This window comes from Vigna radiata, unplaced genomic scaffold, assembly GCF_000741045.1.
Source record: "Vigna radiata var. radiata cultivar VC1973A unplaced genomic scaffold, Vradiata_ver6 scaffold_353, whole genome shotgun sequence".
Taxonomy (NCBI): Eukaryota; Viridiplantae; Streptophyta; class Magnoliopsida; order Fabales; family Fabaceae; genus Vigna; species Vigna radiata.
This window is the reverse complement of record NW_014542184.1, coordinates 181,809-253,897: the sequence shown is the minus strand read 5'-3', so window position 1 is coordinate 253,897 and position 72,089 is coordinate 181,809. Positions and strand designations below refer to the sequence as shown.

Sequence of the window (72,089 nt, the reverse complement as noted above, 5' to 3'; positions counted from 1 at the left end):
CTAGGTGGTATTTCATTAATCAAGGAATTTCTCANNANTTCATGACAGTANTGTACNTTCNCNTATCAATAGAGACAAACAACAGTTATCGAATGAGTTAAACGATAAAAGCTTTAAGCGCAGATGAGAACCCAATAATTGATAATCAAAGCATATGACAATCATATAAATAAACAAGAGTTTCACTAAAAAAGAGTTTCAAAAGATTACATTGTTTCCCCCAACAACAAAAGGGTTTAGTTCACTATTGTCATGGTGAACCTAGATGAAAATAATGGAAGAATGGAAGAGCAAACCCTAGATAGGATGAAAATGAGCCTAAGCATCCAAGAGATCTTCTCCAAGGAGTGAAAATTAGGTCTGGCCGCCCTCTTCTGTAAAAAAAATGAGAATGAAATCGTAACAAGGCTATTTATAGCTGAGGAGCGTCACAGAAAATAGGCCCAAGCCCAGCAGACAACCGCTCCACGTCACACTTATGTCGCCCGGCGGTTTGCCCATAATCACGCCACCGCTTGGTGCCAAGGGTCCACCGCCCGGTGGTTTGCCTCTAATCGCAAATCCGCCCAACGCCCACGCCAGGTGCCTCCTCCTCGCATTGGACCGCCCAGTAGTGAATTTTGCCGCTGGGCGATTCCTAGACTCTTCTTTTCTTCATTTTTCTTCCTCTGTCTTGAGTCTAAGACCTTCATCTTCAATCCCAATCTTCACTTTCATCAAAATCGCTACAAAACAATGCAAAGCAAGCATTATATCGCTAAAAAAAGATTTTGACTCTCAACTGACTCATTTATTGGGTTTTACTTGATTCTAAGCTCATTCTAAGTCTTAAAGGGTGTAATTTGGTCTAAAATGGTATATGAAAATAACTGTTTTTCAACCGTTATCACAGACACGCTTTTGAATTAAATTATTTAGCAAATAATAATAAAATAAATTTAGGATGCCAAAAAGTTTAACGTTATTCCAAATGTTCACGTGATCACCAATCTTTGCATCATTGCACGACACAATCTAGTGGACCTCTGGATCCTATTTCTTTAATAATCTATGGTGTTTTCCAAAGCAATGTAGCTTTTACGACCGTGCTTATTATGTATCCAGTGGTCAGGCCGTGGGAATAGGTGAGACGGATGGCTCTAGAGGGTTGTGCCTTCATCGCCAGGAAAACAGGGTTGGCAGTAGCCGAGGCAGGCTTTGCCGAAGGGTACACCCTATCGGCGGATGAAAATGTCTCTTTATACATCCCACGTTTTCTAGAATAATGTCACTGATCGAAAAAATATGTTAAATTATTCAATAAAGAATAATAAAATTAATTTAAGATGATTATATAACAATAGTTATCAAAACAAGTGTATGTGTTGAATAAAGCCGAATGCACGCAAGCCTCAAAGATGGTTGACGTTAGTGGTGAGACTTTTTACCACCACTGACAAGGGTCAACATGTAAGGGTGTGGCCGAAGTACTGGTGTTGGAACCGAATGTTGGTCTGGTTCCTAACGGCCCTAAGAGTATATCGTTCGGGCCCCACGGTGGGCGCCAAAATGTTTCGGTAGGATTAAGATCCCTAACCCAAAGCATTAAAATTTTTCTATTCCATCTTTGAAGTTGTGTTGTTCTCTCTCTTCTCCTTGTCCTAGCCGCGGGGGAGGGTGCCTACAAAAGACACTCTGACGCTCAAGTCAGTGACTTTGCATAATAATTTGTAATAAAAATTAGTTATCGTAATCCCCTCCTTTTACCTGCCTTTTCTAATAGATTTTATAGGGAGCTTACCGTTAGATTTGACTCATTTACTACCAATAAATGGAATTATTCATATTAATTGTCAAATAATGTCAATAATTTTCGTTAACTGCCCATTAACAACAATTATTGCCTAGATTAATTACCAATTAATGACTGTTCTGGACCGGTAAGTTCCGTGTCGGATGGTCGACCGCTTGGTCCTTGGTTGACCGGGTGGTTGTACTGTACATTAACAATCACAGGAATCAACATACAATGAAAAGTCAACACAAGAATTCATCATACAACAGTTGAAATTTTAGCTTCACTCACCTAACTACACGCAGCACAAGATCAAATCAATGATATGGGGCATCGTTTGACTCATCAACATGCAAGGAGTCAATCCTAGCTTGAAGGAACCACATGCATCTTAGAAAAAGCCTAAAAATGAAAAATATAAATTTAACTCTAGAAAAAGGATAGAAAAGAAACTTCATTTATGTTTTTTATTGGAAAAAGTGGAAGATCTTTTCATGACTGTTTTTGTATATGATTCTTAGTAACTCTTTTTTTTTCATAACTTTTTAAGTAGTAAGAAATCAAGGCATTATATGACTTCATTATGAGGTAACTATAAATTGGAAAAAGGATGAAAAAGACATACTTTCTTCAACTACAAATAGTGATGATTCCAATGGTAAGACCTTAATAATCACATCCACTATTTCAAATAATACAAGGATAATTAATAAGCATTACATCTTCTTTTACTTTATCATTGAAAGGGGCAACAATAGTACTAAAATTTTTAATAAAACGTCTTTAGAAACTAGTTAACCTATGAAAACTTTGTACATCGCCAATATTAACAAGTGTAGGCCACTCCTTAATTGCAGGGATTTTTTCAGAACCCACATAAACTCCTTGAGCACTCACTATAAACCTTAGGAAGGTGAAAAGATTGACAACAAAAATAATTTTTTTATTAGCATGAAGGGAAAACTTATTAAGGGCTTTTAGAATATGCTACTTGCAACTTATGTTCTTCTAGTGAAACACTGTATATAAGGATATCATCAAAGTAAACTACGACAAATTTCCCTATGAAAGCTTAAAACATGATGCATAAGACCATTGAATGTGCTAGGGGCATTGGTTAAGCCAAAGGGCATGACTAACCATTCATATAATCCAAATTTGGTTTCAAAAGTGATCTTTCATTCATCGCCTTGTTTGATGCAAATTTAATTATAATTGCTTTTAAGATCAATTTTGAAAAGTATGTATGACCCATCCAAGAGATCATCGAGTCAAGGGATGGTGTGCCTATATTTGGTGGTGATATTATTGATGGCTCAACAATCATTATACATTCGTCAACTCTCATCCTTTTTGGGGACAAGAATGATTGACATAACATAAGGACCCATATTGTTTTGGATCCAACCTTTTTCATTACAACTCTTAACTTGTTATCCCAAATCATTTTTATGAATTACTAAGTTACACAAGTTATTGTTCGATGAAACGTAATGAAAACATATGGAAAAAATAGTCACAAAGAAACAATTGGTCAAATTGATTGCAACAAAAAACAAATTTAGACTCAACATCAAGAATTAAAGAAACAATAGAGAGGAAAAACTTATCTAGTTGTACCCTTCATGCTTAACCATGAACATGAAGAGAATCCTCCTTGTACTAAGGATTCGAGCATATTTGTTGATCGCACTCCTCACGAGTTAAGTGAACATCACTAAGACATTGGAGACTGAATGAAAGTACATGTCACTCAGTGGACTAAGATAAGTGTAGAACTACTACTTGGCTACAAGCTCAAGTTAAAAATTTTTGCATCACAATAGAGTTTTGTTACTATTATTCTCTAAAGTTGTCATAATATCAACATTGCTATCTATTTATAGAACGAAAGGCTACTTGATGGCATACCCCTAGCTGTGACCTAGCACATTCATGAATAGTTGGAGACATCTATGGAAGATGGGTCTAGACTCTTTCTTTTGGGCCATCTTAAGCCATAATGAAGATTTAGTAGAGTAGGAATAATTTTGGGCCTTGTATTTTGGGTCAAGTAGACTAGACTTTATTTGGGCTTTATATTATGGGATAAGTAGTCTAGATTTTATTTGTGTTTTGTATTATGTGCCTATTAGTGTAGAATTTCAATTGGGCCTTGTATTTTGGGCCAAGTAGAATAGGATTTTGAACAAACAAGTCAACAAAGGGCCAAGGCCCAAAGTTGACTATGCTTGGATGTCCAAAATGGGTGTGTTGACCAAGGGGTCAACATTTTGGCTAAGCTTGAAGAACAAGGGAGAAGAATTTTGTCCTAGACATGTGGAAGCTTCCCATTGGACAATTTTCCTCTTAGTTAGTGGCCATGTGTCACTCTAGGAATGAAGAGTTTTTCCATAGGTAGTGGCCACTTGTCACTCTCTCATTTAAGCGGATTTTTGCCACTTGTCTCCCTCCTATTGGAGAGGATTTCTCCTTGCTCTCCAAGACAACCAAGGTGGCTCTTTTAGGTTAAAGTTTCATCTCATTTTGAGACACCTTAGCCTATAAATAGAGGGATTCTCCATCGTGTAATCACCTTTGATTTAGAGTAAAGTTATGTTGCCTTTTTTGTGCCATACTACTCTTTTAAGGTCACCCTAGGCTAGAGCAACCCAAGTGGCCTCCTCTAGCTACATTCCTTTAGCCACCTTCTTCCAAGAGTTGGCCCAACCTCTCTTAGAGAACCCTTAAACAAATCTTCCCTCACCATACAACTCACCAAAACCATGAGTTATCAACACCTTTCACCACCACCACCTTCCGCAATCTTCATCCATGAACTTATGGCTTGATTTGCTTCTAGATTTGGCTTGTCCTAGCTAGATCATTGCCATCATTTGGTATCAAGAGCCTTAGTTCTTCAAAGAGCTAAGCTTCTTGGTTTTGATCCATTGTTATTTCCTTGTTGTTTAATGCTTTCCTTACTTGTCTTGTGTTTTCTTTTTCCATCCATCTTTTTTTTTTCTAGGAGTAAATTGTGATGATTTTGAAACTTAAACTACATCTAGCCAATTTTTCCAAAAAAATATGTAAAAATACTCAAATGAAAGTCCTTTGAGTCTAGTTTCAAACAAAAAAAAATCATTTCATTTGGACTTCTGCAAAGAAATTTATGAGTACTCAGCAAAGGTCAAAATTGCCAGAATGTTGTCATTAATGTTTTTCAAGTTATGTTTTGTTAGTTTTGGCTATTGTTTTGTGCCTTTTCTTTTTTGAGTCATTACTTATTGTTTTGTTGGGTCTTTTATTGATTTATATTCGATGCATTTCATTGATTGAGTCATTTTAAGTTTTTAATCCATCCATATTTGTCTAGAGTCATGTGTAATTCTTTTCTTGTCAATTTTCTCTAGTAACTTTGAAAAATCATAAAAAAAAATATAACTTAGTTTGCAAAAATGAACCATATACAACCATTTGAGGGTGTTATCTTTGATGTTTTGGATTCATACTTGCGATTAGATCATGGGCAAACTATTAAAAAAAATTTCTGTATTGACGTTTTTAGTTTTCAACTCCATTTTGATTCTGGTAGGGTTCTCTTCTATTTTGTGTTTCTTGTCTTTGTGGTAGAGCCATCAAAATGGGTCACAACCCGCGGGTCAACTCGGCCCGTCACGGGTTCGGGCTGGGTTGGGTTTGAAAAATACAACCCACTTAGATACGGGTCAGATTTCAACCCGGCTCATTTAGACCCGGCTAATGCGGGTTGAACCCATGGTGAGCCGGGTTGGCCCACCAACCCACCTACCTAATTTTATTTTTTTAATTTATTATTTTATTTATGAAACCCTAAAAAATAAAATACTCTCTTCACTCACTGTGTATACCAAAAAAGTAACCTCTGCTCTCACAAATCCCTCTCATGGTACTTGCTCTCATTTGACAGTGCTTTCACCCTCACTTCACTGAAATTCTTCTTCAAGGAGCAGGTAAAACACCCTTCCTTTTTTCTTCTCTTTTCTCCACATTTTGTTTTCTCACTTCTCTTTGTTTTTTTTTGGAAACCCTATAGTGACAAAAATAGGGGTTTGCGAATTTGTTTTTTGTTCTGGGGGATTTGAAGACATGGAATGATTTTTTTTATGTTCTGACATGCATGTATCAGATTTTGTTCATTTTAGTTAAACAATTTCAGTATACATTATTTGAATAAGCTCTTTTTGATATCTTTGAATTTGGAAAGTTATGTTACAGATTAAACTATTAATTTTTTGTTGATGTTATTAAGTACTGGTTCTCTTTTTTTTTACTAATATTTTTTTATTGATTGTCGGAATTGTTCTGATATTAGGAAAATCGTTATTAGTGAATTTGGAGACAACAAGAACAAGGGTCAAGGGTTACAACAATTGATGAAGAAGATGATTCAAGAGAGCAGAATATTGTGGATTTATCTATTCAAGATTCTAATATCGTAAATGGATAAGGAACAAAAAATGATGAATATAAGAAACTTATTTGTATGTTTTTTTTGTTTGTTTTTGGATGACATTTGGATTATATTGTACTTTTTATTATTATTTTGAATTGTCTTTTACATAATCTTTTGGGAGTGAAATTTGTTTAAATTTAAATTATAGAAAGTTTGTATTTTTTTTATTTAAAAAAAATATATAATTAAACGGGCTAGTGAGCCAACCCGTTTACCCACCAACCCGTGGTGGGTCGGGCCGGATTCAAGTTTTTTTGGCTCGCTAATAAATGAGTCGGGTTGGGTTGGCTCACTAAGTGACCAACCCGTGATAGGCCGGGCCGGGTTATCCGTTTTGACAGCTCTACTTTGTGGCTTTTAAAACCCATATGTCGCCTCTGTTCCAAGTGTGTGGTGGTCTTATTTTGCACCATAAAAGAGTGGAAAAAGAAGTGCTAAAAGCTTTTAAGCAAAAGGCTTCAAAGGAGTACCAAAAGAGAGCCTAAAAAGTGCTGAAAAAAATTGTGCTTGGACCACCACCACTGTTTTTGTGCAATCTGTTTGGAATGTTTTGCTCACTGTTTTTGGGATTTTTCTCTTCACTTTCGAGTGGTTAAGAGTCTTGGCTATGATGTTAAAAGAGTGACCTTAATGTCTCATTTGCTCAAAGTTGTCAAAAGACAAGAACTGCCCACATTTTTTGTAGTAATTTTTCTTTTGTGAATATATTCCACAATGAATTATTTATAAATTATAATATAATATCTCCAAATAGTTAAATTTTAAGAATATATTAAAAAGTAAGTGAATATAAATATCAGGCATATATAAATAAAAAGAAATATAAAAGGAGGTTTGTTACGATGGTTGAAGGATAATGTTTTACTTATTGTATTATATGAAGTATATCGATCAGAATTGATTGTCATTTATGGACAATTAAGTTAGTATTAACAGGTCATATTGCCTTACGCTTCTGAAAATATACGGTATTAATGATTAATTATTAGGTTTGATTACCTAAAATATATTCCGTTAATGGTTAATCAATGTGTTTGGCTGTCACAAGCCCTATAAATATACTATCGACGTTCAGGTACAATTATCTTGATCTATCCTAATAAAATATAAACCTCTCTATGAAACATATCTGACTTAAGCGTCGGAGTGTCTTCTGCAGATCAACCACCACTTGGGAAGAATAATTGAAGAATTGAACAATCGGAACATAACAAAAGAGGACGACCGACTCTAGACAAATGTAACCGAAACACTTATAAAAGTAACGAGAAAACAAAATTAGAAATATATACTAAAATGAAAAAGGAAAAGTGAAAGTGTGTCTATTGTAGTATATATAAACATGGGAAGAAAACAGTTATTTTTTTTATTAAAATCTTAGGCAAACAAGTTACTAGTTATGATTAAATTCATCAATATGCAATAAAGAATACATGGTGGAAGAGATTCCACGAGGTATATAAATCTTGAATCTAAATTATTTAATGATGAAACACAGAAAACTCCAAAAGTTTATCCAAAACACTCACTCATGTGTTTGGAAATAGTTTGGAGTATGAACCCAACCAAAGTTCTTGGGTTTGTTTAGAAAGTAGAATGAGGAAGTAGGTTGTGAAGTTTATCACGAAGTTGCCACACTCAATGGCTAATTGTTAATCTTATCTTTATATTTCTGTGTACATAAAATATTTCTCAAACGTCTTTGTTGCCCTAATCATTTGTATGCTTTCCACGTAAGGCTGATTTTTTACTTCTCATATGTGAATAAAGTAAAGCAAGATCAGATGGATCTAGTTGACGTTCAGAACCTTGGCTCCTCCCAAAATATTGAACTTCGTTGCTTCTAAATATTATTTTAGTGGTGTTTAAACAACGACTCTTATGATTTTAGTTTTTTTATACTTTTTATTTTTGAAAGAAAAAATTACACTTTTACTTTTAATTCTTAAATATTATTTAATAATAAAATTAAGTTACATATCTATTTTATCTTATGTAAAACTTTTTACAAAATATAAAAAAGTAGTGCGTATATATATATATATATAAAATTAAAAAATGAATTTTTGAAAATATTTTAAAATAATCCGTAATAATTTATGTGTTTAGCGAAATATAAAATAATCATATTGAACAATATTCACTTGGTCAATAGTAAAATGTCAATCATAATTCTAAAACAATTTATATATTTAAGATAAATTATATCAAAAATTACTTGAAAATTATAGAAAGCAAAACGGATATGAATAGTAAGAGAAAAATCAATTTTAACGATTGTATAATAGAAAGATGATAAGATATAACGAAATAAATAAAGTAGCTTCAATAAATTAAAAAATTACTTATATATTTATAGTTTTAGATAAAAAAAATAGTTATACATAAATATTATTATTCATGATGTGGTATTAACTTAGGGATTTGTTTTATATTAATAAAACTACTTTTGTTTGGTGAGCAATTTTGCAATAATTTATTTGAGTAAAGTTTACATAAAAAAATCGGTGTGTTTTTTTTCTGTCTTCCACGTAACGTAATTGGTCTCTTTTTTACAATTGTGTTTATCTAATTGACAAGAATATACGTGTCAATGATCAATCATCTCCTACAATAATTCTTCTAATTTCATTTCCAGCTGACTTAAAATGAACCTACAAATTAAGTAGGCAAGAGTGTTGTTTTCATTTTTGTAAATGAAAACGGTAAACGCAAATATATATATATATATATATATATATATATATATATATATATATATATATATATATATATATATATATATATTAACGATTAAAATTTTCAATGGCTTCTGTACCACAATGTTGTCGTACACTAAATTTTTGAGAAAGAAAATATTGTTCAACACCTAACAACTTATTTAATTGCACAAAGAGGAAGAACCAAAAAAATATAATTACAATAAGGAATGTAATGTAACAGGAAAATAAATATAAAAGAAATTGGAGGTTTAACTGATGCATATAGAATGTGCATACAAAAAAGGTTGGAATGTCGAAACACCATATTACTTTTTCCAAACCATATGAGAAATGGAAAATTTTAGTTCATAACATAAAGTGACACAAATGTTTTTTTTTGAAAAAAATCTCTTTTAACAACTTTTTTTTGACAATTTTTTGATAACGTATACGTAACAATTTATGATTAATCTGTTTTAAATATTTTTTTAAATATAAATTCAAACAAACCAATAAAATAATGACACATGTCCTGTTATCAAAAAATTATTGAAAAAGAGTTATCAAAATATAATTGTCCATGTTCAAATCATTATTCAACTTCTATAAAAATTGTGATCCACTAAGACCACTAAGTACTGAGAAGTTTGAATAATTTATTTGCAATTGTTTACTCAAATTTTATATCATTGCGTGAAGAGAAAAGTGGATTAGAGAGACAAAGAAGATGAACTAGACGACAAGTTAATGTATTAAGATAAGTGTGGCCTAATTCAATGCTCTGATTGAAATACTTACCCCACTCACCCGAATAACATAAAGATACTGAAGAAAAGGAGAAGTATAAAAGGGGAAAGGCACATTGAGTGTGGTATTAAGAAAACAACACAAGTTATAATCTCTTCCCCGCAACTGTAACATTATTATTCAAGCACACTGCACCATTCCCTCGGGTTCAAGTTTCCTTATCAACATTATTTGAAGACACCCTTTTCCATCTCTCTATACACACACAAAACACCAATTTTGAGATAAGAAGAACATAGAAAGATCTCTTGCTAATCAAATATTACATGCCAATGATGCCATCCAAATTCATCTGTGTCTGATTCATGAGCATGGTCCCTCAGAGAAGTTGAATACCAAGAACAAAAAATTGCTGAAGAAACTCACCCTGTTCACTTAGTCTATTTCTTCTTCTGTCACAACCTTCACCTTTACAACAAAGATAGCTACAAATTTTGTGTATATAATAAATATAACCAAAGCATTTTAGACTCTAACCACCAAAGATTCATTATCCAACTAGAGAAAACTTTTCAACATCAACAACCCTCATGAGGCTTATTGTTTTTTCTCTAACTCTTCTCCTCGTAACAATCGAGAAAGCAGAATCCATAAGCAGAGCAGATTTTCCAAAAGGGTTTATATTTGGAACTGCTTCTTCAGCTCACCAGGTATGCATTTCAGTTTTTCTTCTGTTATTCAACTCATAAAACTCCGACAAAGTTATACAAACCTTTTTCATTTCTAGTTTCATCTGCATAATTCATGTTAGACCTTAATACAAACTCTTACTTCGAATTCTGATTGAAATGACAGTTTAACAGAGAAATTAAACGTTTTCTGTCACAGTTTGAGGGAGCAGCTGATGAAGGAAACAAAGGAGATAGCATATGGGATACTTTCTCAAGGATACCAGGTAGTGATGAAATTTCAAACTGCAGAAAATAAGAACACATCAAAATCAAAATCAATAAAGGTAAGATTTGAATTTGAAGATTCTGATTTTTCTTGTTTTGCATTATGATGATAGGGAGAATTGTGGATTTCAGTAATGCAGACATGGCAGTGGATCAATACCACCGATTTCAGGTGAACTAAGAAGAAACATTTGTTGACTTCAGCTTCACTCTACCCACATTAGTTGCTTCAATTTTTCTTTCTCTACCCCTTTTGGTGCATGTGGTCATTATCCATGTTGAAATGCCTAGGATTAGAATATTGTATAAATGGTAAACAATTCGAACGATCACCGCCATGTTTATGATGATGACAACGTTTCACCAACCTCGCCGAATAGAAAATCAGCGTAAAAGTAACACATGACATAAAGTTCCAAAGCGTGTAAAGTGTTGCAAAAGATCTTTTTACTCTATATTAATACATTTATGAATATAGAACAACATACCACTACACAGTTAATCCACTTATTCTTCTATAAAACTGTTATTCATGTTGATGCGACTTCTCTTTTTATTTGTTTTTCTTTTTATCTGTTACAATGTATGGATAATATAAAAACTATACCCTCATTGATTATATCATGTATATAGTGAAGTTATATACTTTTTTTTGTTTATATTATGCTATCTTTGAAGACTATTCACCACCTCCTTATCCATCATTAATCTTTACAAGAACGTTCTTTCTATTTATAAATTTTAAACTCAAGATTTTACTTCTGAACATTAAGTTTCCTTACATTCATATTAACAATTTTTGACAAATAATAGACCTTTATTGGCTAGTAAATTTTTTATATCAAGACTGTATGAAATAAAATTAAACTGTTCTTTTTTCTTTTGTTTAATAATTTCGAACTCAAAAGTAAAAGAGAAAGAAACTTTCACACTGATTGATGGTTGCACAAATTCCATTTCATACAGAATGATGTAAACCTGATGAAGGATTTGGGAATGGATTCTTACAGATTTTCCATATCATGGACGAGAATTTTCCCAAGTAAGTTTTTTTTTTCAAAACCATTTAGTTTTTGTGTGGTTTGATTCAAAAGCTAACTAAATTTGTGAACAGAAGGAACAGGGGAACCCAATAAAGAGGGAATAAAATATTACAACAGCCTCATTGATGCTTTGCTTGAAAAAGGTTACTCAAGAATTTATTCAGGCATTTGATCTTCAAACATATAAAAGAAAATAGTATTAAAGTTTTAGCTCTTTTTTTCAATCAGGAATTCAGCCTTTTGTTACACTGTATCACTGGGATCTTCCACAAATGCTTGAAGATGAATATGAAGGATGGTTAAGCACACAAATCATGTAAGAAATTAGGTTAATGAAAAAATGTGAATGAACTGCATAAACTAATGTCAGTTGATGAAAAATCTTTGATTCTTTTTTTCTTTTCTCAGAGTGTATATAGAAAAATTTATTCATACCTGTAATTGTTTTGATGTTTTGAAATGTGTGGTTGAATTTCATATTCATTTGTATTTACTTGCAGAAAAGATTTTGAGCATTATGCATATACATGCTTCAAAGCTTTTGGAGACAGAGTTAAGCACTGGATTACCTTCAATGAGCCACATAATTTTGCACTCCATGGTTATGATTTAGGAATTCAAGCACCAGGAAGATGTTCCTTGTTAGGTCGTCTTCTATGCAAGAAGGGAAAATCATCCACTGAGCCATACATTGTTGCTCATAATATTCTCTTATCGCATGCTGCTGCCTACAGAAGCTACCAACTACATTTCAAGGTACCAAACAGACCCTTCTCACACTAGTCATTTAAAAAAAAAACATTTTTTTTTTCAAAAAATAAACTGAAATTATTCTTAGATTCTTGAGATTGTAAGCTAAGGTTAATTTTAGTCCTTAATTTTACACAACTTTCACTTTAATAACTAGTAAATGACACTAACCATGCAAATAAATTATATTTTGGAACATGGCGAAAAATCAAAGATTAAAGGGAAAATTTTGAATTTTAAGGATTTGGGATAGATTCTATTTATATCTCTTAAATAAATGTCATTCATTAACTAGTAAATGTCATTCACTTTTTTTTTCATTTTCTAAATAAACGTCATTCACTTATATTTTTATAAAAAATAATTTTCTTTAAAAGAAACTTACTTTCTATATTTTTATATTTTAACTTTTAATTTTCATAATTTTTTATTTTCTTTAGTTAATATGACGTTTTTAAATAAAATAACAAAAGTGGGTATCTGGTATTAAAACATAAGGACACAAGTGTTTATTTAAAAATTAGAAAAATGTAAATATTATATTATTAAAAATATAATAGATATAAATGTTTTTTTTTTTTAAATTAGAGGATATAAATATCATTAGTGATAAACGCAATCTTTCCTGCCAAGTATGATTGAGATTTACATATCAGAGTGCAGGTTTACTTGATAATACTATCATTAAAAAGTCTACAGAAAAGCTAAAAATATCAATAATATATATTTTCTTTTAATTGGATGGAGCATTCAGGAAGAACAAGGAGGACAAATAGGAATAGCACTAGATGTTATATGGTATGAACCAATAACAGAACTTGATGAAGACAGAGATGCAGCATCAAGAGCTATGGACTTCTCACTTGGATGGTAAACTTTCGTGTTGCACAATGATTTTAAAAAAAAATTTATAGCTCAGAGAAAACAACTAAGAACTCATCTTCCAGAAACACCAATGTGAATCAGGTTCCTTGATCCACTTTTCTTTGGAAAATACCCTCTCTGGATGAAGAAACTTGTAGGTGAGAGATTACCAGAGATTTCTTCTGCAACCTCAAAGTTTCTTGTGGGATCTTTGGATTTTATTGGCATAAACCATTACACCTCATTATATACTCGTAACGATAGGACTAGAATTCATAAACTGGTTATGCAAGATGCTCTTTCTGATGCTGCAGTTATTACAACAGGTAAGCTATTAATGCTAATTCTGACCCCATTTTTTAACTTGCCTTTCTTTTATCTTCTTTGCCTAAAACAAGCATTACTACTGAAGTTCATTGGAAGTTTCTGATATTTTCTCTTGTTCTTCATCCTAGCATACCGAAGAGGAGCTGCAATTGGAGAAAAGGTATGCTCGGACTGTAGTGTTTTGTAATTGGAAGAAGATAAAATGGACTAAAATATAGTGCAATGACACCACTGGAAGTCTATTCTATTTTACTTTACTCGATTTCATTCTATTCCTTGCTATGAATCCAAATACAGACTAAGAGCACAATGCACATTTACTCAGTACACTTCATGCCAAATCAAAAAGTCTTCTTTTTTTCAGGCAGCTTCAAGTTGGTTGCACATTGTCCCATGGGGCATCAGAAAGTTGGTAAAGCATGTGAAAGACAAATATGGGGACACACCAGTAATTATAACAGAGAATGGTGAGTAAACCATATTTATTTAAATTAAATATTTTAATTTAATATGGTGAGTAAACCATATTTACACTTTGGATCATATTTTTCAAATTGTAGGTATTTTAAACCATATTTATTTTAAGTAGTCTTAATATGTTTTGTTCATTGATAAAGAGAAAACACGAAATAATATTATAGAGAACAATAACAAGATATTCCAAAATATGACAAGACATTTTTATGAAATGTAACTAATCTAATCTCAATTCTCAATAATCATGACATTTTTAATATCTATAAGTTTGTGATGGCAGGAATGGATGACCCAAGCAAACCCTTTATGACCTTACAAAAGGCCTTAAAAGATGAGAAGAGGATAAGATACCATAGAGACTATCTTTCAAACTTATCTGCTGCTATATGGTACATTATTGGAAGCTTTTGAATTCGTCCTCAAGGGTTTATAACACGATTTTGTTAGCCATCTTAATTCTGACATAATATGAATTCAATACAGGAAAGATGATTGCAATGTACGAGGTTACTTTGTATGGTCATTGCTTGACAATTGGGAGTGGAACATGGGATACACTGTACGGTTTGGACTTTACTATGTAGATTTCAAGAACAATCTTACTAGGATACCAAAAGATTCTGTGCAATGGTTCAAAAACATGCTCAGAATAGATACAGAAAGGGGTAGTGATATTTGAATTGTCGTCATTATACATGAGAAAGCATTTAGTAGTTGAAAAATTCATCGGAAATTAATGAATGAAAATGAATACGCAAAAAAGAGTAAAAAAATGCTAATGCGGCAAGCAACTAGGTGTTTGACTCCTACTTTTAAGATTCAAGTATAAGTAAAACTTTCAATTTGATTCATAGTCTATATTAAAATTTAATCTACTCCTAAATAAGTTTTCTTGTTTCTATTTTGTTTTTCTACTAAATGAGGGATGGGAAAAGTTTTGCTCTCCAAAGTCTTCATTTAAAGTCATTTTAGGTCTTTAACTCTACTCCAATACTTTAATTAAATTGTAAATATTTTAAATTGTAAATTAATGAGCAAATATGTTATATTTTTATAAATTAGTTTTTACTTAATATTTATTATTATTTGTAACTTAAGGTCCAATCCAACTTGTTTGACTAAGACAACTCAATTCAACATGGGGTTCAACACAACTCGATATTATCTAACATGAGTGATGAGGGCATATTTATGTTTTCATTTTAATTTTAATTAAATTTGTGTGTTTTAAATATTAATTTAAATAAGATTTGTGATAATTAAAGTTATTGAGTTTGGAAAATAAAAATGTCTTATTTTTAGTTGCATAACTTAGTTTTTGGATATTTTAATGTTTGTTGATGCAACTGAACTTAAATTTGGTTGATTAAAAATATGAAAATAATTGTTTCAAGCTAGAAAATAAGACAATGCAAATTATGGAAAAAATTGTTCTATAACCCCTAATTTACTTATACACTTTCCTTTTTCAAATGAGTCACACAAAATCTATTCCTGCACCTCCTAATGTCTAATTGTCCTCCACCACAACCCTCACCCTTTTTTTCCACCTCACCAAAACATTCATTATGTTTTCTACCTCATCCATGGAGAGCCATGCTTGGTTTCATTGTGATTTTATTATGGATTCTAGTTTTGGATTAAAATAACGTCTTTGTTTTTTTTTATTATTGTTTTAGTTTTCATTTATCTATGTCATTTATCTCTAAATCATGTAAAAATCATAGATAATTAGCAATGTGTTTTAATCTATATGCATATTGATCATATAAGTCTAATGGGTTTTAATTTTGATTGATAATATACTTTGATTAAAGCTAAGAATTTTCACATGATTGAATGAATTTTTGCTACTAATTGAGAACGTATTATTAGTTTTAGAAACTTTAACAAAAATATTTTTCTTTAAGAAATATTTTCTTGCATCCTGAGTGGTTGCCATTCATAAAAAGATTCTTGGAATTAAGTAATGAGATATAGAAAACTTTAGTGAATATTGGGAGAGATTCAATAAACTGTGTGCATCTTGTCCTCAACATTAAATACAAGAACATTCCCTCATTCAATACTTTTAAGAAGGCTTGAAATTGTTAGACAAGTAATGGGCAGATGCTGCAAGCTGAGGATCTTTCCTAAAAAAATTTCCACAAGATGTTAGAAAACTGATAGAATGAAATGCATAAGATATAGAGGAAGATAGTTGATCTTATAAACTTGTTCAAAACTTCAACTACATGAGTTGCAAGAGTGTGTGGAATTTGTACATCAACAAACCATTATATTGATGCATGATTAAGCTTAGTAGAAACTAATGTGGAGAAACCATTTCAAGCGTTTGCTGCTAACATGTTTAGAGGAAATAAAACATCTTAGAATAATTCCAATAGGTATGATTCAAGTTTAAGAAATCATCAAATTCTAATATGGGCTAATCAATAGTCACAAAAAAAAAAAATCAACAACACAAATAACCTTATGTTCCACCCTAAATAAGAGAACAACCTCAACCAAATGTTATAGATGATGATTTAACGATAGAAAAATTTATGAAGATGATGGTTTAACAAAATGCTAAAATGAAGAAAATGATAGAGGGCATGAATCAGAGGATGAAGCAAATAAAAGCCAATGTAAATCAACTTAAAGCTTACATTAGGGCATAAATATGTACTCATCAGTAAGTTTAAACTTGTTTGACTTTTCTTAGCCTAAATTAGCATGACATGATCTAAACTTGGCTTAACATCAACTTGACATTGGTTCAACTCCACTTTGTCCAATATCAATTTACTTAGCTCAGCTCAATGTGGGTCCAACTTGACTCAACCAAAGTTTTGAGTCTAACTCAACTCAGCCCATGGTGAGTCGAATCAATTCGATCTAATGTAGGTCCAACTAGACTAGACTTAGCTTGATTTGACTTGACCCAACTTTACTCGACATACCATGGATCTACTTAATCTGACGTAGAGTTGACTGAACTAGGCTTAAGATGGACTCGTCGAGGCCTGATTTGGACTCAACTTGACTCAGCTCAAGGTTGACCCAACTTAACTTGGCCAAAGCTGAGCACGACTTGACTTGATCAAAGGTGGAACCAACTTGACTCGGTTACAGGTGGGCATGACATGACTTGGTAAAGGTGGGCCCAACTCAACTTTGTATGAAGTGGACTTGAATCGCCTCAATCTAAGGTAGACTCAACTTGATTCGACCTAAGGTGGGCCTAACTCAACTTTACTCGAGGTGGACCTAGTATGTCATTATTCGAGGTAGGCCTAGCTCCACTTGGCCTAATATGGCCTAAGCTAACTTGGTGTGAGGTGTTTTAACCTGATTAGGCATGACATTGATCCAACTTGACTTAAGTTGATTTGATTGGACTTGAGTGGACCTTAATTGGTATGAGGTGCATCCAGCTCGAGGTGCATCCAGCTCGAGGTGTAATCCAAAACAATAACCACCAAAGAGGCTTGAGTTGTAAAGAAACTCACCTAGGATGAGATTTTGGGAATTCTAAGAGTGCATGAAGTGTGCCTACAAGATCAAAGTCAAAAGGAAGCATCAACTTCATCCAACATCTAAAGTTGAGTCTAAAAACTCAACCAATGAGGAAATATCACTCATTTCTTAAAAGTTTGAGCAAATGCTTAAGTAAAAAGGGAAGTAAACAAAAGGTTTTTTCACAAGATAAATGAAGGCTTCATTTGACAAAGAAAAGATGAATATTTGCAAAATATCATCTACTATGAATGTGTAAAACCTAAGTACAAGTGAATTGAATGTCCTAAGCTATAGAGAAAGTCCAAGTTTAGAAAGAAGAGTTTAATAGTCACTTGGAAAGACTTAGACTTAGAGATCAGACTCAATGTCATATGAATATGTCATCCTAGGTGTGATAGGATAGAAGGAAAGATTCAATTCTATCTCTCTTATGACTATCTTTTCCATAGTTACAACTTTATCTTTGAACAATACTTAAAACTCAAGAAAAGATTTAAAAAATGAAAAGATTAAGAAAGATAAACTTGAAATTGATGAAAATTCATTAGTATAGAAAGGGCTTTAGACGTCCGTTATTTTAGGCTTTTAACGTCTTCTAAACAACCGACGTCATTACCGGTGACGTCAATGGGACGTCAGACATCCATATAACAGACGTCCAGACATTAGTTAGTGTCATGTCCGATGTCACTAAACGTCGGTGTATGCCTAACTCGACGTCTAAGGGCAATATAGACGTTGGACTAAGCATTAACCGACGTCTAAGAGCACATAAAGACTTCGAACATGTCACTAACCGCCGTCTAATGTCACTATAGATGTCGGTGTATGCACTAACCGACGTCTAACATAGTCGTTGTGTTTTAGTGCAGTTTTGTTCCTGTCTTTGGATAGCCTAGTAGCACACTCTGTCTTCGCTAGTTTCCCCCGAAAAAAAGCTTTCGTCTTTTGAATTTCTCATGACATTTCAACTCAAAACCGAACCTGGGTTCTTGCTTAGTTCCATTTTCAACCGCAAGACGGAAAAATTACGGCAAAACGCCACAAGAAATCCAAAAGACGCCGCTTTTTCTGGGAGGTAGCTAGCAAAGGCAGAATGTGGTACTATGTTACCCCAAGAGAGGAACAAAATTGCACTAAAACACAACACAAGGAAAGCCAGGCCCGAAGTCCCTTGCTCCAAATAAGAAATTTTAGGGGTCTCTTCATTTCTCCATTTCACCCAATGCCAAAGACCTTGGTCTCTCTTCCTCTGATCAGAAGAATCCAGAGACACCCATCCCTGCTGCTCACGGCCATGACTCAGCTGCCACCCAACCGGCCACCGCAGTCCACCGTTCACGGCGTCGCCGGTGACAACACGCTGCCAGCCACAACACCAAACCTTCCTTCCTTCCCTCTTCTTCGCGCACGAGAGAAGTATTCTCGCTTCTCCCCGTCGCGCCGTCGTCTGCTCCTATCCAGGCTCGTCATTGTCGATCTTACTGGCTGGCCAATCGTCACCGCGAATCAAACCTCTGCCGCTGCAGAAGCTCGTCGCCGCAACGATCTAGACCGACAACGTCGCCGGTGAGGTCAACGCCACTCTCTTCTTGAGTTGGGTTTCCTCCTTCTTCTTCCACCTTGCGACACTCATCAAGGGCGATAGAGACGCCGCTGCCGCTGCCGCTGTCCGCTCCTGTCGGGTTCACCGCCGGTGGAGGCTGGAACCGTCGGGGATGTCACCAACGTCAACACAACGTTTTCTTCTTTGATCCAAATTGACCACCACAACCCCACCGGACCTGCCAATTGAGAAACTAATTGTCTTATTTTTTCTTCCCGTGTCTGTGGCTTTGTGTTGCTTCTATTGTAGGTGAAAGAATGACAGGGGGCAGTGATGGTTGACACAAGGGTGAAGGAAATCAAAGACTAGTTGAGCGTATTGTTGTTAGATTGGTGTGATGGTGATGAGAAACGTGTTGGAGGTTATGAAGTTAAGTTGATCTTTTTTGTTCTGGTTTGAATGCAGGGAATTGAGAAGTATGATGGGAACGAAGATTTATTGACGATGAAGATGGCAGAATGGTGATGAGGTTTGGGAATGGAGATTTTAATGGAGATGGAAATGGTGGAATCTGGTATTGGTAGCAACTGTGTGTCTCCTAAGCCAAAAAGGGTGGAGGTTAGTGATTGGGTGATGGAGGAGGTCGTGAGTCAATGTATGGGTGATGAGATTTGAAAGGAATCCAGGTGGTTGAGGTGGTTAGGATGGGTGATCAAAGTATCTCCCAGTCGAGACCGTGGTTAGGATGGGGTAATGAGGTAATGGTGAGTTCTAGGGGAATTGTCTGTAGTGTGTGATGAATTATGAAAGGTTATCATGAAGACGAAAGGAAGTGCTACCTAAAGGTTACGGAGGCCTCAGATGAAGATGATGGGTGTTGGAGGCCATCGCCATTCCTTAGTGGTAAACTGGGAGAGGTTTTTTTTGGAAGATGTCAATGAGTAAGGGAAGTGGTTAGGATAGGGTAATCAGGTAATGGTCAACCTCTGGAGATTCTCCTCTCTTTTACGCACATAATGATGGAAAAATTAGAAGAAGGTGGGAGCCCCGGATTGGAGTGTCTGCTAAAACCGTTTTTTTTTTCTCCCCAACCAGCACGTACCTTTGTCAGTCTTGCAACCTCTCTGCCACCCCAAAAACCGCCTCTGCTGGCCAAAAAAATTTCTCTTTTTACTTCTTTTTTTCTTTTCACAAAACGACAAAACTAGCATTCCAAACTATTTTCATTTTTTCTTTCTCTTTTTATTTTGGTTTTTTTTTGTTTCCTTTCTTTTTTCTTTCTTTTTTCATTTCTTTTCTTATTTTTATTTTATATATATATAAATTTTTTTTCAAATAGAAAATAAAATAAAATCTAATAATAATAAGATAGCTAAATCAAATACCAAAAAAAAACTAAAAAATAAAATAAAAATAAAATAAAATAAGACAAAAACAAACACTAAGTCCTATTATTCAGTCACCCGGACGAAATTGGGTGTTGACACAACCTATAGCCTTTTTGTTGGAAGGGAGAGTGGTGATTGTCCATGTATTGTTGTGTTCTAGAGCCATTATTTCTTCTTTCATAGCCTGCCGCCAGTGATCATGTTGTATGGCCTCTTTGTAATCCTGTGGGTCAGTAACACTGTCTAAAGAGAAAATGAAAGCTTTATATGCAGTTGATAATTTGGCAAAAGATAGGACATTACTGATTGGGTATTTTGTTTTAGTTGTACTATAAGAAGAGATTTGAAAATCTTTTAGATAGGCTGGTGGTTTTCTAACTCTATTAGATTGTCTAGGAGAGTCATTGTCATGATTTTCATTTTCTGCAGGGTCTTGAGTATGATCATCATTTATAGTGACATTGTCAATGGGAACAGCAGTGTTATTGTGATCATTATACAAAAAGGGATTAACAGATAAAGGTATTGAAACACACTGATCTTGTATAGAGGGGGAATTAATGGCAGAAAATTCAGTTTCAAGAAAAATAACATTTCTAGAAACTTTAATATCATGGTTGTCAAGGTCATATGTAATGTAACCTTTAGTTGTAGGATGTAATCCAAGGAAGAGGCTGGGCTTGGCACGGGGATCAAGCTTTTTTCTATTGGAAAGAAGAGTGCTAACATAACAAAGGCAGCCAAAAACTCTTAACCTGGAAATGTCAAAATCATGCTGATATAATCTATCATATGGTGAACTATTATTGAGAAAAGGAGTAGGCATTATGTTAATTAAAAGAGTAGCACAGTTGAGGGCATATGTCCAAAATTGAGTAGAGATTTTAGAATTAAAAAGCAAAGCTCTAGTTACATTGAGAAGATGTTGGTGTTTCCTCTCAACTATACCATTCTGTTAAGGGGTTTCAATACAAGAAGTTTGATGAATTATTCCTACAGTATTAAAATAATCAGTCATATCAAATTCTTTGCCGTTATCAGAACGAATGATCTTTATACTAGTTTTAAATTGATTTTTAACATATGCAATAAAATGGATAATGTGTTGATGAGTTTCAGATTTATGTTTCATCAAATGTATCCAAGTATATCTAGTATAATCGTCAACAATGGTTAAAAAATATCTGTGAGAATGCAAGGAGGGATTAGAGCATGGTCCCCAAATATCGACATGTACAAGATCAAAAGCATGAGAGGTATGAGTAATACTATGAGAAAAAGGAAGACGTCTTTGTTTANCANTATGNCAAGCATTGCANTTTTCAGTTCTAAATTCAATGTAACTATACTTTTGTCTCAAAATTTCTAGTCTTTGATCAGACAAATGACCTAACCGATTGTGCCAAATGTTTTTACAATCAGATTTAGCAGGAGTGTGCTTATCTACAGAGTGAGTGAAACGTTGGGTAATGTTGGTGGATCCGCGAAAGATGTACAACCCTCCATTGATCTCAACTGAACCAATCTTGTTGTTTGTTGTCAAATCCTGAATAAAACATGTTCCATTAGTGAAACTGATACATATATTATTATGTGCAACCAATTTAGAGACAAAGATGAGGTTATAACAAAAATATGGAATAAACAAAACATCTTTGAGAATAATATGTTCACTGATTTTAACAATGCCTTTATGTGTAATTTTTTCATAAGAGCTTAAGTGAGTGAGAGAAGAGGAAACATGATCTGTTGCGCCAGAGTCTAGTATCCAAGATATAATACCTTTGCCTTTATGAGAAGTAAGGGTAAAAACGGATTTACCTGTATCAATTGAATAAGATATTACAGAACTGATCTGATTGGTTGGTGAGGCTCCTGTGTCGGTAGAGGGCTTGATAAGGGCCATGAGAGCTTGATACTGCTGTTGTGTTAAGCGGACCTCTCTATCGTTGGCATCTATAGGACCATCATTCTTGGTATCTTGATTTGCAGTCATGAAACTTTTTCCATTGTGGAGTTTATGACCCGAAGGAAACCCATGTTTCCTGTAGCAGACTTCAATGGTATGTCCAGTTTTGCCACAATGGGAACAAATCTTCTTACCAGTAGTATTTTTGTTAGCAGGAAATCCATGTTTCTTGAAGCAAACCGTTTCATTATGACCATTCTTTCCACAATAGGAACAAGTGACAATACCCACAGCAGCAACATGTCTAATTTCTAGCCCATTAAGAAAATTATTGCTCATAACCTATCTTTCTTGCTGTACAACATAGGAAAAGATTTTCGAGATGGGAGGCATATAATCCATTAATAAAACGTGAGACTGAATGTTACCGTATTGTTCATTCAGTCCGCGAAGAAATTGTAGAATCTGATCCTCTTGCTTTCTTTGAGCAATTTTTGAAGTGACTTTGCAAGATCACTTGATTTCACAGGAGCAGGTTGGCTCAGGACGAAAATTGTCGAGCTCATCCCATACTATGCACAACTTGGTAAAATACTCTGTCACAGTTCTTTCCCCTTGTTTTAGAGCGGCGACTTCATTTTGCAACTCAGAAATGCGTAGAAGATCTCCTTGGAAGAATCTTGATTTTAAGTCATCCCATATGTTGTCCATCCAAAGGATGCTGCGGCGTATGTCCGGAGATACAGAGTGTACGAGCCAGGAAACCACCATGTTGTTGCATCTTGTCCATGCGTGATAAGAATCGGCTTCCTTTTGCGGTGGAGTAGTGGTACCATCAATAAACTGAACCTTATTCTTGGCACTCAAGGTTGTGTACATTGATTTGCTCCAAGCATGATAATTGTTGGATTCTAGAAGAGGGGAAACAAGAGAAATTGCGGGGCTTTCGCTTGGATGGAGATACAAGAGATCGGAAGATTGAGTGTGTTCTTCCGTCATCGTGGAATATCCTGTAAAAGAATAGGCAAAAAAGAAGAAAAGAGAAACAAAGAAGAGAAAGAAGAGAGAAAGAAAGAAAAACGAAAAAGGGAAAAAGAAAAATTAGGGTTAGAGGCGCAACAGAGTTCTTCAAAAGAAGAGCTCTGATACCATCATGGAAGAGCTGTGAAGGATGCACCGGTGTGTGAGATTGTGTGTGCCATGATGAACAACCAAGAAGAAGAAAGAAGACTCACAGTGTGCAGAGTCGGCAAGCGGCAAGCGACAAAAGTGCAAAAGTGGAACCTGGAAGAAAGAGATAAGCACGACAAAGAGAAAGATTTTTACAACTCAATTGTATTACGAATGTAAAATCTGTATACATTGTCTTGAAAGTAAAAGGGTACAATACCCTATATATAGGGTGATAGAGGAGTAAGCAAAAAACAATAAAAAAATAATATACAGAGGATTCTAACATATATGTTAATTTTAAATTTAATATATCCATTTATGTAATATATGTTTTTTTTCGTTGTTTTATTTAAGTTTAAGATATTATCTAAGAAATTTAAATTTAAAACTAGAAAAATTTGAAACCATCAAAGAAAATAATTTGAACGTGAGAAAATAGAAACCTTCGAAAGTGATGAAATCAAATGAAATGGTCAATAGAAAGAATAATTTTTAAATCATTTCATAGAGAATAAGAAAAAATAAATAATGTAATTTTCTGTATATTAGAAAGTAAAATCTAAAAAGAACATCTATATATAGCTATACGTAATAAAACATTTTATAATAATTAGATTATTATGAATATTATTACTAATTATCAGTAATATTTATTATTATTTTTATTATAATTAATAATATTATTATAATTAGTAATAATATTTATTATTATAACAAAAATGTCACATTTCTTTAAATTCAAATAGTTTTTCTTCGTAGTATTTTAATTTATTGCAATAGTAAAATTAAAGTAGTGTGTCCGTAACAACTTCACTTTAGTTTTTTCAAATATGGTTTTTTGTTTAATTTTACATCATAAGATGAAAATAGAGCCCACAAAGACAATTTAATTTCCAAACATAGTATACCAATTCTAATATTCTTTTAAATTTTACTTATTTTAATAATTTCAATAAAATTACACTATTTTAGTATAAAAATTAGGATAATGATATTTAGACAACATTTTTTTGACAACATTCTACAATAATATTTATGATTATTATTATTGATTGTGGAGTAATTTTTGACCAATCAACACCTAATCAATGTTCAAATGTTGTAAAAAAGAATATTGTCTAAATACCATTATCCTAAAAATTATAGATAAATTGGAAAATAAGAAAATTAATAAATTCGTTTTTTCTTCACTAATAATTTTTATTTAATTGGCTTATTTATTTGAGGGTTTGGTTCTAATTAATTTATTCACAAATTGAATATCTTTTGGGAAGGAAAGGACCCAGCCTCCTTCAGCACCACCATTAACATACCGCTATATATCCTTCCACAGACCAGAAATTTTGTTGCTTTTTGCGTATCTTTCACTTTTACTCCCACTTTTCTCTCTTCAAATCGAACATAAACCATAGGAACGCAACCCTACGCAAAAGCCACACCCAATTCTCTCTTAGTTTTTGGCAAAAAAGAAGAAGAAGCACTTGGGAACAGTTTCGGTTGTTGTTCTGATATCCTTCAACGATTATTGCAGCATCTTCCGGCACGCAGAGTGAGTGAGTGTCATTATTCTTCAATTTATTGCTCCCAATGAAACGTGGGTACCCGGAATCTCCTTCGACCTCGGTAGGTCCACCTCAATCCAAAGCTAGGCATGATCCTCAAGGTAAATATTTTAATGTTTTGGCACTAGCCCATTCGTTCTTTCATCTTTATTTCACCGTTTTGAAAGGTTTGTGGATCTGGGGTTGATTGGGTTTGAGACTGTAGGTTGGTTGAATTTCCAAGTGGAGAATGGGGTTAAAGGAAAATTTTGTGGCTTTTGTATTGGGTTTGGTCTGAAATACGGAGTTAACAATTGACAATTGAACGAAGTTAAAGGTGGACCCTAGTTTTGAAATATTAGGTTGCAGTTTGGGAATTGTGGTTAAAAGTAGAGTTTTTTCTGGTTGTTAACTGCATATTGCTCAAACAAAGTTGCTTGCATGTTTGATAGAAGCAATATTGCAATGGACTTGCTCAATTAAATACAAATGAACTTCTCAGTAATTTGTGGTGCGAAGTTTCATTGTAAGAAGAGTTTGTATGATTCAATCATGGCCGTTAGAGGATTTGTTTCCACTTTTTGGAAGGTTCTGGAACTTAGTTCACAACTACAATCGCGGCCGCATTAGCTGCTAACAATTTTCTATAATATCAAGAATCACGATGAATATGCAAACGTGATTGCAGATGCTTTTATTTTAACAGGTTTATATGGGGTTGTGGTTCTAGTGTTAATTATCATTTAATGCGTTGTGTTTAGGTGGTGCAAATTTTCTTGAGGATGAAAGCACGAAGATTTTTGCTCGGAAAGTAGCTGATCATTACAGTGCAAGGTCCAACCAGACTTTGGAAGAACGGGAGGCCAGTCCAATAATTCATTTGAAGAAACTCAATAACTGGGTATGTTTTGTGTTCTGTAATATATCATGTGTTACCCACAGATTACTACATGATTGCAGATTAATTTCTGTCATTTAACAGATTAAGAGCGTTTTAATTCAGCTTTATGCTCGTCGAGGAGATGCAGTACTTGATCTAGCCTGTGGCAAGGTGTTAATGGGTTTTCAGTTGTTGTTTAAATGCCACTAGTCATTCCCAGTTTCTTAGCCACGCATTCTTTTTTGTTTCATGAATGTTTATCAGGGTGGTGATCTTATCAAATGGGACAAGGCCAAAGTTGGATATTATGTTGGTATTGACATTGCCGAAGGTTCGGTGAGTATTATCCTGCACTGGTTTTCTGATCATGCTTCCATATTGAATTCCACCAAATCTTATCATTTATAGGGATGAATTAGGGGTACACTCTTGCAAATTAAACACCAATATTTTCATTTTCGTAGTGTATCCAATACCAATACTGTCTAACATGGTTGTCAATAGTGTGGTATATTGGAGCTGTAGTGGATTGGATTGGTGGCTCTTTCTCTTGCTATAGTGGCGCTGCCATGATATAGGCATCAAAAACCCATTTTTTTAATGTATTCCGTTACATTTTTTCTTCTTCCTTTAGATTTCCCAATTCACATTCTACTAGTTTTATCTCTTTATTATGTTCTTTTAATTTTAATTTCACCTCCATCTTTCATTTCTTTTAATCTCATCACCATTTTCTTTTATTGCTCAAAGATTGGTGGTAATTGTGTATTAAACTTGTCACGTATTATTTATCATGAATTTCTTTAATTTTGGTTTTCTTTTTTCTAGTGTTGTCATGTGTAGTATAAATTTTGAAGTTTGTGTTATACTATTTAAAATAAAGTCATCCTGCCCCTTGACATAACACTTTCAGAGTTTACCACTGCCATCTGAGATTTATAACTACGCTCTCAAATACTATATTAGTATGTATCTACGATGTATCCAAAGAAATAAAGTTATGAAAAACTGTAGCCAAATATGAGATATAGAAGCTTGAATAAGAAACGGAGAAGTATTGTCTTTTGATGAACCAAAAATGGAAGCTGTGCTCTTTATGGATGATGCTCAAGAAGGTGGTGTGAGATTGATATTATTCCCATTTCTTTCATTCATAGACAAAAGCTATTCATTGTAGTTTGGAGATCAAGAGCTCATAAGCCACACATCAAAACTTCCTAATGTAGTCCACTAGTTGGGCCTTGCATTTAGATCCTAAGGTCATCCCTTTGCTAGTGGTAGTAAATTTGTCGTTTTGGTTATGTATTTCCCCAACTTTAGTTGATCACTTATTATTATATTTTATTGTTCAAATCCATGCCCATTACGTGGTGAAACACTGTGTATACCTTAGCTTGTCAAACTATTTGTTATTATGATTTATGTGTCCTCACTATTTTCTCATTGAATTCAACAATATTTCCAGATCAAAGACTGTCGAACACGATACAATGGTGATGCTGACCATCATCAGCGACGTAAAAAGTTTACATTTCCAGCTCGCCTTATATGTGGAGATTGTTATGAGGTGATTATCATTTCTATGCTTTTAAAATAAATTCTATGATTTTTTATTGGTAACTTCATTAGATCCCCAAAGTAAGATTTAACTTACTAAAGTTTTGATTTGTACTCCACATTTCATGTCTTTTTATTTGTGTTAAAAATGGTGACAAAACCAAAAGGAAGTGTGAACAACCTTGGCAGGTCTATTATAGATGAAGAAAAACTTAAAAGGGGGATTGTAATTAGTTGTAACTGGGTAGTTATTATGCGGTTTGCTGCTGTTTTCTAAGGAGAGTATCTCTTTTGGGGTAATTTTGTTTACCCGGTGTGTGTTTTGTGAATACAAACTCTTTCTATTACTTTGTTTTTGTAGCAGAGTTGGTGTTGTGTTAGGATTTTGGTTTCTTGGTTCCTAACAATTGATCTGACCTGCTGGATTTGATCATGATGGAGAATTGAGTGGGAACTTTAGAGAGATTAGTTAGTGAGCAAGAACTGACATCGGCAGAACTAAAGGCAAATCTTGAATATATCAAGAAGTTACTCTTGAGACAGTAATCAGAAAAATCATGTGGAAGAGGATAATTTAGTGAATCTGATTGATCAATCCTCTGAAGAAGAAAAGGTTAGTGAGTCAAAGTAGTAAATACCAAGCATCTTCTCCCATGGGTTTGCTGCAGCCTTTGCCCATTCCAAATTCAAGCTAAGTTAGAATGGATTTCATTATAGGACTCCCAAAATTAAAAGGATTTGATGTGGTTCTAGTGGTGGTGGACAAATTAAGAATATATGGACTTTTTATTATAATCAAACAAGCATATTTTGAAGAAATGATTAGTGAGGATTTTGTTAAGGAGATCATACATTTATGAGGTACTTTTGGAAAGGATTACTTAGGTTACAAAGTACAACTTTAAACACAACTATAATAAATAGAGATGACAACATGGTAGGTGCAGGTTTCACTATCCTCATCCATCTCTATCTGTAAAGAAAAAATCTATCTCCTTCTCCTTCCCAGTCGGGTAATTAGTATACCTGCTGGACTTGTGTTTGTTCTCGACCCCTTATTGTTCCAAATATTAATTCAATATTTTTTTACAAAAAATTTAAAAATCACAGCAAACTAAATATGATATTATTGAGGATTCATTTTCAGTGTCAAATATCAAAAAAAGAAATTATAATTGTGTAAATATCAAATCAAAGTACCTTATAATAATTGGATAAAGGTTAAATAATTTTAGAAAAGAGAGAAAATGATAAAATGTGTCGATTTGATGAAATTAAGGATTGCAGTTTTTCAAATGCAATACATAATTTGAATGAAATCAGACCCAGAAAAAAATGTGTAATCAAGGTTGTGATGAGGGGTAAAATACTTAGGAGATTTAAATAAACTTGGTGGATAACAAACATGTTGAACAATCGAGAGAATGATTTGTTTAGTGAAACAAAGGTTCTTCAAATAAAACAAAACTAGGGTCGAAAGAAATAAGAGAATATAAATTTTTTAATGTTACTCATAAAATAAGGGTTTATGCAATTGAACATTTGAATTTGAGAGTCAAACATTCTCATGTGAAAAAAATAAACAATAAATGAAAATATTAAAAAGGAGTAGTAATCAAATGTGTCCTAGAAACTATTTTATTCAACGAAACTGAGGTTTGTGTTTTTGAAATACAATACACCTCTTGGATGAAACTACACACAAAGGGAAAAATATGTAATCAATAAGAGGAAAAATTCCTTGGGGATCTAAATGAACTTTGTGAATTTTGAACAGATTGAATAGTCGAAAGAGAATAGTGAATATAAGTTTTTTTAGGTTAAATAATAAACTAGGGTGTTTTAGGAATGAGGACGGGGACAGGGCAGCTATGTAAATGGCCATTTCCGTCCCTAAATCCAATTTAAAAAATTCAGTATTACTGATATTCATACTTGTGTCCAGACAATGCAGAGATTCCTTATCAAAATTGGGACGAGTTTGGAAAGTACCTGTGTGGATAGGTTTATTTGCTTTCTCTAATTGCAAATCAAATGGAATTCAATGGTCAATTCAAATAGAATAGTGGAAACCTATTTGAGTTTTTTTTGTTCATAACAGCGTAGAGGTTGGGTAGAATTCATTGCATGGGCTGAGTATTGGTATAATAATACTTAACAAGGTGCTGCAAACACTGCACTCCATAGAGGTAGTTTTTGAAAGACCTTAGACTAGTAGTTAGATATTATGAACCTTATTTTGTTCTTCAGCACATTGGAGCAGTCACCTTGAATTTGCAACTACCTGAGCAGGCTCAGATTCACCTTGTGTTCCATGTTTCTGAACTTAATAAAGTTGCTGGGAACCATCTAGTGGAATCAGAACTGCCAGCAGAGTTACAGGGGTAGTTCAACAATTTTCAGCCTATTCAAACATTGGATAATTGAACAATGAATGAGAATGAGAGGAAGGGTGTATTTAGTTTCACTATTTCAGCCTTGAGGACAATATTGATTCAAAGGAAGGGTGTAGTATTAGAAATGGAGACAGGACCAGAATGAAGAGGAACAACTTTTACCGATCTATTAATGAAGAGGAAAAAGTAAAAGGGGCTAAATTGTAATGTGCTGTATCTGGGTAGTTTGTCTGCGGTTTGACCTAATAAATAGGCTGTCTGTTGTAGTGGAGTTTTTTCAGCTTATCTTTTAGGTTGATGTACAGAGATTTTCGAGAATGAAAAGAAGAGTTCACTTTTTGGGTGTAATTTTGTTAACCCTAGTGTCATTTGTGAAGGAATCCAAACTCTCTGTTACTTTGTTTTGATAGCAGCGTAGGTGGTGTTAGGATTTGTAGGTTCCTAACAATTCTTAATGGTTTTAGGAACAAATTAAAGAGGGAATGAAAGGAGGGGGGAGAAATTTGTAAATAGACGGATATTCACAAGGTTTTGATAAATGATCTACTTCTACGATTGCCACAATCATATTTCATCACAGTTATCTTCGCATCAACTTCATTTGTCCACTGTTTTTTGCAATATCAAGGATTATGACCAAACGACAATAGCAACCACAATTTAAAATCAGATTCCTTCCCTCAAAGTCAAACTAAACAAAGTTTAAGCAGAATATTTTGATCTGTTAATTATGTCTTGTCAGTAGCCTTTTTTTTTTTTTCTTATCTTATTTTGTTTTGTTTTTGTTCTATCTGCAAAAGTATTCAGCAGCATACTATAATTCAAATTCAATGGGTTCAGAACCCAGTTATATTTTGTCTGATTTTTAGATTGTAAAGTACCATGTCTTCCGCATTAGTTGATTAGTTGTTTACTGAATTGCCTAGGTACATAGGAATCTGATAGAATAGTTATTAATCAAGTAGATTAAATTTTTAGAGTTGAAAGTTTTTTTATTTTTCTTTTCTTTTTTTTTTTAATGAAACGAAAAAGCAAACAACTTCATATGTCTGTTATAAAAAAATAATACCTTTGTTTCAGTTTTATAAATAAAAGACTTGATAACATCTGTAAGTTGTTTTGATTTTATGTTTTCAGTTTTCTATTGCTTGTGTTCTTTCTTATATCATTTCGTCTTCTTTTCCCACTTCTATTTTTTTAAAGATTATCTTTTGAAAATTCTTATACATCATAAAAGAGTTTTCAAAAACTAAAAGACAAAACACAATTAAACACACTAAATTTTCCTCAGAGAAAGTGATATTGTGATCTTCAACTTCAATACCAAGTTCTGAATCTTGTTTAGATGTTGAAAGAAGGTCTCGTTTTTCATATCATTTCCAATTGCAGGTTCGCTTGGACAAAGTTCTTGCGGATGATGCTCCTTTTGATATTTGTAGTTGCCAGGTAAATGATACTCTTAAAACACAACTATATACTCTTATGATTTCTTTTATTGCATTTAAAAATATTTATTTGGAATCTAATTTTGTTCTTGCAATGCCCTTGTTTTACTGCAGTTTCTCTGATACAAAAATAAAAATGTAATTAAGTTATGCATCAACCGTTGTTTATATTCTTGATTACTGCTCCCTTTTTCTTTTAATAAGCAAAACCACCATACTGTTTTGTCAGTAGAAGCGACATCACCATACCATTTATTACTACATTGTCTCAATAAATTATGAACTTCTTTACATCTTGAGAGTGAATGCTGGATTTAGTCTCATAAACATTTTAAATATGCAGTTTGCATTGCATTACTCATGGTCTACAGAAGCTCGTGCCCGGCAAGCATTAGCTAATGTGTCAGCTTTACTTCGCCCAGGAGGCATTTTCATTGGAACTATGCCTGATGCCAATGTGATTGTCAAGAAGCTTAGAGAAGGTTTTTCTTGCATGTTCAATTATTATTATTCTTTTAAAATAAATTTAGTAGTTAATGAAGTCCTTTGACATGCTTTGTCTCGTGACTGACCTCATGCGAAATAAGAAATCATAACTGTTATTTTAAAAAAGTTGATAGAAATTAATAACATTTTATTAAAACAGTTCACGTTGACTTGTTGGTATTTTAATGTTTGTGTTAATAGTTTTAATTAAAACAATAGTATGTGTAGGAATTTGGTCCTTTGTCATTTAAAATGTCTCAATGCATATAGAAATCTTCATCCTTTGACATGTTTATGTTATTAACAAGGCAGAAACGATCATTTCACCAGTAGAGTTTTGCACTTCTGGGGTTTCTTCTCTGCTTGCGAAATTTCCTATTTGGAATTGAAGTACTAAATTATTTTGAGTGACATGTGCTTCACCAATAACACGCTTTGATCCTTTGCTGCATATAAGTGGGGGATTTTGTTGGGTATGGCAGATCTATTTCCTCATTCCTGATTGAAGATGCTATTTTCACTGTGATTTGCAGCTGAAGGATTAACTTTCGGTAACAGTGTCTATTGGGTGCGTTTTGATGAAGAATTTTCTGATAAGGTAAGTTTGTCCTCCTGATCTTTGCGCCATCTTTCATTTTTTAAGGCCAGAAACCTCTATAATTATGGAAATGATTTTGTGAATTCTACTTACTTGAAATTCTCCTCCTTATGTGATTCAGAAATTTAAATCTTCCAGCCCCTTTGGAATAAAGTATACATTCCATTTGGAGGTATAATTTCTTTCTAATCTTCCTTTTCTGAATATCAAATAGCTGTTTTCTCATCACACAATTTGGTTTGCAGTTTCCTTGTCAAATTACAATGCGATATATGACTTTGTGCATGCATAAATGGAGAACCTTTGTGTAACAACTATTATGATTTTATCATTCAAAGACCATGTCTCTTATTTAGTTCACTTGAAAATTTCCATAGTTTTAATTTCTATCCGGCCATTTAAGACATAATGTCTTGTTTCAGGATGCTGTTGATTGTCCTGAATGGATTGTTCCCTTCCACATATTCAAGTCGTTAGCTGAAGAGGTATGTAGCACACTGTCTGTGATACTCTGCCAAAGAACACTGTCTGACTTGTTTACGTAGGCTACTTATTTAAACTTAACATTTACAGTATGACTTTGAGCTTGTTTTCGCAAAGAACTCGCACGAATTTGTGCATGAGTATATGAAAAAACCGGAATTTGTGGAGCTCATGCGAAGACTAGGTGCATTGGGAGATGGAAACCAAGATAATAGTAAGCCTTTGTGCCTACTGTTTTCCATTTCAATTTCCATTTAACTTCATGGAACAGTGCGTTTCCCAGTCTCTTTTGTGTGAAATCGTATTTTTAGGTGTTGTGGTTCGTGGGAATCCTAGTAATCTAGTACTTGTGCATACTTCTATATCAGGTACACTCTCAGCTGATGAATGGGAGGCAGCATATTTATACATGTCATTTGTATTGAGAAAGGTAAGTAACAAGCACTTCAGTTGGCTCTTAAAAAGAAAAACTTCAATCCTTCTTTATCTTCGAGAAAGGAAGTGTGATAAATAAGATAGGATAGAAATACCAAATTTTCATACTCTGTTTAAGATTAGAAATAAGAAGTAAGAAGAAAAAAGTTATAGTAAAAAGAATATTTTTTGTTAAATTTATTTAGTTTTAATTAGTATAAGAGTTTTTATATAATTTATTTATATATTTATTTTCACTCTCTTCTATTCATCCAAAGAAATGGTAAAAAAATTTCTTATTTCTTTATTTTTATCCGCTTAAATAATACATCCTCTCCACATTACTTCTGGTATCCTTTTTATTGTTTTCTTATGGAAGCCAAGTATTAAAATGTACTCCTAAGAATGCAAATTATGTCAAAGGCTCGAAATTAATTTATCTATAGCGTTCTTGTTTGGTTTGAACAAAATTGCCTTAAGTGAAAGATCAGATATTTGTGGTTTATACGTAAAAAAACGATAAACTACAAGTAGGTGATCTGGGAGTTCTAAAAATTTGCATGTTGATAATATTTGGCTTTTTGATTCCTAAATTTTTGTTGACTCTTAGCCCTTGTAAAATTCTTGATTTACGTTTTGGTCCCTTTTTTCTTGCAGGCTTTTTAGGAAATGTTAAAGATGTTTTTCATCTTCAAACTATTTTTAAAAATTGTTCCTTATATAAACTAAATCAAACTATATATTTATTTTGTTCTTGCATTTTATGAAAATAATGAAAAACATTGTCTCCATCAAACGGCATGGAGGTTATATTATATTGTGAAGAATTTTGTCTATCACATGAAAACATTCCATGTGGAGTTTGCTAAGAGAATGTTTTACATTCTTTAATAAAGTGTAAAGATGAAATAGGTATATAATATATTTTAGGGACGAAATGCAATTTTTTAAATAGTTTATGAAGGATAAAGATATTTAACCCTTTTATTAGTATATATGTTGTTTTTGTTTCTTTAGTATTATTGTAATATTGTTCAAAGGGACTAATTCAAAAGGAAAAACAAATTATAAGGAGTAAAATTAAAAAATATAGATATAATAGGACTAAAAGAAAATAAGATTATATTTTAGGATAAAAACATTTAAAGGAAAACTGGTATTAGAGAGAAAGCTGAAATGGTGGTTATTGATGTAATGACACAGCGAGGTCAACCTGACAAAAGCCAACAGGGTAGCAGAAGGGATCGTGGGTCCATGCACATTGCAGAGGAAGACATCATGTACATTACTGATAACTGAACAAACTACAACCTGTTTCTCAAATTTCTAGCATGGAATGGATTAGGGCATGAAGATGCCATTACTTTTGATCTCACAATCTTGACCTCTAGCAACCTTTTTGCTGCTTGAATTTTTGTAGGGTGCACTAAAATTTGTACCTCCAAATATGTATTAGCTTCTGGTTCTGGATTAGACATGTGGCAGTTTATTTTAGCAAACTCCCTCACTAATATATTCTTCCCTGTTACAGCAGATGAGACTATCAGTCAATATGAAAAACGATCCATATTTAGAATTTCAAATTTTCAAGAAATTTATAATGTATAGAAATTGGTTTTTCTTCATTTTCTAGGGAAGATTATGTTAAATATAAAACTTGTTTTGAGTCATCTCAGTTTGATGCTGAATTTTGTCTAATCTTTTCTTGTCTTAAATTGTTAGTGTTTTTTTTTTTCATCAGCATTGTTATACTTAATTACGACAGAGTTGTGAGAAACCTATGAGAATATGAAAGGACCATGGTAGTCTGGTCTGTGGATCTACAGAATTATATCAGCTTACTTAATCAGTCTTTTGAAATTCAAGTTTTAAAATTTTGTTTGATTCTACTCTATTTTCTAGTCTTAACATTTAAGATATTCTAAACAGATCTATTTATAATATATAAATTTTAAGCTACAAAATTATAGTGTCAGGTCAATATATTATTTGTGACATTTTTACTAACAGATCAATGTCTCAATAATTATAACTTTTTGACAAAAATAAAATTATGGTTTATAATATATTGCACTTCTACCAAAATAATTTTCTCATAGTTATACCCAGATTAACCCAGAACTCTGGTTTTGTTTCTGTACTTCTGTTTGTTTGCATGGTGATATAGGAATTTAATAAAAAGACACGTGGTCAACGTGGCAATTAATACTTTAATTACATTCTGTTCTATGTTAGAAGGTAGTAGAATTTGTTATGTTTTTTAGGATTTTCAAATAAATAATCTTTTAAGATGAAGAGGAGAGGAGGGACACGATTCTTATCACAGCAAAATAACTTTTTTCTTCTCAAATTTTTCTTGTTTGGATTTAGGTTTGAATTCCTAATATTTTCTATTCTTAGACTTCCTTTATCACATGGTATTCCTATTCTCTTCTCTACCTGTTTCTTTTTTAGTCCTTGATATATTTTAGAGCATTTTTCAATCAAGTATTAAGGCTTGAATAAATTTTTAGTTATTTTGGTTAAAAAAAAAATCGAAAACAATAGTATACTCTCTCCAAGTACATTAGTATTATTACTTTCGTGAGAACTACATGAATTACTGGTTGTTATATATGATTACATTCTAAAATAACATATGTATCCTTTACTATGCCAATTCTTATTCATTTTTTTTTTTCATTTTATAAGTTCGTACTATAAGGTCAACTAGAAAAGCATAACATTTTTGTTTTCTTTTAAGAGATGAAATTTTGTTTGGTGATCGAAAGAGTATGAAAATAATTTTTTGACGTACTTTGTGCTTAATTTGTTAATAAACAATATTTACTTATTTTATCTTCTTTAAGTATTTTTTAACAATTTCTTTATTTAGTTTTTATAAATATAAGAAAAAGAAATGATTTATATTTTTTATTTTTTTATTGGTATACTAACATTTTAAAACCCTTGATTGGAAAGATAAGAAGAAAGTTAAAACATGAAATACAAAAATTGTAAGACTCCTACTTTAAAGTTACATTACCATTTATCGCTTTACTAAATACCTTGCATCTTTGTAAAGTTATATTCATATTCATATTACCATCCATAACTGGGTCAAACACTTTGACAACCGACCACAACTTGGCCAACCCAAAAAATCGCTCTAACTTCACCCAGAATAACCCAACAATGTATAGAAGCATGGTAGCAACCAATTACTGATCAATACCAAAATAAAACATCATGATAACAATATATGAAGCATGAAAATCAACTATAGACACACATGCACCTCACACATACATACTGAGACAACTCGACATTGTCTTTAATCATATAATAGTTTTCATAAAAAAAACATGGACCAAACATTTATCAACATTGTATTACACATGCATAACCTAACAACCCTATAGCACAAGTTATACTAACCCCATAACATCCTAACATAACCCAATACCACCTTTACACAACTTGGTGGAAAATAATAATCGAATAAAATCATATAATACATAAAATCATGTCTTATGTTCATGCAACACGTAAAAACCTAAATCCCTAGAAATCATTCGTAATAAATTACTCATTCAAGAATGAATATAAATCAACAAAACACATCCAACACAATGTCATTTCGGATGAAACAAGCACAACAACTGTAAGTAGATTTTGTAAGAAAAGAAAGGCCTTATATCTCAAGCCAAAGGGCGGGGGGTGAATTGGATTAGCCCTTTTTTCAAATTTTTATGAGTTATTGGCTTCTTGAAATCAATAAACAAAGAATAATGAATCAATAGGTAGAGAAAAAGTAGAGAAAGATTAACAAACAAACAATTTATACTAGTTCGGCTATCACAAGCCTACATCTAATCCTCCTTCAACAACTTTAGTTGATCCACTATAATTATTGAGTATACAAGAATACAATGACAACCCTCAATTGCACTCTTTTCACCACTCAAAATAAAAATAGCAATACAAGAGATGAATACACTCAATCTCGTACAAACACAAGAGCAATCCCAACTCCCAAACCTAGTTATCCTCGGACAAGTATTCAATGTCACAAATGGATGAAGAACCTAATCAAAGTAAACTCCCAAAGTGCTAATTTATCAAAAATTATGAAGTCCAAAGTTGTCTCGAATGAGATCTTGATGTGTAATCACCAAATGAAGCTTAGACTCTCCAAAAACGATTCTTGAGATCACCTGTAATCAAAGCTCAACAAAACTATTAGATTTGAAAATTAAAAAGTTATTGAAACAAGTTTCAAGTCACATATATATAGGATTTTCAAATCCTATAGTAGAATAATCGATTACGTTAATTGCATAATCTATTAAGCTTTTGCCTCTGATTTAACAAATTACCCTAAGTGTGTAATCGATTATTTCATGACTTATGCCTATGACTTCTTTTTTTCATAGTCTTAACAGATTAGGATAAGTGTGTAATGAATTACACTTATGCTCTCTGTTTTAATCGATTATCAAACTTGTGTAATCGATTATATTAACACTTAACCATATTAACCATCCATTTGCCATCCTTAACAGATTATCTCACTTATATAATAGATTATGACTTGGTCTTTGTTTTAACAGATTATGTACTTTGTATAACAAATTATAACAGAATGATTAGCATTTATTTAGTTTTCTAAGTGTTCCGGTTAAATTTAATAAATTATACAACTAATTTAATAGATGTTGAGATTGTTGACAACACAATATTTATATCACTCTGATTTTTTATGATGACAACACATTGCTTAATAACACACATATGTTGTTGTTGTGTTACATGTTCTTATGCTAAATGTTTGATATATTTGTTGAACATGTTTATGTGCTGTATTGCTATGTTAATGCATACATATTGAGCTTGTAATTGTTACACCATTTCTGGATGCATTGCACATGTTTTAATGCACGAAAACCACAAGCACTTCTATGAACTTATAACTATGTGACAAAGCTGCAGTTATGTCGACTCCATCATTAATTGATTTGACTATGCTAAAGCCTTTGTACAGATGTTGAGAATCAATGCTTTGTGAGGTTTTGAGAAGAAAAGAATTTCAAAATGATCTTACTTGTCGAAGTTGACTATGTGCGCTACATATTTGACTGCATTAGTTCTTTGATTTGAAATTTTGTAATGCTCTTGTACTCTAACGGCTATATTTTCAAAAGTTAGTTGGGCATTGAATAGTAAGTCAACTGTATTAAATGAGATTTTATTTATTTTGAATGAATGCTACTAGTTTTCCTGAATTGTTATAACTGTCATAACTCAGTCGACTGTATTAGTAGCTTATTCGACTCAGAGAATGTCTGTTAAAACAGAAATCTATAAATTGGCTGAACACGAAGATGTTCAGGGACTTTTGATGATCTAAGAATTTCATTTCTGTTTCAGATTGATATCTCTGATTTTATAGCTCCAAGAATTCTCCAAGAAGACAGTGGTGATCTTTCTTGAAAGAGATTCAAAGGGAGACTGACTGCACACACATTGCTTGATCACATTCTGCACAGTAAAGGTATTTCTGGTTGATCAAGATTTTGGCTTGACATCCTTTAAGATTGTTGCATTGGACCTGTTGTGATTACAGGGGATAGACTCGTGAAGTCTTGTTCACTATGAGGATTGTTCAAAGTGGTGTTTGGCAGATTGCAGGAGAGGGGACATCTTGCTGCAAGTATTGTTGTGTTTGCTTCCTATAGTTTGGTTAAGGGTTAGAGAGGAGATTTATATTTTTGACGTGGAAGTCTTCTATAAATTCCTTGTTGTAAAAACCGCAACCATTATAGTGCATTTGCTTCCTGAGTTGGAAGGACACTGGATGTAGAAATTGTTGGTCGAACCATTATAAAAACCAATGTTTGATTTTCTCTATCCTTGCACTTTTACTTACATACGACTTTAGTATTTGCACCGTCAACTACATTTTTCCGATGCACACGAATTTTCATTACTTGCATTTCAAGAAAGTTTGAAAAGTTTTATACTTTGATTTCAACATTGCAAAAAGATTTTGATTTTGATAAACCATCAACTCACCCCCCCCCCCTCTTGGTGTAAAAAGAAGCCTACCTATTTTCCAACAATAGATTCATACAACCTCACGACACCCACAAGCTAACATGAAGGTTAAGGACCTATGCCACTCAATGAACACATGCAACATAACATTATTGGGCTTGATAAAACTTCTTGGCAATCATGATTATCATATCCCATCTTCATGGTATACACACAAAAGAGGTTGAACATGTACTCACACACAATTATTCAATCATAAACATTGAAGGCTAGCTCTCCTTAACTCTACTCAAACCAAAACCTTTATCCGTACTCAACCTTCAACCCTTTCAACTTCTAGACCTTAGCTTGACAAACCTGAAATCCCTCTTTTTTTGTCTGAAAATTCCCTTAAGGTGGCTAGGTTTTAATTATGAGACTTACCCTCATTAATTTAGTATTTATACACATACCTAAATTTGTCATCCTCTGACGCATGAGAATAAAATACACGTACTTAATGGTGCTTACTATTTTGTACCTTTCAAAAATTAAAAAAAAAAAAAAACTTAAAACAAAAAGCAAAAGATTTAAAAGAAAAACGTCATTTATGGTTTTGGGTCACTACCACTTGAGTATTAATCAAATCGGGTCGAACCTAGCAAGTTTCAAAACAGCCAAGGCCTAACAGTGTGAAATGGGAAATTAATTCTCCAAGTGTCACTATCAGGATTCAAAGGGATGGTTTACACGCATTCACATGTAAGACCAACGCCTCCACTACTAGGCTAGCGTGCCCTAAACTAATATATAGCATAAAAATAGTTAGATAAACCTTATTCAAACCTTTTTTTTATCTCCTTTGGTAGCTCTTCAACATCACAAAAAAATTAATATTCACTTATACCATATTACATGCATTCACCCATCACATTTAAATTATGATAAATTCATACAATTATTATTTCTAAATATTCCTAAATTTCCTGGGTCTTATAGATGGTTGGTGTACCAAACCAAAGTTGTTAATGTCCCTATGTTTTCCTTATGTCTCTTTAATATAACTAGATTGGGCTCGGTATACAATCCACAGATTTATGATGAACCTAATCTTCAAAACACTCTCCAAAGTGTAGATTGAATTAGAACCAATGAAGTCCAATATCTTGAAGTAAATCTTGATGTGTAATCACCAGATGAAGATTAAATTCTCCAAGAATGTTGCTTGAGATCACCTGTAATCAAAACTCAACAAATCTGTTATTATTTGAAAATTAGTGTTGCAACCGGAATTGTTACGGGGAACTGGTGAAACATTTAAAAAGAATATGAAACTTTGAAAATTAGAGTTTGAAATCACCACCATAGTTTATTTTGGAAAAGTACGAAAAAACCATAAAATAAGAGTTGGTGTACAAAATCATAGTTTGAGTTTGGGAGTCGGTTACGGGTAGGGAAGGTATTAGCACCCTACAACGTTTGCCCTAAAGCAATACCTTTAATCAAATGTGCAAAGATGGTGTGGTTTTCAAAATGGTTATTTTTCCCAAAAATAACAATACAAAGCAACACAAAGGAAACAAAAATATTCTTTATTTTGGGAAGCCCGACAAGGATTAACCTCACTCTTATGTATTCTCATTCATCATGAGAAATCAGGGAGTACGTAGTTCTTTGGAAACTCTTCATTAAAAGTCTTCATTGGAAATCTTCATTGAAGTGATTTTTATGATAATGTTGTTCAAGTCCATCTTAGCGTAGATAGATTCAATCGTCTCCTTGCTTTCCAATATTTCTTAAGGAATCCACAACTCCAAACCAGGTGTAAACAACTTCGAGTAGGTGGATTCAAAATTGAAGAATGTTTGATTCATTATTTGATTGTTTGGGTCCTATGCCCCCACACCATCAATCATGCCCAATGCTCTGAAAATGATCTTTTTATTATATATAGGCTTCTCAATCATATTCATATTGATTGGCCCTCTCTTATTGTGGACACTATGATGAAGGCACAAAGATATCCTATCTATCATCTGCCTTATGCCCTTCTTATATCTAAAATTCTTGAATACAAAAGTGTAAATGTAGTTGGAGAAAACACAGTGTTCATCCAAGGTATGGGTTCTGAAATAGGTGAAATCACTCTGCGCTAAATGAGATTTGTTGGTCGTGGTAACATCTTTGTCCATAAAGATGAAGCTGACAATGACGATGAAGATGCTCACATGGCTAAACTTGTTAATGTAGTTGACCCTTCTACAACTAGTCCTTCTCACATTCCTTCATCCTCTTCCTTCTCCATTGAGGAACATCTTGCAAATCTAACCCGTCAAATAGAGGAGATGAGCATTCTACACCAGTCCAGACATGAAAAACTCATGGAGTTGCATTAATCTCACCATAGTTATATGTGCGAGCGCTTAGTGAATTTTGATAATATGCTTGGAAATATTGAAAATCACCTTAACCTTCAACCTCTTGATTATCCTTCTAGTCCTCCTTTTTAAGTAAATTTGTAATTCTTTTCAGCCTTGCATCTATGTTTCCTTGTATTTTTAAATTATGATGTACTGATCTTTCATGACAAATCCAAATTACATTGTCTTTGATTGAAAAAAAAATTTGTTGAGGGGAGCCTATATTTAGAGGGAGTCTCTCCTTTTTATGAACCTTTTTGTTTATGATAAAAAAAGGAGGAGAAATAACATAATGTGTTTTCATTATTTAAAACTATTAACCTTTGTGCTTTTGTTTAAATATAAAACAATGCAAATAACCAGATTTTCTTTTAAGAAAGAGGATTTTTTATCATCACCAAAAAGGGGGAGATTGTTACCAATGAGAAGCATTGATGCTTTGAAGATATTTTGATGGTGATGCACTTGAAGACTTAAAGAAACAAATGCATTACTTGTTAAAAGCATTCTTTATAGAAATCATTTATATTAGAGTTATCTTTTAGTTGTAAGCAATTAGAATTCTTATAACTTACTCTTTATGATTGATTTCTTGCAGAAATAATCGATTATCATAAGGGATAATCGATTATCACAAGCAAAAGTAGAAAAGGCTTAGTCTCGACAATAATCGATTATCACTAAGGATAATCGATTATCTCTGCAAAGTTAAAATTGTCTAAGGCTCAACAATAATCGATTATCACTAAGGATAATCGATTATCACATTTTCCAAAACACATAACACCTAAAATAATTTATTATCACTTATGGTAATCGATTATCTCTGACAGTTGGGAGTTGTCTTTTCATTTTTTGACACCTGACCTATGAATAGAAGCGTCCTAAGCCTTTTACAAGTGACCTAAACTCTTGAGAGCAAAAAATTAGTTCTTAAGTTTAATTCTAAGCTTGATCAAGTCTTGAGAAAGGAAAAACTTGTTTTTAGTTTGTCTAAAGGTGCAAACGGTTCTCTATAAGTTGATTAAGTTGGTGTTCATTCCCTCGTGTGTCAAAGGAAGGTGTTTTTTGTTCTTGTTATTTCATTGTTCATATTGTAATCTCAAAGCAATTTTTAGTGAAAAGTTAATCACTCTTTTATAGTGATTAACAATTGGACGTAGAATCTTTTTATTCGAACCAGTATAAAAAAATTTTGTGTACTGTTTTTTATCTCTATATCTCTTAACTTATAAAATGTTCGACAAAAGTCTTAAAAGAAAGCTAAATTTTTTAAAAGAACCAATTCACCCCTCCCCTCTTGGTTTTGTGTTTGTTTTCATGCTCTTTAAACGTTTTGTTGCACGATACCAATTCCTTCAGATTTAGTTTGTTCATGTGATGAGTATTTTTCTGTCAAAGTAGTAATGTTAAATGAACATTTTTGTGATGTGATAAATGTTAGATCGTTATTGCTTTATCCATGAATTGAAGAATGTAAGTGAGATACTACCTCTCCTTGTTGGTATGTTATTTATTAAATCTTAATTTTAAAATAAGAAGTTATTCATTTTTTTAGTAAGTGATGTATCTATTATGATGTTGGAAAAGATGCCAACCTTAAGTGTCTTTTGTTGAATGTTTGGCATAACCGATGTTAATAATCTTTGGTAAGATGGATATTTTAATAAAAATGGTCTCTTTGAGAATACTTGTGTGTTATTTGGATGGTTATCTTGGATTAACATGAAAATGGCTATAGATGAGATATGTATGTTTGAAACTATGTGCATGGATGTTGTTGTGATTAACAACAGGATAATGGGAGTGATATGTCTTTTTAGTTGTTATTGAGGAATAATTCTATATGATGAGTTATCATGTTGATTGTTAGAAATCATGGTTGGGTATGATGTGAATGTGATGAATATATCTATATAACTAGTATATGTATTGACCAAGTTGTGAAGTTGGATGATCTAGGTTAATGCTAGATTTTAAATCAAGAATGAGCATGATTGAGTTATGATCTATTGAGGTAAATATTTTTGTGTGTTATGGCTATATTGTTGTAATTGTAACTGAGATTGTTTATGGGTTTCCCTAGTAAGGCTTTGGGATTAAGCAGAGTGACCCAAGAGACTTATGGAAAAGCGATATGACTATTAGGCTTTGACATAAGCAGAGTACTCGTAAGTCTTATGTAAGTAAGGGGAAACAGATCGTGTCGATAAGGATTTGGGCTTAAACATGGTATACCTGTAAGGTATATGGAAGCAGGCAGAGAGCAGTCTATCAGTAAAGCTTTAGGCTTAAGCATAGTATATCGGAGATGCTTATGAAAGTAGTCGGGATAACTTTGGAAGCGACCAAGGTGACTCTAAGAGTGACCAAAGTGATAGTATAATATAAGGACATGAAAGACATAACAACGAAATTAAATTGATGGTATTAGAATAATTGTGTTCGTGAATTTCAATGATGTATGTTTGAATTGTATGTGGTAAGTGTGTTTAATGACGATTAATTATGCTATATTCTGAGTAACTCACCTTTATTTATTTCTACATATCATTACGATAATGGTATAATTCATAACGTTATAAAAAAAAAACAAATGATTTTACAAATGAAGCTAATAATGAGAGACTTGCTAAAAAAATCAAAATTGAGATTTTATAGAAGTTATTATTTGAATAATTTAAAAACATATTAATAAATTATCTCTCAGAACTTAAAAGCTAGTTTGAATTCCATAATCAACAAAATATTTTTATAAATATTATTTTAATCATAATTTAACTTATTTTTTTTTTAAATATTTCTATAAATATTATTTTAATCATCATTCGAATTATTTTTTTTTTATTATTCTTTGGCCGAAATGCGTAACTTTAGTGTTAAATAATCTCCTACATGTACTCTATCACCCACTAAAGAATAAAAGGAACTTGAAAAATGAGTATCAAATAATCAGAGTTAGAAAAGTGGAGGAAAATTTTTTACAAGGTAAGCTTGATTCCGATAAAACAAATTTTATAAATTTTAATACAATATTTTTAAAATATCACACAATATTATTCAATGTAAATAAATTTAACATAAAATTATAATTTACGAATTAAATTGATAAAAGTAATTTCACATTTATAATATTTAATAGAGTATTTATTTCTCATAACTTTCAAACTAATTATTTAGTTCCATATGGACTGAATTTATTTATTAAAAATAAATAAACATATATTTCAAAATAAATAAATTAGACAAATACATAAAAAATTAAAACCTATCATTTTATCAAAAAATATCTTTTACAAATAAACACAAACAAACTGTCTAAAATGTTAAAAGATTATAGTAACAAAATGAAATTTTTTTTAAAACTTTATAATAGAATGTCATAAAAAAATTAGAAAGCAATAATTATAAAATAATGATAATTAAAAATACATATATATAGACAAGTTTCTTCTTCCACAGTATTCACTCTAAAGATAAGCAACCGTCGGGGAAAAGAGAATGTCATATTCGAGTTTTAATTCATGTTTGAACAAATATAGATAACCTCAGGGTTCTCAAAACTAAATTGGATTGACAAATTCAACCGATAAGTAATCCTCCAATTCAATTAAAGAGTCCTCCAACTATTTCTATTATGATACAAAATTAGTAATGTAAATAGATATCAAACAAGTTAATTGTAAAATAAAAAAAACCAGTTCAATAGAAACAAAAAATTATTCACAATTCTAACTTTCTAAAAATATAGATAAACAAACTAAAAATATCAGTCATTTTATTTTATCTGAACAAAAATCACCATATTATACATTTAATATAAATTATATATTTTTAACTATCAAAATAATTTTGTTAATACCAATTCCAACTTAACTAAATTCGGTTTTGAAAATAACAGAGAAAGTCAGAAAAACTAAAAACCAGGTAGGCTTCCAAATGTAGAGAGAAATAAATTACCTGAGGACCACACTGTTGTTTTAAAAGCAGTTCATATGTGCTAATTACAGGGTTCCAAAACGATTAGAAAAGTCGACAAATTAAAGTTCTGCTTCCGAGAGACTAGGCTCTCTTTGTAATTATCAGCATTAGCTTCCAAGAGACTAAACTCTCTTTGTCACTATCACCATTATCACCAACACTGCCAAACCTATGAAGGTTCCTCCCAAGAAACTTGATTTGATGTTCCCATCAGCATCAGCAGCCATTTTCTGAGTATCAGGTGACGGGAATATGTTCTGAAGGAAACTGGACACACTACTTACCAATTCAGTAACAGTAAGCTTTAAGTTCTCCAGAAAACCCATGAAATCCGAAAACATGCTTCCCGAGTCAGACTCGGCCGTGGCTTCCATCTTTTCAACTGTTTCATCTCCTTCAGAAGAAAATGTTGATAACTTTTCCACTTTCTCAGTAGTTTCCACTGCCCCAGAATCAGAAACTGCAACAAAGTTTTCATTAACATCCAGCTCATAAGAATAGATCCTACCACTTTCAGTATTCACATGATCATATAAATTTAAACTTGTCTATTGTTTCACTTCTTAATCCCGTGTATAGTTAAATTTTAAATTGAAATATGGCTTCAGTTATTAAACTTGAAAGAGAGATATAGACACAATTTTCACATTATATGGTGATGTAAAAATTAAAAATGATAGGATTCATTCCCAAAAGTTCTGATTTTATTAGAAAAAAATTCAGTTTCAAGTTTTACTTGGTTTATTACGTTTTATCCTGCAAAATAAATATATCAAATTGGAATTAGGATTACCTGTCTGCTGTGATTGGAAGAACCTGTAGACAGCAGGATTTTCCATGACTGCATTCCATACATTTGGATCAGAAGCAAGTGAAGCCACAACAGCCTGGTTGAAACCAAAGTCAGTGAATTCTATGTATTAATTCAATAAATGAGCCTATGCATTCATTAAATAAGCAATTGTTGATATTGTTCACAAAACGAGATTGTTCAAGAGACTGTAAATTTGACATAAAACAACATCAGATCACCTGCGCTTCATGACTTGTGCTAAGCAAATTAAAAGCCTGAATAGCATGCTTTGGAACTGAAGGATTTGAGATAGCATCAATGACACAAGATCTGTTTACTGGCTCATAAAGAGTAGGAGACAGAGTAGAGACTTCATCGCCAGGAGATGAAAATTTCGAAGAATCGGGAGAAAGATATATTCTGAAAAGAAATAAACATGATGAGAGACATGCACAAGAACATGATTGGATGACTATTGCACTCATTCCAAAAAATAGATACTAGAGGCATTTTTCTTCAAAAGTGTGTTCAACGTCCAAACATGCACCAAGTCCAACACTTCCAAAAGCCAATAGCTTTAATATTACCCAAATTTACTGAGAAATAACCACATTTAGAATAAGGATAAAATAAGTTGAAAGAAGGAATTATAACAAGAAGGAACTTCAACCTTTAGTCACTATACTAAAAAAATTATCCTTTTAATCCTTGTACATAATATTTTCGTCTCTTGAGTCCGAATAACTTTAGATTATGGATAAATGAAATTAAAAATGATTCAGTTTTATGTAAAGGGGCAAAACGTAAAGTTTTAAAAACAAAGAAATACTGAATGAGTAATTTAACCTAAAAAACCATAGGAATAATAGGCAAATATAACAAAGCCAATAGTGTAACCCTAACCAAGAAAATCAGCGAGATAAGATGCTTGCATTTCCTTAGATTTATGCTATCATCATGCTCAAACGTACGTTACAAAGGTGACACAGAGCAACACAGATATCATTTTCATCAAGATGATGTAAGTTTCTGTATTAAAAAAAGAAAAAACAGAGATCTTCATACAGAATTTAATTTCAATCCTCTTACAGTGCCGTTTACACTATCAACATGAAGTAGATTAAAGAATCCACATTCCCTCAGAGTTTGGCACTAAACATTGACGAAATTCAGTTTAAAACTCTTAATTTATTACCAACAAAAATGTAAAACTCACACTAAAAGCATAAAAAAAACCCGGTACAACAAAACCAAAACACCACAAAATCAAGAAAATAAAATAAATTTCAAGCATAACTATCGTCAACAATTAAAGAGAAAATCAATATACTGATCAATAGCGTCCTTCAATTCTGTGGTGGCTTCCTTAGCTTCCTCGAAAGTGGGAGCAGAACCGAACACCATCCTCGGCGTAACGAAATCGCTATCGTCGGCGAAGTCCCAGTCATCCCAAGGCGACGCTGCATGCAGCGGCGCAACCTCGGCAGTCTTCGCGCCCTGTGCAGACACTCCAGCGACCGACGAGGATCGCGACGCGCTGCGGACCGATTGCTCTGTCGGGAGCGCTGCCGTCGAGCCCCGGAGACTCGACTTTGAGACGCCGATGCCGGCGATCTTCGCCGCCGTTCTCATAGCTCCTCCGCCGCCCATTTGTTCGATGAGAAAACTCCTTCACACGCGAAGGGGAAAAGAAACCACTATAAGTGAAATGGCTTCCTTAGTTCAGAAGTTTAAGCCGTGCTGTGGATAAGAATGGATGACACGTGACGTTACCAAAAAATCACATAGGGTTTTGTGCCAAAGCGTTAATGAATTCTATAATTAATATATATATATATATATATATGAATTTACTAATTCACTTAGGAAAGATTTTTTTAGTTGTTATTAACATAATATATTAAAATTTAAGTTATAAAAAAATTTCTGTTAGAAAAAACCTCAAGCTATTTAATAATTTTAAAATTTAATTTAAAATAAAAATAAAAATTATTTATTTATTATTTGATTGATCCATGTGTATGGATAGTTGTTACGTTTTATTTTATTTTTTATTTTAAAAATAACTATTTTTATTTTATTTTTTATATTAAAAAATAATTCCTTTTTAAAAAGTATATAATAAAAAATAATAACTATCCATGTACGTGTAAACCATTCATGACAAATAAATATTTTTTATTTTTTATTTTAAATTAAATTTAAAAATTATTAAAATATCTTAATTTTTTTAACAGAGACTATATATATATATATATATATATATGATAATGTTAGTTTATTTCATTAAATTGAAATATTTAATTTGAATTGTATAATTATAATATTTAATTAATTTATTTTAATGTTGTTTTATTTAAATTTGATATATTATTTAAAAAGTTTAGATTTTAAAAATTACAAAATTATTAATTAGAGAGTATAATATGTAAGAAAATAAATATTGTAACGGTTATATTTCAAGAAGGTAAAAAAAATAAATATAGTGATTTATAAATATTCCAAAGAGTATATTGAAAAAGTAAAATATGAAAAAAAAATACTCTTATATTTAGAATAAAACAAAAATCATATATATTTTTTGTTCTTAGTTTTTTACCATTATTTTCATATTTTATAATTTTATTTAAAATATTAAGTAATAAAAAATTGTGAAAATTTTTATAATGTATTATTATATTATATATTTTTTTTTTCAATGGAAGTAAATTTTAGCACAAATTTTCAGAAGCAAAAGATCATAAATTATTTGTATGTTATAAGAGTTCCTTGGGAAACGATATTCGGACTGACTGTCTATTATTACTTCGTACATTTGTCAGGGTCTTAACAATATCCTACCTCACCCTCTTGTAGTCACTCCTATAGACCAATCTGTAGCCTCCCTTACAGATATGCTCGAGTAGTCCCACAATCTAGCTAAGGAACATGTAACTCTGCCACATAAGGACAAGGAAACCACCATCACCCCCACACAAGGAAGCTCAATACCTGAACAACTCTTCTCATGCATAAAAGGCAAAAGGAAACACTTATCCACAGATAAAACCAGGATTTACTAGGTATAACAAGTAGACTTATCCTCTACTCTCATGCTCATCAACCACATACTCAAGTACAATCCAATATTCACTCATTCTCCAACCACAACCACACGTCAACCTGACCTTAAACATAACAATTAATCTCATTCTCTGATTATCATCATGTTCTACAGTGCCTCAAGCTTGCTCCACATCCAATCTTCATCAAAACGCACTTTTTCGACAAAAATACACTGGATAATCGATTATCGTAAGCGAGAGTCGATTATTCCTGAAATGTTCACATTTACACAAAATATGCTGTGAAGTGGTTCTACACAACCAATTACCAGAATTCGTCACTTATGAAAGGATAATCGATTATTATCCCAAATAATCAATTATTTCAGAAAACATACTTAAAAAGAATGCACAAATGATCCATTAATTATGACTAATGATAATTAATTATTGTCAAATCGAAACACATCCTGAACAAAACTCAAGTGTTCAAAACACATACGACATATCTAGATCACGAGAAAAAATACCCAAAACATCATGCATGCATTCAAGTCTCACATACCCTTATGAACAAACCTTAATACATACATTACATCACTTGAATCACCTAACTTCCATCATTATGTAGATTATAACCCAACCAAACTCAATATTCTACATATGATTATCATACCATCTTTATAACAGTATTTGCATGGTAAAATCCCCAACCATGATAACGTTGTTCCCCCTTAGCATCAATACATATTAATATGGGAAAACCCAACACAAACATCATATGACCTTATCACTATGCAAAATATATTCTCATACATACACATGCATCAAAACAACATTACCTTTCAAGATAATCAAGAGCAAACCCTATTCATCATACAAACAAACAAAAAACAAAACAAAGGTAAGTTTTCCCACACCTTGGCCAATACTAGGGCTTTATCTATATTCGAAAAAGAACATCAATATTCCCTTGCACTAAGGTTCTCTACAGCTCCCCTCTTCTATCCTAGAAATGCCTATATCTTTCTCCCTATCTTTGTCTTTTTTGTTTTTGGAATTAGGGTACCAATGTGCAGACCCTTTTTACTCTTCTCCTCCTTATCTTTTTTCCCTCTATCACTTTGTTTTAATTAAATATCTCACTTAATCTATAAAACCACAAAGATATCCTCTCTTATTTTCTCTCAACCACTTTTTAAAATATCAATAACTATTAAATCTTGTAAAATCCACGTAAGCTTATATTATTTTCAGATTTTATTTTTCATTCTTTTACTTTCTACATTCCCTAACTTAATTTTTGCGCCATTTAATGAAGGTAAAAAGACTATTTTGCCCCTAGGCCAAAATTTCACTCAAAATATAAGTGTCTCCTAAACTTTTTTCCTAAGGAATTGAACCCACATTAATTACCTCCTAAACAACATTCCTACCAATAGACCTTTTGGAAAAAAGGTAGGTTTCGTTTTTACACCAAGACGGGGGGGTGAATTGGTGATGTTTCAAAAACAAAATATTTTTGCAATCTTTTATCAAAAGTACAAAGCTTTTTAAACTTTCTTGAAATGCAAGTAATGATAATTTATATACAGCGGAAAAACGTAGTTGACTACGAGAAAAGTAAAGTCGACTGGAATTAAAGGGTGCAGTGATAGAGAAAATCAAACACTAATTTTTTTATTGGTTCGGCCAACAATGCCTACATCCAATGTCCTTCCAACATAGGAACCAAATGCACTATAATGGTTGCGGTTTTTACAACAAGGAATTTATAGAAGACCTCCACGTCAAAAATATAAATCTCCTCTCTAACCCAAAACCAAAATATAGTTGCAATAACAAAAACCAGACTTGCAGCAAGAATCCCCTCTTCTGCAATCTGAACACCACGTCAAACAATCCTCAACGTGAAACCCCTGTATCACAACCTTCTTTGTGCAGTATTTGATCAGACAATGAGTGCGCAAGCTATCTCCCTTTGAATCTCCCTCAAGAAAGATCACCACTGCCTTCTTGGAGAATTATTGGAGTTGTTATCACAGAGAATTCAATCTAAAACAATAATGAAAATGTTAGTTCCTCAAAAGTATCTAAACAATTCGCGTTCAGCCAATTTATAGTTTTCTGTCTATCAGATTGTTTCTTAGTCGAATAGGTTACTAATTCAGTCGACTGTATTATTACAGTTATAACAAACAGTCAACACAGTAGCCTAAGGTCAACAAATCACAGAACTCATTTAATACAGTTGACCAGGTCATTAATGCTCAACTAACTTTTAAAAATATAGTCGTTGGAGCGCAAGAGCATAACAGAATTCCAAAACAAACAACAGATACAGTCGAATATGTAAAATCCAATGTCGATTGACACATGAGAAAACACTTTGAAATTCTTTTCAACTCAAAACATCACAGAGCATTGATTCTCAAAATCTATACAAAGATTTTAACACAGTCGAATCCATTAGTAATGTAGTCGACTGTACTATAACTTTGTCACACAGTTATAAGTTCACGAAAGTGCTTGTGGTTTTTCACTTTAAAAAGTAAAACATATGTAATAAAATATTTCACATTGCACATAAGCATGTCAACATGTTCCACAAATATATCAAACAATCAATCATAGAACATACAACACAATACATCAAACATGTTCAACATATATAACAACCAATTCAGCATAAGAACATGTAATGCAACAACATGTGTATTGTTATTAAGCAATGTGTTGTCATCATCAAAAAATAGAGTGATATAGAGTTTGTGTTGTCAACAATCTCAACAAGACCAACACATCACATTGGTAATATCATACACACACAAATCACTAATTTAATAACATATCAATCATGTGTGTTGCATTTTATCAATAATAACATTAAATAATTAATATAACAATTAAAATTCTAAGAAAGATCTAAACATTTAACACCAATTACCAAACAATAATACTCAAGTCTCAAAACCACTATATTCCCTAATTGGTGCATTTTTCCCGAGTCTTACAATGGATATGCTATGTAAGACTCGAGAAAATTAGGAATGATTATAAATAATATTTGTATGAATTTATCGTATTTCAAAGTGTTAGGTGACTGTATGTAAATCTGTATAAGTGAGTGTTATTTTTTATGATGCGGGTGAGCTACCAAAAGAATTAAAAAGGCGTTATATATTAGTTTTTGCGCTACATATTAGTTGGGGAGCGTTGGGCTAGTGGTGGAGGCGTTGGTCCAAAACTTGTTGGGTTCAACCCAGCTTGGTTAATACTTATGTGCCAGTGGTCCAAAACCATAAATCACATTTTTTTAATCTCCTTTAATTTTGTTTTAAGTTTTTTTAACTTTTAAATGGTCCAAAACGATGAGCACCATTAAGTACGTGTATTTTTAGGCTCATGGGCCAAGGGTGACAACTTTAGGTCTAATTTAGGTGTATCAATATTAAATTAATGAGGGTTAGTCTCATTATTAATTTCTAGCTACCTTAAGGTAATTTTTAGAGAAAAAGAGGGAGCTTTTGAGTTTGCCATGCCAAGGTCTATGATGAGTTGATATTTTATTGATTTCACTTAGTTTATTGTGCTAGAATTAATTAGGAAATTGTGCTTAATTGTCCGGTATTTTCCCGTTTTTCTTAATTGTGCTTAATTTGACTGGAAATTCTAATTTTAATTAATTTGAATTTTCTGAGCTAATTATTTGCATTATTATTTTTAGGGAAAATTTTGGAGATATAATTTGGAGCATTGGGAAGGAGACAAAATAAATTTCAAGACTCTTCAATTAGACATTTTAAATTTTATTGTATTGTAATTTTAATTGTTTAAACTTTTTAGACAAACTTTTGCACATTGGGCCATTGTTAAAAATTATGAGGGGCTCAAAATTATTATACACTTGGCCTAGGGTTTCCTTTTATTTTTAGGATGAACCCCACCCCAATTTTAGGACACATGGCCTCTTAGAAATTGTGACCAGCCATCACACTTGGAGTCACCCCCCACTCTCTCTCGGCAATTTTTTAGAGGCCAGCTGCAGGAAGGTTTTCTTCTCTGGAAGCATGGTTTTAATTGATGATTTTGTTTGATTACAATTGAGCCAGCAGTCAATTTTTATTCAAAGTAAACTTCTACATTTTCATTTGGTGCAAAAGGCTGGAACACTCATTCTCGGATATTTCATTTTGTAATGCTGTCATGGGTTTCCAAGTTTTAATTCTTTACTTTATTTGCTTTTACTTTGAATGATGGGATTTGGTGCAGACTTTGGTTCATTCAGTTCTTGGAGAATGGAGCTGCCACACTTCATTTAGGAAATTTATTCCCTTTTAACGTTGAAAGCTTTGAAGGGTGTTAACGTTTATTTTCTCATTGCTGAAGGAAAATGGTGGGTCCAGTTATTGAATGCTTTGTGGTTTCATTTCATTTTATAGAATAAAAAGTGGATTAGGTGGAACGCTAGATGATGGGACGTGTTGGTAGCTAATTAGTTGATTGGTTCTTTGTTTTTATTTCCATTCAGAATGAAGAAATTGATTAGATTGGTGCAGAGGTGTTACCGGTGATTAGAGAAAAATAACTAGGCTTTTGTTTTTTTTTTTTAAGAATGATGAGGAGATTAGATGGGTTAGGTATGTTTGTACGGTGGTGGTGTTGAAAAAAAAAAGAATTTTCATTTATTGCTTGGAGAAAGTGGTTTACGGCTGAAAGAAATTGAAAGCATATTTTTTTTTAGAAATTGAATTTATGATTAGGTGCAGAATTGTCCTCGGCAAAGGGAGGGGCATTTAGAATCAAATGTTTAGTTTCATTATCTTTGGGAAGTCACGGCCAAGAGACCCATTTTTCTTTTAAGTCATTTGCAATTTTAAATTGTTTGGTAGATTGTGCATGAGTCACGTGAAATGCTATGAGGAAACCATGTTTTCTTATTTCTTTTGTTTTTAATTAGTTTAATTAGTAGGTTGAGTTGTTTTTCATCCACTTAATTTAGTGTTGCATTTTAATAATTTTAACTGTGCTTAGATATTTGTTTACTCTACTATTGGGTTTAACATTTTCACTCTCTTTAATGCTTTCTATGATGTTCGAATGTGTTTAATTTTTATTTTTAATTTCGTCAGTTGCATTCACAAACAAAACCTTTCAAATCCCCCCACCTTGTGTTTGACCTAATTTCTGAACCATAGTTGGTCCTTGAGAGACGACCTAGGAGTCACTTCCTAGTCTATATTGCATTCTTTTATGCTCATTAAATTTTGCATGGGGTGCGACCTCCATCAAAATTTTGGCGTTGTTGCCGGGGACCAACGGTTCGATTTTAGGTCTTTGTTGTGTTAGTGTGTGTTGTATTTTTGTCTTTGTTGTGAGTGTGATGTTCCGTTTTGTGTGTTCGTCATTGTGTGTTGCATTTAGGTAGCTTTAGTTGCATATTTTCATTGCATTCTTCTTTTCCCCCTTCTTTCCCATGTCTACCTATTTTGATTTTGTGAATACTGCTTCTTCTACCTGTGTCTATGATTATGATTCTCCTTCCGGATCTAACTCTGATATTGCTTCTCATGCATATTCTGCTGACTTTTATGTTGAGAACAATATGACTCATCCTCCCATTCTTGAGAGTGCTCCTAGGGAGCCAGCTTCACTTAATGAGGATGATGTTCATTGCGTCCTCACCTCTGGACTGATACATTTGCTGCCTAAGTTTCATGGTTTTGCAGGTGAATGCCCTCATAGACATTTGAAGGAGTTCTACACCATTTGCTCGTCAAAGAAACCTCCTCATGTCCCTGATGATCACATGTTTTTAAGGGCATTTATGCATTCATTACAAGGACCAGCAAGGGATTGGCTTTATGGTCTTCCTCCAGGATCCATCACTTCTTGGGAAGATCTTGAGCATATGTTCTTGGATGAATTCTTCCCTGCACAGTATGGTTACAACAACGATCCTGGATGGAATGACCCTAACTTGTGATGGTTTGGTACCACACAACAACCCCAATATCAAGAACCACCATTCCATAGTACTTGTATGCCTCCACCTGTTCAGGAGCCACAACAGCTGTAGTCTCATGAGCCTGTCCAAGCAACTCCTCATCCTCACACTACTTCTGAGCCTACATTGAAGGAGTTGTTGAGACAGATGACTGCTCAGAATATGCAATATCAGGAGTTTCAACAGGAATTTATAGCTTCCTTTCAGAGCTTGAGCAATCAGGTGGGGCAGATGATCACTCAGCTCATTGAGGAACAGTCTCAAGTTTCAGAGGAATCACCATTTCAGGCTGTTCAGCTTCTAGATGATGTTGATGTCATCCACATAGGAGATGGGGAGCAAAGTCATGAGTCTGCTATTGCGCCATCTACTTTCCCACCCTCCTATGTCCCCACTCTTGCACCTAAGGGGACTGATGAAGAATTGGAGGAACAGGCAGATATGAGCAACACCTTTGAGATAGGTAGACCATTGTCATCTTCCACCACTTTAACCACATCCAGCGAAGTGGAGGTAAACACACCTATGGTCGATTCTGATGTTGATGATTATGCCGATGATAGGTATGTTGATGTTGATGATGTTGATGAGCATGTTTTTGATTTCCACTATTTGCATGATAAGAAACAACTTTTGCCATATTGTCTGAATGTTTATTCTCCATGCACGGAACATGAATCTGAGACTGTTGTTGATATTGTTTCTACATTTGAAATTGATTCATGTTCTGAGAGTTTATCTGATGTTCAGCATGTTACATTGGGATTGGGTGTTATACCCCTGCTTGTCATTTCTTTGGAACCACATTGCATTAACCATGTTGTAGGAAGTACATATGAATTTGACCAACACACACCCATGGTGGAAGACAAAGGTGCCGATAGTTTGAAGATTAATAGGCACCAGTTGAACCTGCTCATCAACAATCATTTCTTCTTAGATCCAGTTGTGGAGGATATCTCCCTGCTCGATCAAATTTGGAGGATGAAGCAGTTCTTCCTCAACACCTCCTTGCGGAATCCGATGGTGAAAGATGTCTCCTTGAAAGTCCAAAATTGGCAACTGCCACCATGACCAGGGGAGTTTTCTTCGTTCCCTTCTCCCCCTTTTCCCACTTGAATTGCACTTGTCCTTGATCTGTTGACTATTATAATTGCTGATCTTATGCTTGTGAGACATTGAGGACACTGTGTAGTTTAAGTGTGGTCTATTGGGGGAGATTCTAATTTTTCGTTGTTAGTTTATGTTTTCTGCGTTAAATTTTTTGTTTTCTAGGTAGTTTTTGTTTTGTCTTGTGTGCAAATTTGCATATTTCTCTTGATTTCTGGACTTTGTTTAGGTTATAGATGTATCTTTCCACTTCATTGATACTCTGATTGGCTTGAAATCCTTGCTTTTCTTTGCTTGGGAAGATGATTATGGTGTTTGAGAAGGTGATTGATTGTGACAAAAATGCCCTGTGTGAGATTTGAGCCACTTGTTGTTCTTTCTGGTATGATATATCTCTTTATTGCTTGCGCATATGCCTTGGCTTGACTCTGTTGATAATTCTTGATTGATATGCATGTTTGGAAGTGATATAGGCAGTTTTGTTCTTGAGCCTCTTTAGCCAGATGAGCCTACCCTGTCTTGATCCCTTGATAACCCCTTTGAGCCTACGCTTTCCCCCTTTCTTTGTTTTGAATCTCATACACTAGCCCTAAGTGAAAAACCATTATTACCTTAACCTTAGGGAATTTTGGAGTTTTAGAATTGTTTTGGGAACAAGTGTGCTCTCCTAAGGGATTCTGATGAATTGGCTAGTTGGTTCCTCTTCTTGTTTTGTTTTGTATATATGTGTGCATCTTGCCTCATACAGTTGTGTTATGAAAAGAGAAAAAAAAAGAGACAAGATGAGAAAAACGAAAAAAAATACAGAAAAATGAGAAAAAAAAATTTGTGAATAATGGAGTCAAGAAGAGGATTGAATTAGAGGGTTTTGTAATCTAAGAAAGACGAAATGTAATCACATGTTTCTGAGTTGTTGATTAAAAGGAAATCATTTTATCCCTATTTTGTATATATTTCAGGTAAATTAAGAGAGAAGAGTAAATCATGCAACATTTCGCTTAGCTTAAGCGAGAATTCGGGCAATATTTATACTCACGAGGCAGAAAGAAACGACGACGGAGAGCGCGGAGAATAGAATACCCAGAGCTACCCAGAGAGTTTTTCTTCCACTTTACTTGTAGGATCTTCTTCTTCATCTCTTAGAATGCTAATGGCCACCATGAGTGGCTGATCTCTTCTCTTGGGATTGAATGTAATCGATTCGAACTCGGATGTAATCTGGTGATATTTATATATAACATTTTTGTTTTTATTCAATATTGGTATCTTTGTTCTGCTCTTAGTGCTTGATTCTATCTGATCAATAGTTTCATGAATGTGGGTTTTAGATTTGACTGGAAAGTATCTGTAAAATTTGATCTGAACAAGAATACTTGATATCTTGTGATGCTAGGAATAGATTTCAGTTTATCAATTGCTTTTAACACTTGAACATAATGTTGGACAATTTGTTGGATATGTGAGGAATCAATATTCAAGGAACTGATCTTATGAATTTTATATGCGAAGAATCGATATAAATGACTTTTGTGTGTTGCATCAATATTGGTAATTTCAGTTGTTATATGTTTATATTCATCCAGATTGCAGACGAGTAAGATAGATGAATTCAATCCTAACTTCTCGTATTAAATTTTCCTTAACTTCTTTGTTGTTACTATTTTACTTTTAAGCAACTTAGTATAAATTACAAAAATCCATTATGAATCAAACCGAATACCTTTGTACATATGCTGGTTGAGATAAACTTCTCTATTTAATTGAAATTGTTCCTCGTGGGATCGACACTCTTACTTAAAAATCATTATATTATAGTTGACTATTGGTACGCTTGCCAAAAAAGTTCAACACTAATCACAAGGGCAGTTTGCTCTTTCCAAATGTTGTACCCCATCTTTTGAATACTCTTGACACATAACTTACATGGATCACTAAAGACTTTCATGGGTTTGTAATGTGGTGGTGCAATAAATTGTTCCTTCAAAGGCTTAAAATGTAAGAAACGAACGACCAAACAATGGCGAGCTCAAATGTGGGTAGTGCGACGATGAACGATGACGAGGGACGTCCCAAAAACAACTCTGAAATGTGGTAGTAGCACTATGTCAACAACGAGAATTGAAAACGAAGAAATTTTTCATGTAAAGGGAAGTGAAAAGTGAAAACTATTTAACCATGCTTTTTAACAACAAATTTTTCACTAAATCAATCTTATATAGCTGTTAAAAACTTTATAACGACGATTTAATCACCAACCGTCGTTGTTTTGTCATTTATAACAAAAGTGTTATATTAACTATCATTGTTTTTCCATTTATAACAATGGTGTTATACTAACTGTGGTCGTTTTTTAATTTTTGACATAAAACGATAATTATTCATCAAATCCTTGTTAAAATGTTTTGCTTACTTTTAAGATATTGTCATTGTTTTGTTTATTATTATACCAATAACAAAAAATGGTTATTCAACATTGTTGTTATTAATTTTTGCAATATTTTCAGTATAGAATTGGTGTCGATTTATATATCATCAAGTTTTTAAAATTGTAATAACAATATAAAATGAAAAGATGAGATAGGAAGAAAAAAAATAGGTGTATTACTCTTATTCACAAATCACACATGATTTCCACAAGATAAAAAGAGGTATACATAAGGGGTCGAGAGAATTAGGTAGAGTCCGAACTAAAACATGTCTAGAAAGTTTAATTTTATTTGCATCTACTTTTTATCTACGTGGACTCATAACTCTTATTACTCATTTTATAGATATAATAATACAATATTCACTAGTAAATTTACTATATAGATTTAGTCAATATTTAGTAAAGTAATTCATTTAACAAAATTAAGAAATATAATTTTGACTAACAATTCATTATAAAAGAGAAAAAAGTATTTTTAAAATGTTTTAAGTGGAATTCAAAAATTGATTTCAAATAATTATTAAAATTTGGTAATACACACTCGTGATAAACTAATTTAGTTGACATTTTTACTCACATAAATTTCTAAGGCTAGTGAGAATCTGATAGAAACTTTTTAAGCTGGTAACAACATTCTCCACTCATGCTTATTTTATAATACGAAATGTTCAAAGCCACCCATTTTTTTATCCTTTTATTTTTCATTCTTTCACAAATTCAAATCCAAAGTCAGAAAGACAAATTCTTTACTTGAGTTTTGAAATGACCAAAAAGGAATCCGACTTAGTATATATGTCATGACTTAAAACTCAGTTTAGAATTCGAAATCTATAACAAAACTTTCTCTTTTTCCATATTTTATTTTCTTTAATAAATGTATTTTCAGCTAGATTTCTTCATAAATACTTTTTGAATTAAAAGTTAACACAAACATTTTTTATAAAAAAAAGTAATATTTATATATAAGTTAAAAATAAAAATTTATAAAATTATTAATACTACATATTCTTATATTTTATAAATTCTTATGCATATTTTGATAAAATTTTATATAAAAAAATTTGAAAAAAATTGAACTTTTACAAATTTTATAAGAGGATTCACACACAAAAAAAACACTAAATATGAAACATTCTCTGAACATTTTAAGCCCCTCCAAACTAAAATAATATCTAAGAATAAAAAGCTAATTAATTAATTTTAGTTTTAAATGATAGTTAATTATTCTAGAAGATTGAGCGTACCTCCAAACCAATGCATTCTTATATTGAGAAAACATAACACAAAAAGACATCATATACGACATAATAGGAGCGGCTTGCAGAAATCCAATTACTCAAATCAATTATATATTCACACTATATATTCATTGTCTTTCTCTATTGAATATTTTACTATGATAGTAACTTGGTGTTTTAGGAACTTTCGTTTACCTCAATTATTGGAAAAATACATTGGAATAACACTTTTCGAAAAGAAACAAATAATAATGATAGGAAAAATCTACATCACAAACTTCCTTGTTAGTTAGAAGAAAAAAAAATAAGAGTAACCTTGAATTCAATCTCAGTATTCCACTCAGAGATAAGAGAGAAAAAAAAATAAAAATTCTAAAAATACAATTACTAATAAGAAATCAAATTAATTGTCAGAAAAATTTTAAGTTTTAATATTTTAATTTTAAGTTATAATTTGATTTGAGAATAAGATGGAAAACGTTATATCAAATTTTATACACTAGTACAAAAATCATATTTTATGACGTACAAAAACAAGTTATAACGTACATAGTTTTGTAGGTTACAATAGAAATATGTTTTGAAAGTTTAAAGGCGTAGGTCTTGTGCTAAAAACCTTTCTCTTTTTTTATATAAAAAATATCAAAAATATGATTTTTGATAATACTTTTTAATAAAATTATTTTATAACAAAATAACAATTTATATATTTATAAGTTAAATGTAACAATGAGTAAGAGATAACCATTAGTACAAACATCATAGTTTTGTACGTCATAGTTTGTTTTTGTACGTCATAAAATATGATTTTTGTACTAGTGATAGCAAATAACCTAAACATGTGAGATTCTAGACTTGTTAAACAATTCTCCGAAAGATAAAAATTCTGCAAATGCACTGTAAACCTACACTATAAAAAAAACCTAACGTTACTTTTCTTTTATCACTAAAAAAAGATTAAAAAATGTAATTGTAAATGGAACAGTATATTAACATTTTTAATAAGTAACCAAAATATTATATTTTATAATTTACCACTATTACTTATTTACATGTAAGAGTTGTTTGTTACACAGAACATAATTAATTGTAACTTAATAACAGTATATATTATTCTTCTTTGTTTTAATGAAATATCAATTTCAAATATCAAGTATTATCTACTAAATTCAAGAGGTAGTTTTCTTCAATCATATTGATATCTCAATAAATAATCTCAAATTACACTATCCATGCACCGATAAAAAAACATGAAAAGAAAATACTTGTGATATTTTTTATTCTTTATTAATCATGATAATTTGAGTGTAAATTATTAATGTTGTTTATCCTAAAACGTTAAATTTAATGATGAGTTTATGTGATAAATATTACTTATAATATTAATTTTTTTTAGTTTATCTTGGTTTAAAATTTTAATTTATTAAATGTTGTAACCATTTATTTTATTTGTCTAATTGCTTATTTTATAGTTTTGTATCATATTGTTTTATTTACTTTGATTTTACAATTTTTTGTGCACTATACAATATCAAACTAGTTAATTATATAAAATTTTAGTTAGTTATCTTTTTATCATGCACACATGTATCAAACTAATTAATAATATAAAAGCAAATGGATAATTATATATTTCACAATTCTATTTATTATTATTTTACATTAACTTTTAAATTTTTATTCATTCTATTTTTATTTAAACGGAAACAAAATTAATTTCAATTAAATGCTATATTGACATTAATAATTTTAATTTTTTAAAAAGAAATATTAATAAAATAAATTAACATTAACGTAAGAATATAAAAACTTGCATATTCTCTAAATCCATATAATTTTGTGGAACATTATTGAAATCAATAAAAAATATTTCCAATTTTATAAATTAATTTTCCAATTTTAATTTATATTCATTTTTGAAAAAGTAAAATTAATCTAATTATTTTTCCTAAAGCATCTATTAAATTTATTATAAATTTTTAACTCTTTTTCTTATCCTTTGAAGTTCTAAGTTTTTTTTTTCTTTATCTTTTTTTTTCAGTTAAAAACGCAGAAAAGAGAACATAAATGAAGAGAGATAAACATTAATGAAATTTGTTCATTTATTCGCCACGTTATTTATTACTTTTGCAATTTTCAATACTTGCATGCTTTTTTTTAAACTGTAATTAATTTTACTATTTTATCATGTTTTTAAAACTTTCTAAAATAAATATTTCTTAATTTATATAATTCTTTTAGAGATTTAATTTTTATTTTATTTCCAGTTTCGTATTAAATTGGTCCATTCTTTAAAAAAAAAATGTCAATTGCGTCTCTATTTGATAAAATTTCAAGTCTCTTCCGTTAAATACGTATAAATGACGTTAATTTTTTTTTTCCCTTCTCTGCTCTTATGCAACGCAGCATACTTTTTTTTTTGTTTATGTAAGTTAAGATTGCAAATTGCAATGCAAATTGAAGGGACAAATTATGGTAACTGCTTTGCATTCGTAGTTTTATATTATTTATTAATTATTAAGAATTAAATTAACAATTATTATAGTGTGTTAATACTCTAACAGTTTTTATATCTATAATAAATACTTATCAAACTCTTTTTTATTAAATTACTTGTTGCATTTATTTTATTTTTCTATCTTCCGTTCCTGTGTCTTTCACTCTGTAAGTTAGAATTTAGATAGATTTATTTTTCATTAATTATGTGTGTTTATGTTTATGCAACTAATAATATTTCATTTCCTTTTGTTTTCAGCCATTTAATTTTTATTATTTTTATTTTGATGTATGAATACGCATATTCGAAATAGGTTTGTATTCTATAGCAGAAATTAAAATAAAAAGGAAAATAATATATTAAGTATGTATAACTTTACATGGACTGAAATTATAAAAGACAAACTGAATATACATTCAATTAAATATTAAAACTATTGATAATAGAAAAATTAATGTTACTTTAAGCAGTATTTTTTTTAATTCTCGTTAAGAGGTAATTTAGGAAACACTCGCTTAAGTTTTTTGTTTTTTTTTTTTAAAATTTAAGAATAAAAATAAATATATCATTTATTAAAGTTTTCTACTCTCTTAATAATTCTTTTCATCTATAGGTGAGAATTTGGGGAAATTGAAAATATTGTTCAAGCGGTAATACAAACACCGGGTCATAAATTCTCTCGGTTAGTTAAAGTGAGTTATGGGAGGTAGTGAAAGCATAAGTGTTCGCTTGAACAGAATTTACTGTTCAAAGGCAAATGCGAGCAATGAATGTCAGTAAACTTCGTGTTCGAATGAGAGGAAATGCGACGACGGATTTGCGGGATGACATGTTTTTTCATCACCCGCGAGAGAGAAGAGATTTGCACGGATTGTTTACGAAATGTCGCATGTGCCCTCCAACTATTACAGAATTCCTTGTGTGTATATCTGCCTAATTTACAAAATCGATTCAGAACCGAATCCAATAAGTTAAAATATTTACTTGTGCTGCTACTGTAGATTCACGAGCAAAGTAAATTGGGATGGCGTGGTTACAGAGATTCCAAGAGTTGAGGTTGCTTGTAGATGAGGAGGAAGAAGGAGTTGATGGCATGAAGAAGACTGTGTTAAGTTGAATGCAAGGCCAGTTTCAGTGCAAAATCACGAAATAGAAAATAGCGTATTCGGTTACATACCTGGAGTATTCGGTTCCAGACCTTTCGACCCATGCACACACGACTTGTATCCGGTTACATAGGTGGAGTATTCGGTTCCACAGCTTGCAAGCATTGACAAACGAGCTGGATCCGGTTCCATGCCGCGAGTATTCGGTTCCGTGAACTTCTCTTCGTCTCTCTTCATCATATCCTCGAGGAGCTTATTGTGCATCTCTTCTTACTGCGCCATCATCTTGTGCATAATGCTCTCATAAAAACCCTTGAACATTTCAAACATACCGGGCCTCTTTCTCTTGCGTCCCTGATTCTTCTCCACAGCTGCTGCATCGTGGTTTTGTTTTGTCACGGGTGCCTCAAGTTTTCCCGAATCCCCTTCTTCTAATGGATGGTGGTCCATCTTGTCTTGTTTGTGTAGTTGCTCTCAGGCTCAGTGTTTATGTGTGTCAAGGTGTCAATGTGTGAGCTAAAGTGTGGGTGCACGTGTGCTTTTGTGGTATTATGGAAAGTTGCACCAAGCTTGGCTCATGGTTAATGAATGACAAACTGTGATCAACAATGCAACATTTATAACATGATTTATTACTCTTTTTTCTTTAAGAATTATGCTGTATTAGTTTTAAGATTTTATATTTCAATGTAACAATTTTATTAATATTTAGAAGTAAAACAATGATATTTTTAGGTAAAAAATAATTACTTTATTATTATAATTAAGGTTTTATATTGTATAAAATAAATTTTTAAAAATTAATTTTAATAATTATTTATAATTTTGGTCTATTTATAAATATTTTTACAATTAAATATAACATTAATAAATAATATTTTATATTACTTTAATAACTAGGGATATTTTAATCTTTAATTTCTACCAATTAAACTAATTTTTTAAATCGGTCACATCAATCAAATCCTACACTAATTCTCACAAACTTTATTTCCAAATTCACTCTCAATTACCCACAAATCCACTCAAAAAAACAACAAAAAAATTACCCTCAAATCCATTCAAATCATCTCCCCCAAATCATCTTCTCCAAATCATCTCAAAAGAACAAAGCCTACAAAGAGTATGAGTGTTATGTATGATTAGTTTAGTAGGTGAAAAAATAAACTATAGTTGAAAGAAGGGGAAAATGGACAAAAAGATAACTGACAACAACAGAAAAAGTCTACTGCATTGCAGAAGGGCGGAGGAGGAAGAAAAAAGAGTTAGCGCCGTTTGTGCGTATTTAACGGAAGGGACTTGATTGAGACAAATTTTATCGAGTGGAGACGCAATTGACACTTTTTAAAAAGGATGACCAACTTGATACACTTGAGCGAAACTTGAGACAAAATAAGCAATTAAGTCTTTTTAAAAATAATAAACCTATTTATTGGACGATGGAAGTATCTACACGACTTGGATAAGAAAAAGAGAACAAACAATGTAATTTAGACGAAGATAATGATATTTAGACAACATTTTTTGACAACATTTGAACATCATTTACGTGTCATTCTGTGATTGGTCCATGGTGGTGTTTATGATTATTATTATTGATTGTGGAGTAATTTTGGACGAATCACAGAATGACACGTAAATGATGTTCAAATGTTGTCAAAATAGTGTTATCTAAGTATCATTATTCTTTAAACGATGAAAGATCATTAAAGAGTCTATTCGAGTTTTGAATAAGAAACCTTAATCATATACCCTTAAATCTTTTGGTATATTATTCTATCTTGTTATTTGTATTTGTTTTTTTTTTTCTTTTACCATTATCACTTAAATAATGTGAAGAGCAACTAAGAATGTTTTTGTTATTCTATGATAAAGATACAAATGTTAAAACTATTAAAAATAAAAGTGTATATGATATTTTATATGTTTTTTAAGTTAATTTTTTAATTTTTTGTAAATGTAATATTTTTTATTTTACTAATGTTAAAACTATTAAAAATAAAATTACAGACTCTAATAATTAAAATTATTTAATTAAAATAATTAAATTAAGAGATATTTTAAAAAATTTACGAATGTGTTAATATCTAAAATCATCTATTTTTTATGTGAATATAATATGAATTTCATTTCAAAACAAAATTTAAATAGATGAACATACACAAAAATCTATAAATAGAGTTGAATATTAAATAAAAATTATGGTTTAAATAATATTGGCATAGGATTCTGTTATAGCTAAACTTCTGTTTCTTATTATATAAAAAACAGACGATTGAAGTTCCTTTGTCAATGCAAATATATAATAGGATAATTGCAAGAAAATATATTTTAAACATAGCGACCATGTTAAGATAGTTGATGATGTTATGTATGATATCATATTTATTTTTAAATATATAAAACACATAATATTTAAAATATTTAAATATTGGATATGGACAGCAAAGAATTTGCAGCTTTTCAGCTCCGTGAGAACTTTGTATGCCCAGAGCTAGGTTTAACTATTTACAATTTATTATTATTAATTCAAGAGACGACAAACATAAAAGGTTTGTTTTCAGAAAGATTTTTCTAATGAAAAGTTTTAGGAAATGGCCCATTGATTTTTAAGATGAAACTATATGGTGGACTTTGAATAAAAAAATTCTATTGAGTACACTTTGTTGTATCCCCGTGTCGCTAAAATGAAATGCATAAATTCTATTTGAACTTGTATTTTGATATTTTTAATCATGGATGTTTTGAAAGGTAGAGTCGAGTTCTACGTTTAACATTTGGAAAGTCTTTTAAAGGTTTAAAGTTGTTTTATACTTAAGTAACGTTCACTTAAAACGATTTGGAGGATATTTGTAGAAAACATTTTAATGTTGAAGTTAGTTCAACATTAATATTTCATATATTAAGCATTTACTTATCCCTTAACCTCAACTTTATATTTATAGATTTTAAAGTGGATTTTTAATTAGTAACGATCTAATTACGATATAATTGTTAGGAATCATATTTTGTAAGGATACCTAGACTGCTCAGGTTGAGGAGATCGATAAAGAGATGTACAATGGCAACTAGTTGATTTTTGTAAAGTTCTCTGCTAGGCCACCTTCTTCTACAACTTCTCCTTAAATGAAGGCAACTTTGATGTAATGAAGAAAATCTACCACGGATGATCTCGTCCTTTACTAATTTCTTTCGTTCGTTCTTTAGACCGAGTGGTATGGGTTTATGGATGAACTCATCCTTCACCAGCTTAGTGTGGTTGGTTGAGATTCACATATGAACTCATCCTTCACCATCTCTTTCGTTCATTCTTTGGACCAAGCGACAAGAATTCACGGATGAACTCATCCACCATCAGCTTAGTGAGGTTGGCATAGGTTCATGAATGAACTTGTCCTTCTCCAATCTCTTATGCGTTGTTCTTTCTTTCACAGATAAACTCATGATTCATAGGCTCAACAAGGTTGGCAAGAGTTCATGAATGAACGCATTCTTCACTAACCTCTTATTCTTTGTTCAGGTTATACTTGCAAGCATTTTGTTGAAAATTCCTCATAATATATATCGTCGTAAAATTTACAAAGAGTTTGTACAATGGCTCAACTAAAATAAAAGTTTAAATGAGACATATTCCAAGTGTTGTGGACGACCTTCCCGCTTGGGTGCTCTAGTCGACAGGCAACGTTCTTTAGGTCTTCAACAATTCTAAATGGTCGTTCTCAGTTTTGTGCAAGTTTTTCGTGTGCTAGCTTTTTTTGTTGGTATGTGTGTTGTATTAAATTGTGATTGTAAAGGAAGCTAGATCATGATTTCTTTTGAGTTTTGCATACGTTTTCTATTTGATGATCAAAATGTGTTCTTAGTAGTGTAGGTGTTGAAAGCTTTTATTTTTAAATAATTAATCTAAAGTTGAAAATTTTCTTGTTAAATGGTGGTTGTAAGGAGAGTTAACATTAAATGAAATAAGAATATGAAGACGTTATCACTTGAATATCAAGATAACAAAAACTTAAGTGTTAAGCTTAAAATATCTAATAACCTAGTAACATAGGAAAGCCTTAGAAAAACACTTAGGCTTAAATAAGACACAACACTAAACGACTCCCAAAGTTAAAGCATCAATGAGAGTATTACTTATGCGAAAGCTATACTGTACCAAGAGATAATCAATCAAACTTTGAAATAGATAAAAATAAAGGTGTCAAGACAAACTTTTTGGTAAGCCCTTAAATCCCCCTTTCTTAGTCAAAGTGTCTCCCACAAGCTCACTCGAGGCCTCGCCAGCAATTAGGTCCAATATTATTAGATAAGCCTTTGTCTCAAGATTGGGATTTGTTGTAGAAAGTTCAGAAGTTGAGGTCGTTGAATCAACCTTCTTCTTTTTGTCTAGGAAAGTTGTCACCGCAACCGTCTTCTGTAAACCACTTCTCTTTTTCTTAGTAAGGCCTGAGGTAGCCCACCACTTCCTGTGTTCAAAATCTTTTTGACATGATCTCTACAAAATGAAGAAACACATTATTATAAGTCATATACATAAAACAATCAAAACGCGCTAATGGCCTTACCCTAGAAGAGAGCAACGGGGTCCTCAAAAAACATGATATGAAGCAATTCCCGACAGTTGAGTGACCAGGGAAGTTGACTAAGGAGTTCAACACCCTTTTTCTCTTTAGCACTCAACAGATGCTTTTTCACCAACTTAAACTATGACTCTTGTACAAGGGAAACCTCTACCTCAAAGTACAAGGACAAAAGAAGAATTTATGTTCGTTTGACGGTAACAAACTTCGTTTGGTAAGATGCGACCTCATTTAGAATCCCTAAATATATGGAATCCTTTATGAGGGGAAACCAGTCATGCCTCTTGACCATCGGTTAAGATGGCGTAACCTTTTCCCCTTTAAACAATTGTTTCTTCTTCAACTTCTTCGAAGCAATAATGACTACCTTAGAGGAAGCAAATATTGGGGGCGTGGAAACGAGAGGCTCCAGTAAGGAGTTCTCATTTCAAGAAAGAGAAGTAGAGGATTCGACATCAGAACCCTCACCCATAGGGGTTATCTCTCTTTAGCAAAGAGAGATGACGACTAGACTTAAAGGAGAAAGATGAATAGGTTTGATCAAAGAAGATGAACAACAAGACTTGAACAAAGAACATGACAAATTCATATGACGAGAGCAAAGCAAGGAAAAAGGCCATGTCAACCACATTCTCACAATCATTTAATGTGGGACAATGTTTCCCGATCCAAGGTAATCATTACGATGACTCAACACCCCACCCAAAGGAAACCCCTCACATTGGAACAAGTACTCAATATGTTAACCTTAAAAGTAAGACAACCATAAGTTACTATAAGCATAACTCAGTCAAAAGACAACCACTCATAACTCGGTTAGAGATGACCTAAGGCAACACTAAGTGAAGCCTGATCAAATCAATTATAGCTTGGTCGTATAGACAATCCACCTGCAATACATAAAGTGAATTCGAACGTGGCCTAATGGTTGGATACAGTCACAACACTAATCAAACTTCCAAGCATGAAGTTTGTGTAGTTACTCAGCCTAACAAATATGCTAAAGAACATGGTCTAATAAGGCCCATTTAGAATTATTGGCAAAAAGTGGTTAATAATATCTAAAGATATATTTGTTGGTTCAATTAGTGTATATTAATAGAATGTATGGTTAAATATCGATAACTTTATTATATTCTATGTATCTCTTAATATCATATATCAACACAATATATGTTATATTTAATTGGTTTATAATGTCTTTTATTATCATATTAATGGTAAGATATTTAGTAAGTTTTTATTATTATTGATATTATGGATTTTATAACTCATTTTCTAAAGATCTAGAAACCTTATAAATACACATCATTATGTTAGAAAGTAACATATTCTCATACTCACTCATACATTTGTGCAGATTAAAAACTCTCTTTTTGAAGATGGATTTTTTCTTTATGTTTCAACTGTCACACAAATTCACCAAGAGTCTTCAAACTCATTAGATCTAGTCACCTATCAAAATATGGATGCTCCAAATTTCGATAAGAATAATAATATTATAATAATTTTGATTACAAATACAAATAAAATCATAATAGTACACTATTGTAATATCATAAAGTATCATTAAGATTTAATTCTACTTGAAGATTTCATAGTGTAGTATCATAAAGTAACATTATAAGATGTGATTCCGCGTACTATAATAAAGTTAATTTCTGTTGTTTATTTCCAAACATATAGTTTTTTTCTTTGTTTATACGATTTTTTTTATTTTTTGAAATATGATATTTTATCTATAACCTTCATTTTTATTCTCACAGTAAAAATAAATTTTAGCAAAAAAAAGACATTAATACATTAAAATAAACAATATCTTATATGTAATACAGTTGATTTTAACTATATTATTGTAAAAAAATTTAGTTTTTATGCAAAATATAAAAAATCATTCCAAAATTATCTTATATTTTAGTTCTCTATTAAAAACTTATTTTGATATATCCAAATGTTTTACATTTGAAATTAATAATAATTTATACAAGTAATCTTCTTCAATAATGTATCTTTTAAAAGAAAAAATGTATTTCAATGTAATAATTAAGCTTAATGATACTAACTTACTTTTAGAGTTTCATACTTCTCCTATTTTACTCTCTCCCTAGTTTCCAAATTCCAATCTGGCAAACTCTATCTAAATAATAATAATTATTATCAAAGAAAGTTGTTAACTTTACACCGAAAAGAAAAGCTAAACTCCAAATAAAAGCACTTATTAGGGAAGAAATTGTAAGTTTGTGCCGTTACAATTCAATAACTCATGCTGCATCCAGCAAAGCAATCAAGTTGCTTTATGCTGATTTTTTACTTCAGAGCCCAACATATTAAATATATTTTTAGCAATTTTTTAGTTGATATTTTAAAATGTTCTCTACATTTAAAAAAAAATAATATTTTTTCAATTTTATATATCACCTTGTTCTCTTTTATCATAAGTTTAGGCATAACAAATGTTAGAGTTCAATGCAACATCGACACTAGAGCACCGATCCTCTTTTCAAAGAAACTTTTCTCCCTTTAGGTATCTCAAAGTTGAAGATTCTCCTGGGCATACAAAAATGCAAGAGTGAAAGCCTAAACAATAAACTGCAAGTTTCTTTCTAAGTCTTTAGAACTAGAAAGTATTTTTATTTTATTCTCACTCTTAAAAAACAATAATCTTTTCATTCTTGTAATGCCATATCGATATTAAAACTTGATTTTTTTTAATTATAATCTAAATATAGCATAAGCCAATTTTGTCTTTTAAGTTCCTCAAAATATTTTGAAACTTAACTTCAATCCTTATTGTTAGAAAATGGTGTTCAAAATCTGCAAGACTAAAATCACATGTTTATATTAAAATGTAAATGATAAAGAATATTAACTTTTTCATACGGATTGCATTACAATTAACAATTCGAAATGTTTTGAGAGATGAAGAATATATTTCTTTCAAAGAATCATAATCAATTGTTCCAATCTGTTATTCCCTAAACAAACAAAAAGTAAGACCAAGAAAACCCAGTTGTGATATGAATGTGCCAGAAAGGCAAAAACGAAGGGGACAATTAACATATTCCAAATAACTTTTTCTTCCCATTTTTTCAAGTTTCTTAGTCATTGCTTTGCCAATTGATAAACATAGATTAGATCCTTTGCTTTGAAACTTATCATATCTTCTTTTCTTTTAATCTAAAAACAGAACAATATTGCACTAACGGGTGAATATAATGCACAAAAGTTAGAAGAAAAATACAACTTGTAAATTTGATTACGACATCAGATTCCTTAGTTTTTTTTTTTCCTCTCTCTTCACATTTTTACATGCTCAACCTCTACGCTTCAAGCACCTACTCATTAACTATAGTTGCATTGCAAGGCTAAAATTATATAAACATGACAGAGAAAAAGACAACAAGTGAAGCCTGAAACACAGGGTGACATCTTTTTC

General features: G+C 32.0%; 4 protein-coding genes across 8 annotated transcripts in view; 2 read left to right on the top strand and 2 right to left on the bottom strand.

Moving 5' to 3' along the window:
• The first annotated feature begins 9,812 nt into the window (after positions 1-9,812).
• On the top strand, positions 9,813-14,862 carry LOC106779155 (putative beta-glucosidase 41). Of its 3 annotated transcripts, none has more exons than XM_014667211.2 (13): positions 9,813-10,407; positions 10,586-10,652; positions 10,767-10,825; positions 11,620-11,695; positions 11,768-11,839; positions 11,925-12,012; positions 12,197-12,452; positions 13,201-13,316; positions 13,413-13,636; positions 13,766-13,797; positions 14,002-14,104; positions 14,395-14,503; positions 14,598-14,862. In XM_014667211.2, the coding sequence occupies exons 1-13, from the start codon at positions 10,288-10,290 to the stop codon at positions 14,791-14,793; spliced, it is 1,518 nt and encodes a 505-aa protein (XP_014522697.1). In that variant the 5' UTR covers positions 9,813-10,287; the 3' UTR covers positions 14,794-14,862. The 3 variants fall into 3 exon arrangements, with proteins under 3 accessions (XP_014522697.1, XP_022632188.1, XP_014522698.1); XM_022776467.1 differs by having other exon boundaries at positions 10,553-10,652; XM_014667212.2 differs by having other exon boundaries at positions 10,351-10,407; positions 10,586-10,712; positions 10,786-10,825.
• Positions 14,863-24,886: 10,024 nt separating this feature from the next.
• LOC106779169 (mRNA cap guanine-N7 methyltransferase 1) lies at positions 24,887-35,104 on the top strand. 3 transcript variants are annotated; one of them, XR_002666329.1, is made up of 13 exons: positions 24,887-25,297; positions 25,937-26,076; positions 26,158-26,226; positions 26,320-26,391; positions 27,521-27,622; positions 31,398-31,454; positions 31,797-31,935; positions 32,473-32,537; positions 32,659-32,709; positions 32,960-33,022; positions 33,111-33,290; positions 33,389-33,450; positions 34,638-34,701. XR_002666329.1 is itself a non-coding variant. In XM_014667226.2 (13 exons), the coding sequence occupies exons 1-13, from the start codon at positions 25,222-25,224 to the stop codon at positions 34,731-34,733; spliced, it is 1,095 nt and encodes a 364-aa protein (XP_014522712.1). In that variant the 5' UTR covers positions 24,887-25,221; the 3' UTR covers positions 34,734-35,104. The 3 variants fall into 3 exon arrangements, 2 of the variants coding, with proteins under 2 accessions (XP_014522712.1, XP_014522711.1); XM_014667226.2 differs by having other exon boundaries at positions 26,179-26,226; positions 33,111-33,234; positions 34,638-35,104; XM_014667225.2 differs by having other exon boundaries at positions 24,888-25,297; positions 33,111-33,234; positions 34,638-35,104.
• Positions 35,105-45,797: 10,693 nt separating this feature from the next.
• On the bottom strand, positions 45,798-48,359 carry LOC106779153. Its single transcript, XM_014667210.2, has 4 exons — positions 47,974-48,359; positions 46,883-47,063; positions 46,644-46,737; positions 45,798-46,310 (listed from the first exon to the last, which is right to left on the bottom strand). The coding sequence occupies exons 1-4, from the start codon at positions 48,291-48,293 to the stop codon at positions 45,973-45,975; spliced, it is 933 nt and encodes a 310-aa protein (XP_014522696.1). The 5' UTR covers positions 48,294-48,359; the 3' UTR covers positions 45,798-45,972.
• Positions 48,360-71,847: 23,488 nt separating this feature from the next.
• LOC106779166 overlaps positions 71,848-72,089 on the bottom strand; it is a 1,891-nt gene continuing 1,649 nt past the window's right edge. Inside the window, exon 2 of the mRNA XM_014667222.2 lies at positions 71,848-72,089. This exon is cut by the window's right edge and continues 52 nt beyond it. Coding sequence (XP_014522708.1) covers position 72,089 — 1 coding nt within the window. The 3' untranslated portion in view covers positions 71,848-72,088.

Bases quoted from the DNA above. Each gene is read 5' to 3' on its own strand.
- LOC106779153 (XM_014667210.2), bottom strand. From the start codon at position 48,293: ATGGGCGGCGGAGGAGCTATGAGAACGGCGGCGAAGATCGCCGGCATC. The intron at 46,738-46,882 runs GTGATCTGATGT...GGTTTCAACCAG, and splicing joins GCACAAGTCATGAAGCGCAG to GCTGTTGTGGCTTCACTTGC. The intron at 46,311-46,643 runs GTAATCCTAATT...ACTTTGTTGCAG, and splicing joins CTTCCAATCACAGCAGACAG to TTTCTGATTCTGGGGCAGTG.
- LOC106779169 (XM_014667225.2), top strand. From the start codon at position 25,222: ATGAAACGTGGGTACCCGGAATCTCCTTCGACCTCGGTAGGTCCACCT. The intron at 27,623-31,397 runs GTGATTATCATT...TTCCAATTGCAG, and splicing joins TATGTGGAGATTGTTATGAG to GTTCGCTTGGACAAAGTTCT. The intron at 31,936-32,472 runs GTTTTTCTTGCA...TGTGATTTGCAG, and splicing joins TGTCAAGAAGCTTAGAGAAG to CTGAAGGATTAACTTTCGGT.
- LOC106779155 (XM_022776467.1), top strand. From the start codon at position 10,288: ATGAGGCTTATTGTTTTTTCTCTAACTCTTCTCCTCGTAACAATCGAG. The intron at 10,408-10,552 runs GTATGCATTTCA...TTGAAATGACAG, and splicing joins CTGCTTCTTCAGCTCACCAG to TTTAACAGAGAAATTAAACG. The intron at 11,696-11,767 runs GTAAGTTTTTTT...ATTTGTGAACAG, and splicing joins ATGGACGAGAATTTTCCCAA to AAGGAACAGGGGAACCCAAT.